Source organism: Tachysurus vachellii, chromosome 7, assembly GCF_030014155.1.
Source record: "Tachysurus vachellii isolate PV-2020 chromosome 7, HZAU_Pvac_v1, whole genome shotgun sequence".
NCBI lineage: Eukaryota > Metazoa > Chordata > Actinopteri > Siluriformes > Bagridae > Tachysurus > Tachysurus vachellii.
Genome location: NC_083466.1, coordinates 27,379,620 through 27,440,567, shown reverse-complemented (window position 1 = coordinate 27,440,567; position 60,948 = coordinate 27,379,620). Strand labels below are relative to the sequence as shown.

Here is a 60,948-nt window from a genome sequence, read left to right as displayed (position 1 = left end):
AAATGAAATGTCAATAACTAGTAAAATAAATGGCTGAGATCATTTCTCTCCTAGCAATAAGAAACTGCTTGACTCTCCTGCTGCCTTTACGGCTCTTCTGTGGCTTTGTGATCCTCAAACCGGATATGTTTACGGATCACACGAATAATGTCGTGTATACTGGGGTAGATTTAATTGTAACATTGTTTTTGCTGCTCTTTTTAAATGAATACATTTTATATAATTGAACTAACATTAATAAAGGGCATCACTGATGTAAACTAAAGCTGTAGCACTGCATGTTACCACAAGGGGGCGCTCACACTCAAGGAAAAGAAGAAGAGGAAGCAACAACCTGCAAATATCACCAAGACTTGTGCAGATTATTAGACTGTGCAACCTTTACAAACACTCACTCACTCTCTCTCCCACTCATTTTCTATTCTTATCTGAACTACCTCAGGTCACGGGGAGCCTGTGCCTATCTCAGGCGTCATCGGGCATCAAGGCAGGATACACCCTGGACGGAGTGCCAACCCATCGCAGGGAGAACACACACACTCTCATTCACTCACACACTCACACACTACGGACAATTTTTCAGAGATGCCAATCAACCTACCATGCATGTCTTTGGACCCGGGGGAGGAAACCGGAGTACCCGGAGGAAACCCCCGAGGCACGGGGAGAACATGCAAACTCCACACACACAAGGTGGAGGTGGGAATCGAACCCCCAACCCTGGAGGTATGAGGCAAACGTGCTAACCACCGTGCCCCCCCTTTACATACAATTTTTTATTTATTTATTTATTTTTATGTGATTCCTTTTACACAATCAAACGAAATGGAAAACCCGAAAACAAGCGATTACAACAAACGTAGAAAAGAACTTTCTATTTAATCTGTGCACTCTAACTAAAATGCACTTGGCTTGTCATTACAAGGTTTCAGAAGAGTGATGGTGGTGTAGCATCGATACGAGTCCGAAGTTTTGGAGCACTTCTAATGCATTATTAAACTTCACCTCTGCAAGTTTGAATTGAATTGAATTATTTTAAATCCACCAACTCTAATTTTTCTAAAGTAACCTGAGCAATTAAGTAACAATATCTAGTTTCAAACTGTTTTTTCTTCCATTTTTGCTGCAAAACTGCAACAGCATAATTTTTCTTTAGCAAATTTTACAAATCCATTTCAAATCTGTCCAAAGTAAGGACTTTTATTCCAAAACACAATATACCAGCACACTGTGGGAGTAAATAAGGGCTCTTGAATCATATACATTTTGATTCTTGTTCCTCTTCAGCTCTGTTAACAACAGAACAGATCTAGATACAAGCTGTTCGTGATGAGCAAAAGCATCTTCCTTTCAGCATGTAAATGTTAAGCTCTTCTGAGAAGAAATAACCGTTTTGGACAATCTGTCATCTTAAAAAATTCTCCTGGATTAAATGTTTTAATTCTCATATTCCAGTGTTAAATAAATTGACAGCTGGAAATACTGGTGCATGTCTGAACATAGCGTGATTCATGGCCAGAGGCATTAAGTCTGCGAGCTGTAATCCATTATAAGGTAAAAGGCCCAAATAAATCTTGCCATAATTGAAATCAATCCCTCATAGCGGCGGGACAAGTCAGCTTTTTAAGACCCAATTAGCCCTTTCTGTGAGCCACACATCAGAGGCAGACAGGGAGAGAGAGAGAGAGAGAGAGAGAGAGAGAAAGTGTGTGTGTCAGTGTGGAGATGAATAAAGAAATATTCTGGCTCTCTCATCTCACACTATCTCACTAATAGATTTATGAGCAGCACACGCAGGCTTAATTTGTGTCCGGCGAACAGATCGGCCTCAAGCCGTGTTTCATCACTGGATGTTTCTTTAATTATATGTCAGAGGCCATAAAACTTGGAAACCAGTTGTGCGACTATACACAAAGAAACACTTACAGATACAAAGAAAACACCACACACACTTAGAAAAATGTACACACAATCACAGATATACGCGCAAACAAAAAACACACACCGACAATACAAACACAGTCATGCTCACACACACAGAAACACAAACACACAGAGACACACATTTGACACGTACAAACACACACAAAACACACACACGGGAATAAAACAGTCTCAGATCTCAGTTGCAAATAAAATCCCCCAAAACATATTTAATCTTTTGTACATACACTCTGATACATTGATATTTCTCTCTGTGCTCAGATGGCGGTATTAATGACCGTCAGGCTGATATGGACTCACAGCGGTGGCTTTCGAGGCCTTAACGGCGTATTGCGGATTTCCCCTCGAGTTGAGATTGTAGGCAGGGCAGATCGGTGTAGTCGTTTTGTTTTTTAATCATTAACAGGGATGCTGCGAGATCGTCCTGCTATACAGAGTAAAAGAAGAGAGACGAAGGAAGCATTTTTCAAAACACTGTGCAGTAGAGAAGGACACACACTCGTATTCGTTCTGAACGAGAAAAAAAAAAAAAACACAAACACACACAACCACCGAAGGCGAACAGCAGAGAAATGAACAGGCACATGCTGGAGCTGCAAAGCGGATTTTAATGTTATTGCACAGGCGTCAGGTTTAGTGCTGACGGTTCGACGAGTCAAAGGACGTCCTGCTTGTTCAGTGCACAAAATGAAACACGGCCATGCTGAGGCAACACTGACCATGTATAGAGAGAGAGAGAGAGAGACAGAGAGACAGAGAGAGACAGAGGCGCACACGTTTATATAAAAATCACTCACTCACTAACTACCTAATTAACTCTGCAAATCTTACGCACACTCGTAAAAACGTCACGTGAACGCTAACCTGTGGACACGTTTTCATTTGCACCGGCAGTCGATCTTTCACCAGCAGGGACGGACAAATCTTCACTCGTTTCAGTAAGAAAGCAAGTAGCTTGTAATGATCGACATGTAATGATCTCTGTGATGAATAAAGATGAGGATTATTTTTACTTTCTGGTTCAGGGACAGATTCTGTTGATCCTCCCTCTTCCTCCTCCTCCTGTAAATCCTGTTGTGCTTAGATTCGGTACTGTTTGTTTGAAAAAAAAATGTTTAATTAAAATGATAGCTGATGTCTGCTGATGACTGATGTTTAGATGAATTCTAAAAATACGACTTGATTGGATGGTGTAAATGTACACACGCAAGTTAAAAAGTGTCCTCAGGATGTTCAGGTCGACGTGAGAGAAGAGGCAGCTAACTGATTCCTCCAAAGTCTTATTACATCTAAAACACTAGACGTACAATATACCAGGCCTGGGCTGCTGATTTGTCCATCCCTGAGTGAACAAACACACAAACGCACACACACAGTATTAGTGCCTCAAACCTTCATCGTAAACTCCAAAGCTCTAAAAACAAAGCCTCCAAACCCCAGGTGAAGCCAAGCTGCTTAGATGAAGGATCCAGGAGTGGAACGTTACGCAGAAGGCACTGCGAGCTGAAGTGACTGGTTAGGAATGTAACACGGAATAAAAATAGTAGCTGCTAGCTGTTTAGCAATCTAGCTCATTAGCTTACTGGCAAGCTAGGAGTGCAAGAAGAAATAAAACACAACATATTTAAAACAAAAAACTAGCTATGTTTGAAGTGCCAATTAGGGTTAAACTACTTTATGTAGCTAGAAAGCTAGCAAAGAAGATCATTATTAAGCATGCTAGGTGCTTAGCTAGTTAATGCTTCTATGTTCGAGGGACACTGATATTGATATAAATGTATTTAGACAGAAAAAAAGAAAAAAAAGTGAATAGGTGGAGTTTCCTTGTAGCCACTGCATCAATCGTAATAGCCGGTTATTAGCAAAGCTAAAAATCAGGATGCACAGTTTGCTGATGCTAAACCACTACTATGCTAGTATGTGCATGTTTCTCAGAGCAAAGCTAAATCCTTGTCTTAGCATGAAGAAACTCAGCGCTACATCGTCCTCACAGTCACATCAGCATCTCGTCCTATGTCACATCATGAACGTCCAGCACCGGCGCTACAAAAATAACCTAGCAAAAATCTTTGGTGGGTTATGCATCACGTGTATCGTTTTGTTATTTATTATTTTTTTTATTTTTTTGAGCAGTACAGTCACTTCCTCATTTGAGTTCACTATTAAAATTCAAATCTCAGTGTCCCTGGTTGCCTCAGTGTCCGAGCCCGTCAAGGTGTCGAGCTTTCTGTTTCCTTTCGTCTCACGTTTACGAATAAAAATCCCACCCCGTTTGGTCACCGCAGCAACCCCTTCCCATCGGCTCTCAGCTGAGCTCGAAGCCCGAGGACGACTCGATGGCGTAAAGTAACTTGCTTGCCATCAGCTGCTGGTCGTAGAATTCGGGCAGCTTGAGAAGGTTCATGCAGGTGCTGGCGGTGGGAAGGCGCTCCAGATCGTTCCCTCCGTTATGGATACAGAAGGCAGGGTAGAGCTCCTGAAGATGAATAAGAGACACATAGGACAACACATCACACACATGAGCATGGAGATGATAGATTCAAACAACAGCACAGTACCAACAGATCTCACAGCTGATCTTTCCTTAGTTTCAGTAACATCTAAATTCTGTGTACAAATATAAAACCGCTGTGCAAGATAAATGAAAGCAGCTAGGAGGAAACATGATTCCTTTTTTCTTCCTTCCTCCTTTCCTTCCTTCTCTTTTATCCTTCCTTTCCTCCCTCCTCTCCTTTCTTTAACCTTCATTTCTCCCTCCTTCTCTTCCTTCCTTCTCCGCTTGCTTTACTTCCATTTTACTTCCTTTCTGTCATTTCCTCCCTCATTTTATTCATTCCCTCCCTCCTGTCCTCTGTATTTCCCTCTCTCCCTTCCTTCTTCCATGTCCAAAATTCATATTTCTTTCATCATCTGAAGCAGATCAGCACAGACCAATGAAATCTGCACATGTCTACAGTTTGAATCCCTTCCTTCCTATCCTATCCATTCCAGTCTGCCCCTGTCCCCGTCCTTCCTTCCATCCGACGTTGACCAAACATGTTTTTATAGTGCACGTTTTAGTAGCATGTCTAAAATTCTTATTTTATTTTATTTTCCTGTCAGTTGAAGCAGGTCAGGAACACAGCCCTATGAGAGCTGTAGATCTGCATGAGGCTGATGGGATGGAAGAGTCGCTCTGACAGCTCATCATTCATCACTGAAATCAGCACTGAGCATGAGTGATGGCTAATAATCCAGAAGGTCATCGCTACCACCAGATCCCTCAGCAATTCTCTGGGTCTGTTAGCGAGTGTGTAAGCGCCAGGGCTAGAACCCGATTAAAACCCATCTCAGGGTTCTGCTTTAACTGTGCCATTTTTCTAACAATTAACGTATTAAAGTATCGTTGCTTATGAAGAAAGTGCTGGAGCAGGAGCCATCGCTTTGAGAAAAGGATTTCCATCATCTTTTTTAAATGGCTTCCTCTGACAGGGCCATTTCTCCCTTAATGAATCCCCGGGTGTTTAACGGCACCTAATTAAGGCCACGATGGCTGGAGATGAGGTAGAGGTGAGAGGGCAAATCGGCTTGGACCATGTGTGTGTCTCTATTTCTCTTTCTCTCTCTCTCTCCGCTCCAAAGTCAAATTCATTAAAAAGCATCTCTCTAATTCTTGCCAGTTAAAGTTCACACATTTTTTGCAGAACTTTTCCTCCATGATTTCACCAATGCCTCTTTTCCACCAAAAAGAACCGAGTGCTGGTTCAGAGCTAGCACTGGTGCAGGTTCAAAGTTGGTTCCACTGGCGAACCTCCTAAGAACCGGTTTGCCTTTCCACCGGCTAGAGAGCCATCACAGAGCCGAGTCTGACGTCACTGTACACGTGTCACGTGTCCCAGCAACTTTAGCGCAGCAGTGGCAAACACAAACACATCAACAATGGCGGATGTTGCTTTACTGTTAATGCTCATGGCTTTGTGAACCTACATTAACACCCAAACGCGGCGAATCCAATGTGTACGTGCAGCTCCATGTAATCTGTATAAACGGAGGTTGTTATCGAGAAAGTACAGAACATTATTTTATCATTAACACAGAAAAAAGTTAGCCTTAGCATGTAGCTACTTACTATCATGTGTGCTGATAATGTATCATATCGCGGTAAAGTAAAAGTGTATTAAACATTAGTATACTTAAGGTATACTATAAGGTATAGTATAAGGTATACTTAAGGTTAAATTATCAAATGCGCTAACAGTAGCCCCGCCCACAGCCACGCCCACAGCTCCTGACACAAGCGGTTCTTAAGTCTAGACCAACAACGTTTTGGTGCTACTTAAGAACCACTTTTCCTGGTTCAGAGCCGGTGCTTTGGGTGTCGAAACAAAAAGAACTGGTTCTAAATTAGGCTCCGAACCAGCACTCAAACTGCCTCTGTGGAAAAGGGGCACAAGAGCTTCACCATGAACAGAGAGTGGCTTTGTGATCAGAAGACATTAGAATTAGATTAAACCCTTTACCTTCACCACACTGGACAATTTTCACACTGGAGAGTGTTTCATTCCTCAGCTGGAAGGTTTCTTCACTTCAACCATGACATGTTCTATAAAAATCATTTATTTCCTTCCTTATTCTTTCTCTCTTCCTTCCTTCTCCCCTTCCTATTTTTATTCCGTCCTCCTTCCCTTCCTTCCATCCTACTGTCCCCATTTTCATTCTTTCTTACCTTCCTCCCTCCTTCCTTATTCCTTCCAACTTCCATTCTTTCTCTTCTTTCTTTCTTCCTTCCTTATTTCCAGTGCTTCCCAGGTCTCAGCTAAGCTCGAAGCCTGAGGAAGACTCAATGGCATAGAGTAAATTGCTCCTCATCAGCTGCTGGTTGTAGAACTCAGGCAGCTTGAGAAGGTTCATGCAGGTGCTGGAGGTGGGACGGTGCTCCAGATTGCCCCCCCGCCATTATGGATGCAGAAGGCAGGGTAAAGCTCCTTAAGATGAACCGGTGGTCCTTGACCATAACCAGCTCCCTTCCATCTCTTCCTTTCTTTCCACTGGAGAGTGTTTCATTACTCAGCTGTAAGTGTTTCTTCAGTTCAACCATGACATGTTCTTTACTCCATTCCTCCTTCTCTCTCTCTCTCTCTTCCTTCCTTCCCTTCTCCCCTTCCTATTTTTATTCCTTCCTCCTTTCCATTCTTTCCTTCCCTAAATGTCCCTTTCCATTCTTTCCTTCCTTTCCCCTTCCATTCTTTCTCTTCTTTCTTCCTTCCATCTCTTCCTTTATTTTCACTGGAGTGCGTTTCCTTCCTCAGCTGTAAGGTTTCTACAGTTGAACCCTGACATGTTCTATAAACATCCTTTATTTCTTTACTCTTCTTTGTCTCTTCCTTCCTTTCTATCCTCCTTTCCATTCCTTTCTCAGTGGGTATCATAATATAAGATTTTAGAAAGATAGGAATGTTTATCTCTGGAGACACTGTGGTATGACCTTAAAAAGGCGGTTCATGCTTGAAAACCCTCCAATGTGGCTGAACTGCAAAATTCCTCCACAGCGTTATCACAAAGGCTTGATTGCAGTTCTTGCTGCTAAGGGTGGCCCAACCACTTATTAGGTTTAGGGGGCAAACACTTTTTCACACAGGCCCATGTAGGTTTGGATTTTGTTTTCTGTTAATAATACAAACCTTCATTTAAAGGCAGGGTGCACGATGTTTCAAAAATGCTTCATAAAACTCGAGTCGTGCAGTGTGCATGTCTGACATTAGCATAAAGGGGCGTGTCATTTCAATATGTGGCGGAGAGAGTGTTCAGTGTGCATGTCTGACATTAGCATAAAGGGGCGTGTCTTGTCAATATGTGGCGGAGAGAGAGTGTTCAGTGTGCATGTCTGACATTAGCATAAAGGGGCGTGTCTTGTCAATATGTGGCGGAGAGAGTGTTCAGTGTGCATGTCTGACATTAGCATAAAGGGGCGTGTCTTTTCAATATGTGGCGGAGAGAGTGTTCAGTGTGCATGTCTGACATGCAGGGTTCTAGGTGTTGAACGTCGTCTTCCGTGTGAAACGGAGCTAAACCTTTCACGCTACAACACACAGTACTACAAAAACACATTTGATCTGTATTACCATAGTATTACTCATTGAGTTCATTTATTGATAAAAATATACCCTCGGCCAGCTGCCCCAGCAGGTTCCGCCATAATAGCTGCCTGGTTTGCGTTTGGGGCGGAGCTATCAAAACAGGGGTAACACCCATTTATATTAGGGGCGTGTTTGTTTAGGTGATTTTAAATGTGAACATTGGCTTTCAGAGATCGCGCACCCCTCCTTTAAAAACTGCATGTTGTGTTTACTTGTGTCATCTTTGACTAATGTGTAAATTTGTTTCATAATCTGAAATATTTAAGTGTGACAAACATGCAAGAAAATAAAATAAAAAAATCAGAAGGGGGCCAACACTTTCACACCACTGTATATACGTATAAAATATGCAATTCCTCGTGTATTCACATGTATATTGTAGTCAAATCTTTTTGTTGTGTGTGTGTGTGTGTGTGTGTGTGTGTATACTGACTTTAAATCCCAGCAGAGGAGGACGTGAACAGCTGGTGACAAACTTGAGCAGCTTGCGTTTCTCCTCGTCGCTGAAATTCTCCACCACGTCCCAAAAGATCTTGATGACTGGGTGAGTGGGCGAGTATCCTCCTGCACAGCACCAGTCACATTCATCATTCAGTCAGTCACTTATTCATTCACCCACCCACTCACACATTCACCCACCCACTCACACATTCACCCACTCACCCACCCACACATTCACCCACCCGATACACTCACTCAGTAGTGTTAATTAATGTTTGTGGTGAACTGGGTCAGAACTGAAGTTCTCAGATTAAGTAATGTGTGTGTTACCTGAGTAATTAGTGAATTTCTTCAGGTCATCCAGACAGATAGGCACGTGAGCACCAGAGATCAAAACCTGTGAAATATTATCAAATCAGTCAGAGCGTGAACACACACACACACACACACACACACACACACACACACACACACACACACACACACACACACACACACACACACACACACACACACACACACACACACACACACACACACACACACACACACACACACCTTAACGCCATATCCAATGCAGTACAATGATTCTGTATGGTGATGCATTTCTTTTTGAAACAGGAAGTGATAAAGTGTTTTGAAGCATTTAACTGTAGAACCAGTAGGGTTCCAGATGCTCCACAGTCCCACCCAAACCTAACCCATCTGACAGGACAGATGAACAACAAGTGTGTGCGTCTCAATCCACTCCAGTTTAGTACTCAGGGTGAGGATCAGGGAAGAAAATCCCACATTACCTTTATTTGATATAACATTTGGTTTGACTTTTAAGTGTTTCATCATTAATAAAACTCCACTAGCTATAAACGTATGTTTAATGTACTCAAAACAGTAAAAACATGTCTGTTGTAGATAAAATGCCAGTGGTGATGATTTACAACACGAGTCATAGTTATGACGCTGAAAAAGCAAATCATCAGTGACTCATGATAAAATTCTAAACTAAAATGAAAAGAAGAATACTGAGGGACAATAAGGGGGAATATTAATGTCAGGAAATCACAATACATACATTTAGAGTGGATTTTATTTTCTATTTTTCTATAAATAAATCCATTTCATTTGTTTCTTTTGAAAAACTTTCATTTCTCCATCATTTGTTTTACTTGTTATAATTGTATTACTGCTATTTAACCATTTTGTGCAGTTTTGACAAACATTATTTCTTCTTTTGGTTCATCTTTGGTCCTGTCATGTTTGATGTGAACTTCCAGTTTATCAGTTTGGGGGCTTTTATGAAGCTGCAATTTAATGTTTGAAAGCTTTACAGAAAATGGAGCGAGCTAATGCTGGACTCTCAGTGGATGGAAGATTTCTGGTAGATCAGATTTCTGGTAGAAAAAGGAAAGCTGTGTGTGTGTGTGTGTGTGTGTGTGTGTGTGTGTGTGTGCTCGCTTGAGCAGTACCTGGATCTCCTGTTGGTCAAACATGCGCAGCCACTCGAGGTTGAGCACGTTGGCCAGACCCTGTCTGAATGCCAGGCAGTGAGCTCGGATCTGTTTGTTCAGCCGGTAATCGGCCACTAAATGGATGTAGGCGATGCGGTTCGCCGTGGTAACCGGGATGTCCTTCCCGCCTGGCTTCAGCTCAACCACCTGGAAAAGCAGACAGAGTGAGAATTAGAGAAAAAAAATGATGGTCTAATGAAGGTTTTTTTTTTTTTTTTATAACAACAAAGTGTCACTCTATTCCAGCAGTTTAATCATTACAACCAGTATACTGGATACAAAAAAGTGTGTTATTGTGTTATATGAATATAATGCAGATGTGGTGAGCATAATAGCTTCAGAGAGAGAGAGCGAGAGAGAGAGAGAGAGAGAGAGAGAGAGAGAGAGAGAGAGAGAGAGAGAGAGAGACACAGAAAGAGAGAGACACAGAAAGGGAGAGACACAGAGAGAGAGACACACAGAGAGAGAGACACACAGAGAGAGAGACACACAGAGAGAGAGACACAGAAAGAGAGAGAGAGACAGAGAGAGAGAGAGAGAGAGAGAGAGAGAGACAGAGAGAGAGAGACAGAGAGAGAGAGAGAGAGACAGAGAGAGAGAGAGACAGAGAGAGAGAGAGACAGAGAGAGAGAGACAGAGAGAGAGAAAGAGACAGAGAGAGAGAGACAAAGAGAGAAAGAGACAGAGAGAGAGAGAGAGAGACAGAGAGAGAGAGACAGAGACAGAGAGAGAGAGACGTGCTTTATCTGCTGGTCACACAGTCAGAGTCAGGCTCAATCATTAACCTAACCACAAAAAAGAAAAGACGCAAAATACAAAATGAGAGAGACAGAAAGCAAAAGACAAACACAGAAAGAGAGAGATATATAACCTGAGCCTCTCCTAGGTCATTGTTGACGATGGTGAAGTTGAGCCCCAGATCCTCCACGTCTCCCTCGTAGCTCTTGAGAAACAGAAGGTTCCGGTACATCTCGGGATCGAGCGAGGCCAGGTGATGAATGTCCACATCAGCGCTGGTCCCGAGCAGCTTGGACAGGAAGAAACTGGCAAACGGCATCTCCACTAACATGTTCTCATAGAGAGCCTGAGGAAGCACAAAGAGACACGGATCATTAACCTTCTAAACAAATCAACATATACACGACTCAGTCTTCTTTATTCCCCTTAGCTGTGGTGATGATCCGGAGGCAAAAATGTGGGCTGCCGGCTGTTGAAGGAGCAAAGTAAAGAAACCTAAAGGTTATCTACTGTGCACAGAAACCACCAGAGTGCTGAGAACACCACAACACTTCCTGCACGTGAATCGATTCGGATTTGTAATCCTTTTCTTACTAGAGACACCTTTTCACTCAGACTGAGAGAGACAGAGAAATAACCCAGAAATAACCCATTCAAATACACTAAACGGTGCTGTAAGAAAGTATTTGCCCCCTTCGAATTTCCCCTTATAGTAAGTGTGTGTATGTGTGTAACATAGAGAGAAAGAGAGAGAGAGAGAGAGAGAGAGAGAGAGAGAGAGAGAGAGAAGCTCAGACATGGAGAAAGTGTAAAAGAGAGCGAAAACAGAGATAATTAGAGAAGGGTAGTATGGTATTAAACAAACAAAAAATACAACAGTATTTTGTCTTTCAGTGTGATAATTATGCAAACCAAACAAACAGAAGAAATAAAGAGAGAGAGGTGGGGTGGGGGTGAATACTTTTTCACACCACTGTGAAGGTAGAGTATCAAACCTTTTCCTGAGAGTGGTTTCTATATTATAAATACACGCAGCAGCAAAGTGGCCCCACGGGGCAGATAAAGCATATTCCATTCAATTAGATTCAACTCGCACCAAACAATCTGAAGTTCTCCAGAGCATTAAGGATCCCAGCAGAGCCATGCTCTTGCTCGCTGGCTTTTACGCAACACGGAGGGAAACGAAGGGATACGGAGGATCAGCAGTCCCAAAAACTTTCCCAACATCAGTCCTGACCTTGACCTGAAACAGGACCAGTCGTAAAAGAGCTGCAGCTAATGCAGTGCAACCGCGCTAAAAAAGCCCATTTCAGGACATTAAACTCCACCAAGCTCGTATAACAGATTGCACTCACCCTCCTGGCCACATCAACGAAATGGATTATAAATTTCCCAAATTTCCATAATGCACGCTTCGAAAACACACAGGCAGCTCGTAAATCAGGGCATTTTTCTAAACACGGGTTAACACGAGGGAGGGAGGAAAAAAAACCTCGTCACATTTTTTATGCAAAAATAATCCACTTAGCGGCAGCTAGCCTTCATTCTGGCGACAGAGTGGGAACATGTGCGACATTCGCGAGGCCCCTTGATGCCTATCAATAACGCCGCTGCCGGGAACAAGCGGCAATAACAAACACGGAGGCGGTCAGCGGCCGCCATTCTTCCAGCGACTGTTATTTATCACTGTTTATTGCTAGAAATTGTGCCAAAATGACTTTGAATTTACCAAAAAAAAAAAAAAGGATTAATGGCAAAGGTGGCTTTTAATATCAGTGAGTGCAGAGCAGGGTAATTAATGCAAATCACAGGTCCATCAGTGCGGCCTGAATGCCGGTGGATTTAAACGTCTGCCTTCTGGTCGCTGCCAGGTGGATTTGTTAATTTACAACATTAAGAATCGATAAAAAAAATATATATATAACGGAATGCTTCAAGAATGTTGACGCCATCAGTCAGCGTGTGACCTTCTCTTTCCCTGAGAAACTTTTCTCTGTAAAGAGCAAAACAGGAAGTTTAAGAACTGTAACGTGCTGTGAAAGAATGACATGTCGCTATCCAATCTCACCGCTAACTGGTTACATTTATTTTCCATGACAGGCCTATTTTAACGCCTGCTGATATAGAAGTAATTTCTGTGTGTATATATATGTATAAACTGCATTTAAGCCAACAATTAGCCATTTACACAGCCCTTCAGTTCTGCTCGTGTTGTGTGTAAATATAAATACTAATGGACCAGACACAACTCTGGACGTCCTCCATGGTCTCCGGGTCTAAATATTAGCACAATCAATTTCTCCCTGTAATAAACATGGTCTGATATCTGATCGCCGTTATGACGTTATCCTTTTAACGAGTGCACCTTTAAAACAAAGCGGTAATAAATTCAGTAAGTAGTTTAAACACTTTATTTGAGTCCATCAAAGCTTTAACGTGAATGTATTGCATTAGCCTCGGCAACACGAACAGACCTTGCATGAATTAGTATAATGAACGCTTGAGAGGGAGTGTGTGTGTGTGTGTGTGTGTTCAATACAGCAACAGTGATGTAATTCTAATCTACATCAGGTGCCTTTATACCAGCACTAAACAAATATCAATAGCCCACTCTTCCTGCCACTCTGCAGCGTATTTATGGAGAGAGAAATAGGGTTAATTGAAAGTCAAATTCAAATTAATCTCCCGAACCTTAATTGCCCGAGCCATTAGTGACCAAGTGACTGGAGGAGGGGCATGTTTCTCACTGTAAGAACTCTGATCCCCACTAAACAGGAGTGTGTGTGTGTGTGTAGGGTCTCTAATAAGCGGCCCGAGTTGCCTCGTCAGGAACTGCGTTGATGCTCGTGACTGTAAAACAGATCAAAACTCTATTAGCGGCAGAAAGGGTTCAGGTTATTTATGACGCCGGCTGATTTAGCTACACAAACACGGTCGGTTCAAGCAGCTGCTAATGGAGGGCCGGAGCCTAGGAGCTGAGCGACTCGTGGTGTGAGGTCATTTATTTAGGCGGACTATATGCAAGTGCATTATATGCATTAATGAAACTTTAAAAAGGTTCGGTTTATAAATCAGAGCTTGTTGACATGTAGAAAACAGACAGATCGCCAAAGATCTGAGCCCCAGCAACAGAGGATTGGATTTAAAGGAGGTGGAGCTAATAAGCAAACCTCTAACATTTGTCATGTTGTCCAGAAGTGTAATGAAATTCGGTTGAGCAAATGGCAATGTGCCATGTTCATGAGTCTGAAGGGAAGGGAAGGCAAGGCAAGGGAAAACGGAAAGGAAAGTTTAAGGGAAAACGATGGGAAGAGATGGAACGGGACAGGGACGGAAGGAAAGGGGTGGAAATAATTTATTTTAAGGATCAAGCTGATAAGAAAAATGAAAACAATAAAAAAAAAAAAAAAAAAAAAAAAAAAACAGTGATTGAGATGAAAATATAATAGCCCGATAAATCCAGATGAAAAGATAATGAACACGACACACATGAAAGAAGTTGGGAGGAAAAAACAGAGTTTGTATCTAATCGACTGTTGAAATCCAGTCTAGACTGAAGCTAACCTGTGAGAATAGATGTTGATAAATGTTTTGTTGACTTTTCCAATCTAATCATCATCATCATTTGCTCATTTCTTGGTTTAATCCAGGGCTGATAAAAGCCAGAAGAGCTGGTCAACACAACGCTGTGCCTTATCATCAGCTCCCTGCTCTCACACCAACTCCACACTAATCAAACACTGCCTTTATTACTGCAGTCTCACACCACTGCTTAATAATCCAACCACACAACACTAGCCTGATGCACGCTCTGCTAACTAACACCAGCAGGTGGCTAGCACTGTAAACTGCACACCAGGACAAACTGCACAACACTCTTATCCCTTAAGCATTAGTTTCTGCCAATACAGGAGATCTAAGCAGCTGGGTTTTTATTCAAATGTTAGCATATTTGACTATGAAAAGATGTGGGCAATGTAGGCAGAATGTAGGCATATTGTTCTCTCTATTCATCTTTAAACATTCAACATGTCTTTGTCAACTTTTTCCCCCAAACACGCCATGTTGTCTTGTCACTAATCAGACCAGAACGGGGAAAGCCATGCAGCTGGCCCAGTAGCCAGACATGTGGCTAGGTTGTAGCTAGCTCTGTAACTAAATCCTAACTAGTCATGTAGCTATCCCTGTAGCTAGGTCATAGCCAGCCCTGTAGCTATCCCTGTAGCTAGGTCATAGCCAGCCCTGTAGCTATCCCTGTAGCTAGGTCATAGCCAGCCCTGTAGCTATCCCTGTAGCTAGGTCATAGCCAGCCCTGTAGCTAGTCATGTAGCTAGGTCATAGCCAGCCCTGTAGCTAGTCATGTAGCTATCCCTGTAGCTAGGTCATAGCCAGCCCTGTAGCTATCCCTATAGCTAGGTTGTCTGATGAGCTGCCTTGTGCTAAACAATTCACATAAATGCATGTGATCGGCTGAGGCCAAGCTTGTTCATGTGTACAAAACAAGACCATTAGGTAAAACTCAGCTTAGACAAAATACAGTGGCTTTTCTACACAAAACCACTGTTTATAGTTTAATATCACAATTGTGGGCCTTGTCATAAAGTCAATATCTGAAATCCATTTCTTCTATTTTATTTTTTGACTTGTTCTGCTCTGCTGGTTAAACGTAAACAACAGACACTTATAATATGTGTCACTTAAATCGGGCCTGAAGTTATGGTTAATTGTCTCTCTCAATTATCTCTCTGTTTCCTTCACTCAGATGGATCTGCAAATAATTAAAACCCATTTTTATCAAGTGTCACCGACCTCAACACTGTCATGATCTTCGGCTTCCTGTCAACTTTTTCTATATGTTGCACACAGTGGTGTTCACTTGTCTAACTGGTGTTCACTATATACATGTCTAATGTTAAAGGTGTTGGAAGAGTAATGAAAAATATTGGTTTAAGCCATGACCATCAGCACAGGGGAAAAAAGGGGGCAGGGCAAACATTTCCAGACTCATATCTTGATTGGCTGATATGTTATATTATGTCCTGTGCTGATCTCCTATGCAAAATGCATAAAATCTACCAGTTTTCAGAACTAATATAATCCAGTGCCCCTCCCACATACACACCTTGCCCAGTATCCGGCCCAGGAAGTAATAGTGGCGCGTGAAGCTCTCTCCGATGAGCATCTCGGCTGTGGGGCTCGGGTACAGCAGACCCTCGTTGGTGGTCCTGAAAAAGCCCTGGTTGGGATTGAACCCTGACTTGAGCAGCTCACTGAGAAACTCACGGAAGATTCCCCCTCCGTCAATGCCGGCTTCGTCTAGGCCGTGAGCGTTCAGCAGGTGCACCCGGATACGCTTCTTTAGATCAGGCTCTGAAACCAGGAGCAGGAGATTTTATACTCATTAGGCAAGGCAGCCGGGTCACTGCAAAATTTCCTGCCAAAGGTCTATCACTGCAAGTGTGTAAGAATAAGAGCAAGTTTGGGAAAATACAGAAATCTTCTGAAACAAAAAACACAGTCCACCCATTGACCAGCACTGCCGAGTTAAAGGTACTATAGATAAGATATGGGTTTTTATTTTATCCCAAGGTCTCCAACAGTAAGATAAAATGGCTGAGAGGAGGTGCATCCTAACCCAAACAAGGATTTAGATTTTAAATACAGAATTCCCACAGACACATCTGATAAAGCTACGGCTTAATCCGCTATTGTTTTTTTTTTGTTATACATATCTTCCAGGTCATCTGTACAAGTAAGTAATAAAATCGCTCATTTTTATAGCAACAGCTCACTGGAGCAGTCTGATAGAGCCGTGTTTGGTCGTACCGTTCTCCGGAGACAGTTTGTCATATGCGTCCTCGTAGATGTAGTTCCTCCGGATGGTGATGTTGATGCCGTCGAGGAAAGGGCCGTCCCCCTGTACATCCCGTTTATCAGCGTAGATCAGCCTCTGGAAGATCTGCAAGAGACAGAGAGCACCAGAGGGTAAAGTTTTGTTGTCATCTCTAGCATAAGCAATCATTTTTCCTCTAAAAGGAAGTGAACCAAGAGGCAGCATTAGGAAGTATTTCATAGTACGGGAAGTATTTTCTAAAGGTTGAATTCGATCATTAAGTAAATTGGTACACCAACACATGGGAAATAGACTTCTATACCTTTACTCTCTCCTCGAAGGGTACGACAAAGGGCAGCTCAGTGAGGATGGCCAGGTTTCTCTCCTCTGAAACAGACAGCGGTGGAGGCTCCAAGCCAACTGTGGAGAAGAAAGAAAGCAAAAAAAACTTTATTTAATCATCTACGTATCTATTAATATATTCCATCAATTAAGTCACAATCTCATATCTTCTTTGAATGAACCATTAAAACCTTCTATGGTATACACTTCCAGGAGGTGAAGTTTCCTTCAAGTCTAAATGATTTAGATGATGGGATGTTCACCCGCCTGTTCACAAAGTGTGCCAAAAATTCTGGAGCTGAGTGAATACATTAGTGTAATATATATTCAGGTTAAGTTCACAGGTTTCTGTGTTTGTCCTGGACGCTTCTCACTTTTAATTATGTCTGTAGTCCGCTGTCTGTCTGGCTGTCTGCTGGGTCCATTACGAGGACGTTTGTTTGGGATTAAAGCTCAGTCCTGTTTGATGGAGATTGAATGTGGGCGATAGAAAGTGCCGGAACAGCAGCAGAGAAGCATCATTTGTCTGCCATGCTGCTAATACAGCGCAATTATTCTGCTCAATTAGTCAAGCCTTCCTCTCTGTCTCTCTGATCCGGCCATCAACGCACCATTTCGGAGAGAGAGTTATAGCACAGCATGGTCAATGCGCTTGCTGTTCATCAACAAAGCAAACGTCCATTTAGGGAAATGAAAGAGCTTCAGACAAACAGGAGGCCAGATGTGACCTGCCTTAGGCTAATTGAAATTTTAAGCACCTGTGCCCAAGAGAATTGAACAAGACACTGTTATTGGGGAGTTTTCACACCAGACACACACACACACAAGCAGGCTATTAGGCTAATACACACTCACTCAATCCACTCAGGCCTCCGACTCACTCAGCCACTCTCAGAGCTGTGCTTATTAGGGCTGCAGTGATAGTGATCGACTGTGGTGTTGGGGATCGGTTTGATAGCGTGTTAATTTACTCCAAAAATAAGACCTGACATCTCAAAACGAGTGACTGTACTGATGAACTAAAACAATCTGGATAAACGATTAACAATCAAAGCAGAGATAACTACAAACTTTGACCTGTCAAAAGACAGACAGATAGGTGGAAAGATGGATGGACAGATGGACAGACTGACTTTAACCCCAGGATACGCTAAGAGAGACAACAGGTCTACGGACAGCGACGCAGACGTCCTTATCCAGAGCAACATACATTTATTTCTCATTTATACCAGTGAGCAGTTGATGTAAGGGCCTTTGAAATTGTACCAGCTTGTCTTCCGTGCAATGAAGATTTTGGACCTCCACTGAGATGAGTCTGACTGTGAGAATCCTGAGGCATCTAGAGATGTACCAGCTCCAGATACTAAAGAGGAGATGCCAACTCCATGTGGTCTTTTGCATCAATACGAGGATGAGGTTCCCCTCTCAAGGTTTTTCCTCCCCACAGTCACCTGAGTCACCTCAGACTTGCTCATTGGAGATAAATACAAACACATTTAAATATATCTAATATTAATCTTGAATTTTGTATTTTATTAATATTTATATTATTCTTTACAATAACCTTTTGTCCTATGTTTATGTTCTGTAAAGCTGTTTTGAGACACTGGTACAGTTCAGTTTCAATTCAAGTTTATTTGTATAGCGCTTTTTACAATTAACAGTGTAACCCCGCCTGTACCAGTGTACAAGTGTCCCCCGCCTGTACCAGTGTACACGTGTCCCCCGCCTGTACCAGTGTACAAGTGTCCCCCACCTGTACCAGTGTACAAGTGTCCCCCGCCTGTACCAGTGTACAAGTGTCCCCACCTGAACCAGTGTACAAGTGTCCCCCGCCTGAACCAGTGTACACGTGTCCCCCGCCTGTACCAGTGTACAAGTGTCCCCACCTGAACCAGTGTACAAGTGTCCCCCGCCTGAACCAGTGTACACGTGTCCCCCGCCTGAACCAGTGTACAAGTGTCCCCCGCCTGTACCAGTGTACAAGTGTCCCCCGCCTGAACCAGTGTCTCCGCCTGTACCAGTGTACAAGTGTCCCCGCCTGTACCAGTGTACAAGTGTCCCCGCCTGTACCAGTGTACAAGTGTCCCCGCCTGTACCAGTGTACAAGTGTCCCCGCCTGTACCAGTGTACAAGTGTCTCCGCCTGTACCAGTGTACAAGTGTCTCCGTCTGTACCAGTGTACAAGTGTCCCCTCCTGTACCAGTGTACAAGTGTCCCCCACCTGTACCAGTGTACAAGTGTCCCCTCCTGTACCAGTGTACAAGTGTCCCCCGCCTGTACCAGTGTACAAGTGTCCCCCGCCTGTACCAGTGTACAAGTGTCCCCCACCTGTACCAGTGTACAAGTGTCCCCACCTGAACCAGTGTACAAGTGTCCCCCGCCTGAACCAGTGTACACGTGTCCCCCGCCTGAACCAGTGTACACGTGTCCCCCGCCTGTACCAGTGTACAAGTGTCCCCACCTGAACCAGTGTACAAGTGTCCCCCGCCTGAACCAGTGTACACGTGTCCCCCGCCTGAAAAAGTGTACAAGTGTCCCCCGCCTGAACCAGTGTACAAGTGTCCCCCGCCTGAACCAGTGTACAAGTGTCCCCCGCCTGAACCAGTGTACAAGTGTCCCCCGCCTGAACCAGTGTACAAGTGTCCCCCGCCTGAACCAGTGTACAAGTGTCCCCCGCCTGAACCAGTGTCTCCGCCTGTACCAGTGTACAAGTGTCCCCGCCTGTACCAGTGTACAAGTGTCCCCGCCTGTACCAGTGTACAAGTGTCCCCGCCTGTACCAGTGTACAAGTGTCCCCGCCTGTACCAGTGTACAAGTGTCCCCGTCTGTACCAGTGTACAAGTGTCCCCGTCTGTACCAGTGTACAAGTGTCCCCTCCTGTACCAGTGTACAAGTGTCCCCCCTGTACCAGTGTACAAGTGTCCCCTCCTGTACCAGTGTACAAGTGTCCCCTCCTGTACCAGTGTACAAGTGTCCCCTCCTGTACCAGTGTCAAGTGTCCCCTCCTGTACCAGTGTACAAGTGTCCCCTCCTGTACCAGTGTACAAGTGTCCCCTCCTGTACCAGTGTACAAGTGTCCCCTCCTGTACCAGTGTACAAGTGTCCCCTCCTGTACCAGTGTACAAGTGTCCCCGCCTGTACCAGTGTACAAGTGTCCCCGCCTGTACCAGTGTACAAGTGTCCCCCACCTGTACCAGTGTACAAGTGTCCCCTCCTGTACCAGTGTACAAGTGTCCCCCGCCTGTACCAGTGTACAAGTGTCCCCCGCCTGTACCAGTGTACAAGTGTCTCCGTCTGTACCAGTGTACAAGTGTCTCCGTCTGTACCAGTGTACAAATCTCCCCGTCTGTACCAGTGTACAAGTGTCCCCTCCTGTACCAGTGTACAAGTGTCTCCGCCTGTACCAGTGTACAAGTGTCTCCGCCTGTACCAGTGTACAAGTGTCCCCGCCTGTACCAGTGTACAAGTGTCCCCGCCTGTACCAGTGTACAAGTGTCCCCGCCTGTACCAGTGTACAAGTGTCTCCGTCTGTACCAGTGTACAAGTGTCCCCGCCTGTACCAGTGTACAAGTGTCCCCGCCTGTACCAGTGTACAAGTGTCTCCGTCTGTACCAGTGTACAAATCTCCCCGTCTGTACCAGTGTACAAGTGTCCCCTCCTGTACCAGTGTACAAGTGTCCCCTCCTGTACCAGTGTACAAGTGTCCCCTCCAGTACCAGTGTACAAGTGTCCCCTCCTGTACCAGTGTACAAGTGTCCCCTCCTGTACCAGTGTACAAGTGTCCCCTCCTGTACCAGTGTACAAGTGTCCCCTCCTGTACCAGTGTACAAGTGTCCCCCACCTGTACCAGTGTACAAGTGTCCCCCACCTGTACCAGTGTACAAGTGTCCCCCGCCTGTACCAGTGTACAAGTGTCCCCCGCCTGTACCAGTGTACAAGTGTCCCCCACCTGTACCAGTGTACAAGTGTCCCCCACCTGTACCAGTGTACAAGTGTCCCCCACCTGTACCAGTGTACAAGTGTCCCCCACCTGTACCAGTGTACAAGTGTCCCCCACCTGTACCAGTGTACAAGTGTCCCCCACCTGTACCAGTGTACAAGTGTCCCCCACCTGTACCAGTGTACAAGTGTCCCCCACCTGTACCAGTGTACAAGTGTCCCCCACCTGTACCAGTGTACAAGTGTCCCCCACCTGTACCAGTGTACAAGTGTCCCCCACCTGTACCAGTGTACAAGTGTCCCCCACCTGTACCAGTGTACAAGTGTCTGACTGTTTGAGGTTGTGGAGGTTGAGGTTATCTTTTATACTGATAACGAGTTCAAACAGGTGCCATTAATACAGGTAACGAGTGGAGGACAGAGAAGTCTCTTAAAGAACTTGTTACAGGTCTGTGAGAGCTAGAAATCTTGCATTTTTTGTAGGTGACCAAATACTTATTTTACTGAGGAATTTACCAATTAATTCATTAAAAATCCTACAATGTGATTTCCTGGATTCTTTCCCCCATTCTGTCTCTCGTAGCTGAAGTGTACCTATGATGAAAATTACAGGCTTCTCTCATCTTTTTAAGTGGGAGAACTTGCACAACTGGTGGCTGACTAAATACTTTTTTTGCCCCACTGTAATGCTTAAAAAAAACACAATACTGCTCAGCATTAACTCTGAATTAATTAACTAATTAGCTGCAGGAACATCAATAACTTATTTAACTCATCATGGCATTATCAGAAAATCAGTAAATCTCACAGCAGGATCTCACCATCTAGAGTGGACTGGAGTGGTCCAATTCGGCCCATACGCCTTGTCCTCCACACGTGTCGAGCAGAAGGAACGTACAGCTGAGTGACCTGTTTAGAACAAAAACAAAATAGGATACAGTTGTTGAGATGTTCAGCAAAAAAAAAACAAATAGCGTTGTTTTCAAATCGCAGCTTTTTTTTTTCTTCTTTGTCTTAATTTAAATAGCTAGCTTGGGATTTAGTTTTAATTGTTGTTAGATTTGGTTGAATTTGTTATAAACAGAGACTACTTCCCTAAAGGTAAAATAAACATCTCCTTAAAGAAAATTTCATCGTATCAACATTCACACTGTGAGTGTGCTGTTACTATGGAAACAATAGCATATTACACAGAGCGCATTACAATTTGCAGCTGCACTTTGGTCAGAGTTGACCAATCAGAATGCAGCTCTCATAAGCGTTGTTCATTCTCTGGATTATTTTGGTTAACAGACGTATGACGAGTGTGTCCACCTTATCAGCCCTGATGTTGACCTCGTCGGACAGCCAGTGACCCTTGGGGCAGAACGGCCTCCTGATGTCCCTCGCCTTCAACATCTTCACTAGGTTGGTGATCACCTGAAGCAAAAAAAAAAAAATCAATTAATAAAGAAATAAAGTGGCGCAATAAACTAAGCAAAATACAAACATGCATGCACCAGTTTTGAATCGTGTTCTTTGTTTAGTGGCCGACCTTGAGATCGCCTCAATCGAGGCGTAAAGTGATAGAACCGCAATTTATTTGTCTTTCGTTCAAAATGGCCTCTTGTCAGAGTTAAAAGGGCAGCATTAGGGTCATTAGTGGGCAATTGCTGGTGGATGGAGAAGACAGATGAGCTGTCAAAGAGCAGCCTGCACTCCTAATTAACCACACACACACACACACACACACACACACGGCACTGATGTTCACTCTTCTGTCTGCTTTTATTTTTTAATTACCTCTAAACCCTAATGTCCTGGAGAAGTAAAAGATTTTTGGACGATCTGACGACAGCCCGCTTAAAATTTACCCATAATCCTCAGCTATTTCAAATGCTCTGTAAGAGTGTGTTAATATAATATCTTTCTTTGTAGATCTTTCAGCTCAATACAAAATTAAATGTACACAGGACGCTGAGGCCGTTTCCTGTTACAGAGCCTCAAAAAAAAAAAAAAAAGATGACTGTCTGCTTCTTCCCAATGCCTTTAAATCTCAGTGTGTATCAGCAATGCCGAGATATTAAAATATTAAACACTTGAAACACGAATCATCGTTGATGCGTCTCTTCACCGCTGCAGGTTCTTCCACTGTTTTTTGACGCCATGTTGTGAATGGAGTGCAATCATGTGACTGCGTGAAACTCACTTATGGTGCGTTTCCTTACTGAGGAAATCTCCAGATAAACTGATCCGGACCGAATAAGGTTTCGACTGTATCTACTGCTTATTTAAAAAATAAATAAATAAATAAATCATACAATACTTCAGGTTGTTTTCACAATAACATAAACTCAAAATAGTCTACAGTGCAGGAGGGAAGAAGAGGAGCAGATAGTCATCGATCCTGCCGCACTAATAACACTGAGGTAATAACAGCGAGTGCAAAACTCTGTCTGGTCAGTCGACTAACGGAGGCAGACAGAGGAGAACACCCCGGAAATGAGTGCTGGTTAATTATCCCATCAGGTTAAGTGCAGGCCGTAACGGGCTTCTCCCAAACTCCGGTCGCGTCTGCGCTTCTCCAAACACAGCCAAGAGGCAGCCTTCCATTAGCAATATTAATACGAGCTTAGTTGATCATTTTCATTCAATTAGCTTCTTTCGATTAAATGGATGGCCGGGACAATAGGGGTGATAAAACACAGCGGAAGGACAAGTGTGCGCCCGAGGCTAACATTAGCGTGGGCGGGGTCAGCGGCGGGCCGGCCGGTTGTAAATCCCGCCTTCAATTTGGGAAATGCTTTTGTGCTGCTTTCAGAGGCTCGTTTCGGGCTAACGAGAGGCAGCTAGTTGTACTTTTTATTAAAAACATCACTGCACTGTGAGCGCAGAAGAGAGAGATTACAGAAATGATTACAAAGTGAGAGAGAGAAATTAAAAAGAGAGAGAGAGAGAGAGAGAGAGAGAGAGAGAGAGAGAGAAAGCAAGAAAGACGTGATGTTTATAATACTGTAAAGGTCGAAGGTCATGTGGTGTGTTGTGTGACCTTGAACAGCTGGACCCAGCGTTTCTGCTGGTTTTGGATGCGCTGCTGCACTTGGCTGCTGGTTTTGACACCGACGCTGCGGAACGCGGCTGCATATTCCTCGCTGTGGCCGCTCTTAGTCTCGGGATGCGCCAGCTTGATGATCCCCAGACACGCGTCACGCAAACAGCGGGACAGAGTCACCAACTCAGGGAGAGAGAACGGCATCATGGACGCCTGCCTCTGACCTGCACAACAACAAACATCAAGAAAGACAATTTACTGCAGTGATTAGAGTTCAGTTCAGTGTTTATTCAGTAAAAAAAAACATTGTTTTGTGCTGTTGAGAGAATCAAATAATCAGCTACATGATTGTGATAAAGCAGATTTACTCTCATCACCCTTGTGACAGTGAAGCCTGCACTGCCTCTTTACGGCGACATTTTCACGCTTCTTGTGCTACTACTGCCTTTACAGCATCATGCCGTAAGTCTCACTGAATTGAGAGTTTTCTTTTCTTTGAAAATTTATGCTTTGGTTGAAAGATCACTGTTATTAAAAAGTGAACTGTCCTAAAGCCTTGTGTGTTGTGTTCCACCCTCGTAGGCTAAGTATGACACCCTGAATAACAACATGTCCCTGAGTGGGTGTGTCCTCTTCTACTCCAGTGACAGGTTTATTCACTAGACATTATGTCATACTTTTATCCATTTACAGCTACATATTTAGAGAACAAGTTCCATCACTCTGTGTGTGTGTGTGTGTGTGTGTGTGTGTGTGCACTGTTACCATCCATGGCTTCCCCAAAGAACTCGGTGTCGTGGATGGAGATAAGCGAGTGGCTGAACAGGGAGCTGAACAGGTAGAAGAGAGGGATGATCCTGCTGGAGTCCTCAGCAGACATGGGAGAGCCGCGAGACATCAGCTGCAGCAACGGCACCAGAGACCTGACCCCAAACACACACACACACACACACACACACACAGAGACACAATTATCCACCTGTGTTTGGAGCTTCTCGAGGCATGATGTCAGCAGTGCTAACACTCACCCTGTGATCATTTTGGTCCTCATGGACGTTATCAAGTGCCACAGGTGTCTGAGGAAGCGAGCGTTGAAGGCCAAACTGTACAGTAGCCTGGAGAGGACAAAATTATAATAAATTAAGTTAACATTATTATAAATAATTTAAAAATATGAATACATGAAAATTAAATATAAATTTTTTTTTTTGGTTTGTTTTTTATAATTGGTTGCGTATTAGTTCCTGCAACAAATGTCAAAGATTGGAATCATATATGAAAATTCTAATTCAAAAATGTTTTCATATAAAGAGACTGAAATGTTTTGTTTTCCCATAATTTATATAATGCAACTGATTTGTGCATGAAAGAGTTTCAAATCTTGGAAAAGTATTTGTTTGGTCTACAGTATATTTACGTACAGTATCAGATGATAATAAATCAGTTCAGGTTATGCTGTTAAGAGAAAACAACAGTCAGTTTAATCTTCATCACTCCTCCTGGATTCATCTATTACAATCTTCAAGCTGTTTTCTTCCATATAAAAGATTTCTATTAAACAGATTCTGGTGGAGTTCAGGGTCTTAAACAGACTTTCTGATTATGTTTTTTGTTTGTTTTTCTGTGAAAGCACAAGCCCAGGATTCTTGATGTCACGCGACGTGACTGCAAATCTGCAGACATCTCTTCAGACTATCGAATAACAGTTTGTTTATTTCCTGTTTATTTCTTTGTAAAGACGCCGTCTACACAGAGCACTTCTTTTCTCTGCTAGTTAAAAACAATGACACTGGCTGCAGCCACTCGCCCGTCCGTCACTGATAACGTGGTGTTCCAGTGCGAGTCTAATCAGTGTTCTTCCTGCCTGCCACCACCTCCAGGACCCTAAAGCACTAAACGAAGTGAGGAGTTCAGAAAGGTGGAAAAACAAACGGTCCGAGCCGGTCGCTCTGCTCAACAGCAGGACGAATTAAAGGAGCTGTTAAGCTTTATTAAGGCTCCCATTAGTAAAGCGGTGATGCTCTGCAGGCTCGTAAAGTGGCTGCGGTTTCCTGAGAGGCTCCGTTTAACTTAATGACCTGCGGAGAGACAATGCCACAGTAACTAATCCCCAAACAGCACACAGAGTGTGTGAGCCGACACGCTGACTCACAGAGCTGACACTGAGGTGTTAGAAAACACACTGCTGAGGAAAAGAAAAGGAGCAAGTACGAGTGATTAACTGAGGCAGAAAGGACAAAGATGAGTGTGTGTGTGTGTGCTACTTTACATTGTTTACACGGTCTGCTAACGCTGAGGTGCACACAAAAAAACCCCACACAAAAGGTTGACACAAACAACAGAGAGCTCAATTAGCAGAAAGAGGGAACATTCCAGCTGTTAAATAACCCCACGTTACTGTTGAATTAACCTCTGAGTCACGATTATTGACATTTTTTCTTTACTGTAGAATTTTCCGGATTTCAGGTTAAAGGCGAGTATGATCTAATCCAATACTGGATCATGAACATCAGTGTTTCTCAGAGTGAGATCTAGTGAAGCGTATCTACAGGATCTGTGCTTTTTTTTTCTTTCCAATAGGACTAGAGAAAATAATCCCACATTAAACAGTTACAATAATAAGTGGTCCGAGTACCAAAGAGAGCGCAGGAGTTCAGGAAATAATACAAAATCCATACTGAGGGTGTGAGGGATTTATTTTACAGTTAAAGGAGTCGGTGGATATGAAAAGTCTATTATCTAAAAGTCTGTTTTCTGTCATATTTATACAGTCCACATTCCAAACAGCCACAAAGGGAACGTTCAAGATTTCCAGACATTTCTAAAGCTTCATCTCGAGCTTTAAAAAAGGGAGCTGTCTGCTGGTCAAAAATCTAACAGGGTGCTTTTAATGTAATTGTGTTGTTTTAGTGTAACATTGTGGTTCGACTTTTTTTTTTTTTTACAGGTGGCTGCCATGGCAACTGCTCTAACATTATGATTGACAAATGAAATAATACTTGTGACATCACAACACTTCAAAACCTGATAGGATGCCATGACGTGAAGGAGCATTTTACAGCTGCTGTGTAACATCTAAAATGCAACGTTTTATTTATTACTGTGTGTGTGTGTGTGTGTGTGATCATTAACAAACACCATGTATTTTAAGGTTAATACAACAACCTATTTTTGTTGTGCTTTTAATGAGATGTTGTAGTTTTAATGTTTGTATCTAAGTATTATAATAATAATAATCAGACATTATAAAATGAATGCAAAAGTTTCTGAAGAAGAGAAAAAAAACCTCTCCAGACCTTGATGTTATATTTTTGTTAAAAATCCCACGATAAACAAGTTTTATTTATTAATGAACAGCATGTTGTGCGATTTAACGTCTTAATAATTTTGTAACGTCTGTTACAAAGCGCGGACACTGGAGACTCCTTACATGAAGGTTAAATAAATCTCCTAACTAAAATATCACCATAATCAAAATGATACTTTTTTAAATAAATAAAAGTATAATAGTTTTAGTTATAAATCTGATTATTAGAATAGTTTTTACTTCATCCATTCATGTGAAGTCTCTGTGACTGAACTGTTAATATAGAAACAATACACAAACATAATGCACAAGGACTGACCAATCGGATTCGAGAATTAAAGCACAACACACAAAAACATGTTGCTTCACTGTACTGTAACTAACAGCGTGTACTTACACACGAAAACGTGTTACAGTATTAACCGATACAGCACACACAAAGGCAAAATGAAGCAAAAATTGCTTTTTTAGGTCATCTAAATGACTTATACACTAAAAAATTAGAGAGATAAATAAAATTAATAAGAGCAACGGCAGTGTTTATGATCCCAGCTGGTGTTACAGGAGGAGGCTGAGTTTCAGCTCTTTATGGAATACGAGTGTGTGATTGAAATGAGACAAAAAGCCCTAAAGAGCTGATTTACTGCCTGTGAGGACAAAAAAAAACTCCACTTCAATTACCAAATGAAGTGCTGATACACACACACACACACACACAGAGCGAGCAGGAATGAGAGGGGGAGTAAAAATGACCTTGATGAATGAGCGGTGACCACGCTGCCCTTCTGTTTGTAAAGAATTATACAAATACAAAACAAGAGGGGGAAACGATACAGCCTCGGCTGATAAGATGATTCAGTTCGCTTCTGTACCGTTCGACAAAAAAGGGACTCAATTTGTTGTGCAGGTTTTACTGAAATTACAGCCTCATATTTAGGGTTTTGGAGAATGGAAAAAAGTTTACAAGAAATGTACAATTTTCTCATTTATTATTCTAAGCTACAGGTTTAACAGGAGTCTTGATTTTGCTTTTTGGTCTAAAAAGGTTGTGCAGGAACGCTGCCCTTAACCCAAACAGCCTTTTATTATTCATCCATCAATGTAACCAAACCAACCATCTACCTACCCATCCATCCCTCCCTACTTATATATCTATTCATCCACCCATTCCTCTCTCCATCCATCCACAATCCACCTACATATCCATCCAACTAACCACCCACCTCCCCATCACCCATTCAACAATTCATCTACCTACACATCTATCCATTCATTCCTCAATTAATTCACTCATCCATCCAACCAACCTCCTACCCATCCATACACCTACTTACCATCTAGCTATCCGTCCACTCATCCAACTAACAACCCACCTACCTATCAATCCATCTACCTAACCATCTGTCCATCCATCCAACCACCAGTCAACCATCTACCTACTTAACTATCCATCCACTAATTCATCTCTCTATCTATCTACCTACCTACCTATCTATCTATCTATCTATCTATCAGTCAACCAAAGCACCCATATTCCCACCTACTAATCTATTTTAGATGCATTTACATACTTTATTTACATGTTGTCATTTTATTTTCCCAGAAAGTTGATAGTTGCTGTAAGAGAAGGTTTTTAAATTCCAGTACAAGATTAATTATAAAAGTGTGTGTGAGTATTAAAAGTATGTCCTCCCTAAGAATCAAACCTAAGCCCAATGATAACATTTTAGAGAACACTTATCATCTTATTCAATAATGTAAGATTATATTAAACCTACTACGTTTATTTGAAAACAATATATAAATATTTAAATAAATCAATAACATAAAAAAGCCAAATAAGTGCCTTTTGCCACTAAGCTTAAGGTTAGAGATAGATGCAGGGGACAAATGTGATCAGATTGTGTATGTGTGTAAATTTAAGCCAAAAGACTTCCATACAAGCTTCTTATTTTTGGTATGAGGTTAGGCTCTTTAAGGATTATGAGCCAAGTCTGGTTGTGGTTAGTCTCCATCTTAATCGAGGGTGCCAATAATTCTGAAACTGACTGTACTGGAAGTAAGCTAGGTGATAAACAACAGACAGACTTTAGCACTTGTAAATCACAGGATGCTGTAATCTGGTCCCCTATGACTCCTGTAAAGCTTGCTCTGAAATTAATCTGTGCAGGAGAGCTAATTATTTCACAAGGATATCTGATAATGACAAAACTCAGAGTGGGATCAACTGCAGGAGAGAGTGATCCTGCAAAAAGGGCATAAAAATCAGAAAAACAGACGCACAGAGAAAGAAAAAAGATGGGACATGATTGAAGGAAGGATGTTGGTAATATAAGTGAAGTCGGACAGAAAGGTTGTCCAGGAAGACTCATGTTACCATATGGTCACATATAGTAAGTTATGGAAATGTTAATGTAAAGTTTACTGGGTGTTGTGTAGGCCTTAAATCTCATCTGCCTCAATGTCCTGTTACCAGATTGAGCCTTTCTACACATTACACATGGATGAGATGATATTGCTGCTATGATAGTCAACGTTCATGGTGCCGTGACCCAAATAACCTCCCAGACCTAATGAACCATATGCATGATGAAAGGAAAGGTCAACTGGTCCTTCTGTTAATATCAGTCTATACCACATATGTGCATGTGTGCGTGTGCCAACCTGACTCTGGGCACCATCATGCGGTGCTGCACCATGAGGGTGTGGCAGATAGATGCCATCATGGTGAAGACGTCCTCGCTGGCTGAGTCTCTCCACACCAAAGACAGCAGAGCGTTTGTCTGCAGCTTTGAGTCCAACTTCTGCACACACAGCTGTGTGATCAACTGCACTGACATCCTGTTGTCATGCTGCACACACACACACACACACACACACACACACAAGATAAGATGTGAGAACTGAAATGTGGCAGGGTGAGACCTAATCATAAGGCTGATGTGTGAGCAGAAAAATCTGTGAATGTGTGTGTGTGTGTGTGTATAAACACCTGTACAGGAGGAGGGTGGGTGGAGTTGTTATCCTCATCCTCAGAGTCACTTGCGACGTCGACTCTTGCGTGGCTCTCACTCACAGGAAGCAGAGGGAGCAGAGCCTGCAGAGAGCTCAGATACAACAGCAGCCCTTCTTCTGATAGAGAGCCTAACACACACACACACACACACACACACACACACACACAGAGTAAACCAGAGTATGGAGACACAACAGCAGACATGGATTTTGGAGGACACACACTCCAACTCACTGAGGCCCATTTCGCCGAGCGACAGAACAAAGTAGAAGAGCCATGGGGCATGACACTGGGCCTGGTCTGACAAGGAGATGGTGGTCTGTAGGGAGAACAGGAAGTCGTGAAACGGGAAATTGAGGCTTCGGTCTGCCAGCGCCGGCACGAAGAAGTGAAACATCTGCTCAGTGAATGGAGGAGAGATGAAGTCTTCTGTAAAGGCTGAGAACACTAACTGCCTGTTAGGGAGAGAGAGACAGAGAGAGAGAGAGAGAGAGAGAGAAAGAAAGAGAGAGAGAGAGAGAGAGAGAGAGAGACATGCACTGGGATCATCTAGCTGTGTGTGAGTGTGTGTGTGTGTGTGAGAGAGAGAGAGAGAAAGAAAATTAACAAACAGTAGGAGATCTAGTGGAAGCTCTCTCTCTCTCACACTGGAACTCAGAGACAACAAACTGAGCAAACATGACCACTAAATACACACACTCTTTTACTGCTCACCGTAAACACACACAATAATCCAACACACAATCTATCAATATATCTGAGTCATATCAAATATCCGAAACTGACACAATCTGTGTGTGTGTGTGTGTGTACCTGGCACCCTTGGGACAGGAGCTGTACGTAAAGTGCAGTGGTTTGAGTGTGTGTTCCAGCAGCGTGTGTGCCAGAGGAAGCGAGGGGGCGTCGCTGTAATCCAGACTGGACGGTAACTTGTGATTGGCCAACACGTACAGCATCCTGTAGTATCCTGCAGAAGGAAAATGAGAAGGGAGACGAGTGAACGGAAGATCATTGTGTCTGAGGTTTGGAATAAAAGTAGGACTGGGCAAAGTACCTTTCTGAACCATATAGTGCAAAACCTGCTCTATGAGCGCAGCAGCTGCGCCGTTGTCCTGCAGAGGGGGCAGGTAGGTCCTCTCTGAGGTAAACACCTCCAGCATGCGCATGGGGACAGCCACATTCACACCTTCATCCTCACACAGCTGCAGGAGTCTGACACAAACAAACCAAACAGACAGAACAAATCACATCAGATTGCTCACATTGGGTTTTTCAATCCTCTGGGAATTCCGGTTTCCCCCAGCCTCCCTAAAAACATGCCAGGAGGTGGATTGGATACCCTAAATTGCCCCAAGATGAGAATGTGTGTGTGTGTGTGTGTGTATATGTTGCTCTGACATGGACTGCAGCCCATACAGAGAGTATTCCCAATTCACCAGCATTCCCAGGACAGGCTTCTTCTTTCTAATGAAAATTTGACTGATGAAGGTTTTGGATTGTTTGTGTCCTTGTTGTTGTTGTTGTTTATGTTCTTTTCATTGTTTATCTACCCCCTCAGTTGTAAAGAACCTTGTTTGGTGGAACCTCATACACTAGCATACATCTACATGTATATACACACAGACGTTTTGGCACCTGCAGCAGTGTCCAAGAAGCCTCTTGATCTGGAACACGCATGTGCTTCTCTCAGGTCCGGCCAGCAGCTTCACAAACTGAGCATGATGCTTCACTACATTCTGACACAGCCAGATCTGCAACAAGAAACACACCTAAGAGTCAAAGACGACATCCGGGTCATGGCACCATTATTACTTTAATACAGTGGATTTACACACTGCTTGTTTTTTTTTTTACTTTTTAATCTTTCTTGAATCTAGAAATGCAGCTTGATGGTGTCAGAAAGCTTACAGCTGTACCCCGGACTGCTCCTAAGCTCTGATGCTAAAGACTCTGTCCAGAGACTTTAAATAAACATCTCCTTAAGTAAAATTTCAACATATACTAGTGAAAAAGGTGATGAAGAGGCACTAAACAATTAACTCTGTCATTTGAAGTGCAATTCTACTTCACTGATTAAATGACAGTTTGCTATACAGTATATGTGAAAGATCTGTACAACTGGAAGGTAAAGGAAACCTTTACTAAACTGCAGCTACTTTCAAAAGTCTTAGTTTAATGGCATCTCAAGTGCAAGTTGTGAAACTGTTTTTCTTTGAAATAAATGTCACAGATAAGTCTGATTTGTCATTGGCTCAAACAAAAGAACATCAAGTCCATCACTTTCAAATGGACCACAGAATATTACTGAATTCCACAGAAGGAGATGAGCTTGCAGGTTTTATTAAATAACAATAAAAGTCTTAGCGTTTGTGTCTGTAGGAGTTCCTGTGAGTGGCTTTTTATATAGAAACAGTAACATATTTTAAGATTTAATATAAAGCTGTGATTTGAGCTGCGGGAACAGAGAACAACCAGCACCTTCTCATCCAGAACTGAACAGCACTGTATGATAGGTTTAATCCCGTAGCCACACAGTTTTAATATTATTAGATAAAATAAATGTTTTAAGGGGGGGCACGGTGTCTTAGTTGTTAGCACGTTTGCCTCACACCTACAGGGTTGGGGGGTCGATTCCCACCTCCACCTTGTGTGTGTGGAGTTTGCATGTTCTCCCCGTGCCTCGGGGGTTTCCTCCGGGTACTCCAGTTTCCTCCCCCGGTCCAAAGACATGCATGGTAGGTTGATTGGCATCTCTGGAAAATTGTCCGTATTGTGTGAGTGAATGAGAGTGTGTGTGTGCCCTGCGATGGGTTGGCACTCCGTCCAGGGTGTATAAGGATTTGGGCTGCCAGATGAACTGGAGCTCTGCTGTCACCAGCACCATGACCTTCACTGTCCAGACAAAGGTTCAAGGGTGGTGGGTTTTAAACACTGACACGCATATGTTGGCCACAGTTTCAGTCTTAGACAGATTTGCTAGGCATACAAACTGATCTCGATGCGATCACACCTGGGGAAACATTGGACAAATCCGCTTAAAACCTCACTGATTAAGCATCCTGAGTGTACTTTAGAGGTGACTGTTTATAAGAGTGTCAGAGGCATGCACGCAAGATGGTGGAAAAGAGACGATGAGTGAGGATGCAACAGATGTACCGCAGTGTGTATAGGACCTGATGTGAAACTTGTGTGGGTTTTAACTTGAAGCCATCGCATAGGCACAATCCCTGTGTATATCTCCTCTCATTGTCAGAAACGAAAAAACCTTTTTTTTTTTGGTTTCCTCTGACTCAGTCATGCCTGTATTTATGAGTCAAAATGATGTTTTTTTGAATTTTTTTTGGAGGAAAGCTTTTGCATTAGTCAGTTTCAACATTGTATTCAAACATTTTCACATGTATTAATCAGATTGTAACATCAGCAAATGTTTTAGACAGCCAAATATTTCTTACTCTAAATGTAAGGGGATTTTTTTTACTTATTAACCGTCCCACTCATGTTCACTATCTCTGTTTTGCAGTATGTATGTGGTCTGGGATTCACCCTTTTGTGTGGGTCTGAGGCTGAATTCTGGCAAACAAACTAAAAATTATGATTTTGGCCAGAAGGGAAATGGAATTGTTTTTTTTTCCCTCTCTTTTTTTAATTTATAACCAACTTTGACACCTCAGTTTTAAAGAAACCACAAATATATTTCTAACTTTCCTAGAAATTTCATGCCTTCATTCCTGTAAAATATGTACAGTGTGAAGGTTTCTCATGTTTCTCTGAATGTGTGCATGTGTGTGCTCACCAGCCGGGGTGTGTCCTTGCTGTTGTGGTAGAAGAAGAGCAGGCGGCGGATGAGCAGGGTGAGCAGACTAGAGTCCGGGAGTGAGGATCCAGAGGAACACTGACTCTCACACACACAGCGGTCGAAATGGGTCCGCTGAATGCCATACTACAAACACACACACACACACACACACACACACACACACACACACAGAAATAAAGCAGGCTTATCAAACATATTTTAATAAAATAGTATTCTGTTACACAGCAGAGCTCCACCCTCAGATTGGTGTTGTTTACAGTCAGTAAATGAAGCACTTGTATGAGGGTTTATATATAATACACTGCTCAAAAAAATAAAGGGAACACTTAAGCAACACATCCTAGATCTGAATGAATGAAATAGTCTCATTAAATACTTTGTACTTTGTTCATAGTTGAATTTGCTGACAACAAAATCACAGAAAAATTATCAATGAAAATCAAATTTATGAACCCATGGAGGTCTGGATTTGGAGTCACACTCAAAATTGAAGTGAAAAAACACACTACAGGCTGATCCAACTTTGATGTAATGTCCTTAAAACAAGTCAAAATGATGCTCAGTAGTGTATGTGGCCTCCACGTGCCTGTATGACCTCCCTACAACACCTGGGCATGCTCCTGATGAGGTGGCGGATGTTCTCCTGAGGGATCTCCTCACAGACCCTGACTAAAGCATCCGCCAACTCCTGGACAGTCTGTGGTGCAACGTGGCGTTGGAGGATGGAGTGAGACATGATGTCCCAGATGTTCTTAATTGGATTCAGGTCTGGGGAACGGGCAGGCCAGTCCATAGCATCAATGCCTTCGTCTTGCAGGAACTGCTGACACACTCCAGCTACATGAGGTCCAGCATTGTCTTGCATTAGGAGGAACCCAGGGCCAACAGCACCGGCATATGGTCTCACAAGGGGTCTGAGGATTTCATCTCGGTACCTAATGGCAGTCAGGCTACCTCTGGCGAGCACATGGAGGGCTGTGCAGCCCTCCAAAGAAATGCCACCCCACACCATTACTGACCCACTGCCAAACTGGTCATGCTGGAGGATGTTGCAGGCAGCAGAACATTCTCCATGGTGTCTCCAGACTCTGTCACGTCTGTCACATGTGCTCAGTGTGAACCTGCTTTCATCTGTGAGGAGCACAGGGCACCAGTGGCGAATTTGCCAATCTTGGTGTTCTCTGGCAAATGCCAAACGTCCTGCCCGGTGTTGGGCCGTAAGCACAACCCCCAACTGTGGACGTCGGGCCCTTATACCACCCTCATGGAGTCTGTTTCTGACCGTTTGAGCAGACACGTGCACATTTGTGGCCTGCTGGAGGTAATTTTGCAGGGCTCTGGCAGTGCTCCTCCTGTTCCTCCTTGCACAAAGGCGGAGGGAGCGGTCCTGCTGCTGGGTTGTTGCCCTCCTACGGCCTCCTCCACGTCTCCTGATGTACTGGCCTGTCTCCTGGTAGCACCTCCATGCTCTGGACACTACGCTGGCAGACACAGCAAACCTTCTTGCCACAGCTCGGATTGATGTGCCATCCTGGATGAGCTGCACTACCTGAGCCACTTGTGTGGGTTGTAGACTCCGTCTCATGCTACCACTAGAGTGAAAGCACCGCCAGCATTCAAAAGTGACCAAACCTTCAGCTAGAAAGCATAGGAACTGAGAAGTGGTCTGTGGTCACCACCTGCAGAACCACTTCTTTATTGGGGGTGTCTGGCTAATTGGCTATAATTTCCACCTGCTGTCTATTCCATTTGCACACCAGCATGTGAAATTGATTGTCCATCAGTGTTGCTTCCTAAGTTGATTTCACAGAAGTGTGATTGACTTGGAGTTACATCGTGTTGTTTAAGTGTTCCCTTTATTTTTTTGAGCAGTGTGTATATATATATATATATATATAACACAAAGTTTGTGCACCCTTTGACTATTACACCCATATGATGAACATATGATTCCAGATTTAATTCTCCTTTACTCTTAATAAGTTCCACTCTTATCTTCTGAGAAGGCTTTCCGCTTTCCTATAGATTTTGGAGTGTGTTTAAGCTCCGGTGAAGGGAAAATGTTGCACTAATACCTACAGAAATATTCTATAAAATTCTGTGCTTTCAAGAGGAAAAACCATATACGGGTTTCATGGTTCAGGGTGCAGATACTTTTGATCACTTTGTTTCCTAGTACATTTCACATACTTGACGTTTTCTCTCTTGGAAGCCTCGAATGTAAGACTGGATGATTATTGCGTTTTTCAGCCTTTTCCTTTCATCCTGGAAGAGAAGAGAAGAGAAGAGAAGAGAAGAGAAGAGAAGAGAAGAGAAGAGGAGAGACATAAGTATGATCGTGACATACACTACTCTCATCCAAAGTCACAAACACGGCAGAACACGAACCTCTCGCTTGCGTCTTTCCTCCTGCGTCCGGTGAAGAAGTGACGCTTTCTGCTCCTACAAAACAAATCAGCTCGTAAACACACGTGTGAAAATACTGAGTGCTGCTCAGGAGGAAGTGATGGACGAGGCATGGCAGCACACCTTTTTACTTGCCCCTCCAAGGGACACTTTGGGCGTCCGCTTGAATTCTCCCTCGAAGCTGAACATGGCTACACTTTTCCCATTGAGCTGCACCGGCCACAATGTCCTGTGTACAAAAAGACAGATGAGGATGAGACACAAACTGCCACAGACAGGGCAGTAATGTGGCTACAAGGATTACACAAGTGTTATATTCCTCTTACACCACTCACCAAAGAAGGACATGATGTACATTTTATCCATTTATGGTAACATTTGTCATAATGCTGATTAAGTGCAAACTCAAAGCTTTACCTTTGACTGTTACAACGCGCTGACACTGGAGACTCCTTCCACGACTCTGTGTGGCATGGACACCGTAGAAAAGAGCTGTTACTATAGAAACGGCAAAAGTATACACCGGTGCTGTGATGTCTACAAGCAACAAGCGGCCTCAATTGCTCAGTAAAATTCCTCTTATACTTTCACTTTCAAACACACACACACAATAGAGAATTCACCTAATAGAGATTCACCTAAGAATCCTGACTCATGACCGATTTAGTGAGTCATCACTGTGTTTAGAACATAATTTACATTTGTTGCATACGCTGAATTCTGGATTCTGATTGGTCGGGTGGTGTTGATTAGTTTTCTATAACAGCAGTCTATCGGCGATCGGTATTAACACCCTCTGTCCAATACATACTAGTTTCCATAGTAACAGCTCATTCCCCACAAACACGTGTTTAATCATTACTATGCTAAGGTTCATATAACGTTCATGGAGTTATGGGTCGGGAAAAAAAGGAAGCTAGTGAGGAAAATTCTGTTTATAGCTGTATAACAGAACAGGAAGTAACTAACTGTAAATATAAATGATGAAGTAAAAGTTATGGCACTGGGAACGTTCATTAAATCAAAAGTGGATGTAATTTTACACGTCACAATATAAACCATGGCATGGTACCATGTTTACATCCAGTCTGCTAGCTAGGTAGAATAAATAAACCCAAGGCAACATATTATATTCTAAAGAAAGAAAAGACATTAAACACTAATACTAGTGCCTTATATAAGGTATTTAAGGACAAACAGAGATAAGGTTAGCTAGGTAGCACAACACTAGCTAAATAAAAAGGTTAAAAATAAAGATAATCAGTTAGTAGAACGTTGCACTGAACAGCTGGGTAAAGAAGACCGTCGATCTAAGAGTTTATTGAGAATAAACGACAGAATTAAGCAATATAAAGTAGCTAAAACTACACGGATATAACCGTCAGGCTGCAGGCTGTGTCCCAATCAGCGCTATACTGAAAACCAAGTGCACTATATAGGGCGCACTGTGTCGTTACGTCGCCCCCTAACTTCGCCCCCTAAGTAGTGCGATTATACCGGATGGACACACGGTGTTCTAGTTTAGCTAACATGCTAGATATAGCTAATGACTCAGCGTGATGAGCACCACAACATCTCTTATATCACATCACTTCGGCTTGTTGGATAAAAAAATATACAGTCCACTGTTTTATCGCAAAAAATATAACGTGTATCTTAGCAACAGTAAGCCGCCATTTTAACCTGTAAAAGTGCTAATTAGCTTAGCCAGAGCTAACACCTTAGCACACTGCCTTACACTTCGGTAGTGACTCGGATTTTTTAAGATGTTCACGCTTTTACACGTCTTTTACCTGTTTTACTGAACGCTGATTCAGATTAGCGGAAGGAGAGAAAAAGAAATCAGAGAAAATAAAACAAAAACAGAGCTGGTAGCTCCTTTTCACAGCTGGTAGCTTCCAGAAACACAACAGAACCGTGATCCCGCCCCTCGACAAAATGCTCACACACGATTGGACGGATTTGGAGACCCTAACATTCTATTGGCTAATATGTGTTGAGTGATTCGTAAAGAGAAAAAAAAGTGTTATAGTAATAATTGTCTGTATTGTGACACTTGGCCAGTAAACCTGATTCTGATAAGAATAATAAAAATACTATATATATATATATATATATATATATATATATATATATATATATATATATATATATATATATATAAAACATCACTTTGTGGTGTGCCTGTTACAGGAAAACAATCATCATCAGATTAATGTGATGAAGCCTAGTCCCTGTTAGCATTCTAAAGTTAATTATATTTTTTATAACAGCACTTTCCAAACCTTTATTCCACTTAATCCACAGCATTTTGACAACAAATAGAATGTTCGCTTAAAATAATCTCCATGTTATCATTTTTGTCCATTCATAGTTATTACTTCTCGACTTTTTTATTTTTCTTGCAGTTACATAATGTTAATATCCTCTGTCCTGAAGACGTCAGAAAGCTTTACAGCTGAAAAGTGTAAAATTAAATATATTTTTTTATTACAGAAAACCCCAAAAAATTCCCTTTTATGTCAGGTTTTGTGGAGTGGCGTCTGGACAACTCCTGTTACTATAGAAACACACATATTGATATAAACCTGTAATTTGTAGCTGCACTACTATCAAAGCTGCTGTAATAGTAAACTAATCAATATCTTCTAAACAATCAGAATCCAGAACTCAGCAGTTGCTGGCTGAGTGAAAATAAACACTGTACCAAATTTATTTTAATTTGCAAATGCTGCTTTCCAAACGGAAACACAAGAATCTGAGGGATCTTGAGTGTCCTCATCATAACAGTGGAATGATAATGAATACGAAGATGCAAAGTCATTGAGGCCCGAGGGGATGAAATGGAGAACAGATGAGGACCCAGTCCTGGGTCTTGAGGAACACCAGCAGAGATGCTGCATAGACTGAGTGTAACAGATTTGTACATATATATCATTAATGTTAGTATAATTCCACAAAATATTTTGATACACAATGCCTGATTATCTAACAACTGCTCTCCTTCATCTCAGTTGTAATTGTACAATTTGTAATTGTGTGTTTTTATACTCATAGTTGTATACCCAGCCAAAAGCTCACACGTTACTGAAATCATTTTGTGTATTTAATTTCCTGCACTTGTCTTGCTTGCACACTGTTATGGCTTGCACCCTGCTTCTGGAAGGACGATACTTTATTCTGTGACGTACTGTATATATCCAAGCTGTAAAGAGGCAATAAATGACTATAAAGTCCCAGTCGACATGACGCATTGTGGCTAAACTGATGTCTCTTGCAGTCACACAATGTCCATATAAGGTAAAAAAAAAAAAAAAAGTGTCAAATATTTATTCTTGATTTGGTGGTCATTAAGACATATCTACCCTTCTACACACATATGTCACTGTTTAGTGAAACACACCTCTGAGTAATAGAGACATATGGCACGAGTTTTAGAGAAATTAACCTAGCAGTCCTGAAAAATATTAAGACTAAAATTGAAGCTATAGCCAAGAACCCTAAATAACCCTAAATAACCTGCCCACATCAGCCATCCAGGGCTAATTAAATGGGTTAAAATGATTATGAGTCCCAAATGTGTTTAAAAGCTGTGCTGCAGGCTGCACCACTCTGTGCCAGTGTAATTAAATGTAGTATTTATTGCAATAAAAGAGACAGCGCGAGGTTTCCCCCTTTAAATTGTCTTTTCATAATGAACACATTTAGCTCGGATAATTCAGATATAAACTATTTCCATTCGTCACTGTGATTTGTACTCTAGTTAATTGGAGAAGTGATTACAGAGCTTTGAGGGAAAGCCGAGGGGTTGAGGGCTTTTTCAGCCTCCTCCTGGGAGGTCAGCCTGGAAATATTCATTTCACCCTCACTTGATGTGATGAAAAAAGAGTGATAAATCTCTGGGATTGCTGCAGGCCAGTGTTAAACGCCTTCATATTTCACCAGCAGCTTTAATCGCAATATTCCTGCGTTCCCTTAATGAAATGAACGCCGGGGGGAAGAAACAGCTCAGCCGCCGGATAATGGCTGAAAAGCCATTGACTTCTCTTAACAACTTGATTCTTGAGAGTCGAGGCGAAAAGAAAAGAACCGATTTTTTAATAAAATTGGAAATAGGCAAATAGGTCATGTTTAGGCCTGAACTGAGCTTGTGTCTGCTTTCCTCTAACAGGTGACAGGTGACAGGTGACAACTTGGGGCTTTTTCTAAAAAGTGAAAACTTAGAATAATCAGAGGAAGTAATTTGTTTTGCTAGTGTTTTGGGGTGAATGGGTGTACAAAAAATTATTTTTTTCATATAAAAAATGATAGAATACTTTAAAAAAGAAATAAATAGACAATACATAAAACACGTCTATCAAATAAAATTGCTTGATTCTGATATTCTGCTGGTATACTAAGCAGATACTTATTTTGGTTTGTTTTTTGTCTTTTTTCTTACAAAAATACTGCACGTTTAATCTGATTTTGAATACCTTAACATTTAAAAAAAAAAAAAAAAGGATAAATTAATATACAAATCGAAATTGTTTCAGTAGCCAAATCAGCAGCCATGTTCAGTACAATCTTCATGGTTTATTACTGCTATGTGATTCGACCTTCTTTCGGAGAGGCTCTGAATTTCTAATTTCTAAGCAAAAAATTATATAAAAAAATTAAGTATAAAACGAAGGAGAAGAAGAAGAAGAAACATATATTACGATTTTGCAACATATTATGATCACAGTCATAATTGATTGTAAAATCTATAAATATATGCAGTCCTATTTTACTACTACTTATAATAATAACCAAGAATAATAATAATAAGAATAATTATAATAATAATTATAATAATAATAATAATAATAATAATAATGAGAAGAAGAAGAAGAAGAAGAAGAAGAAGAAGAAGAAGAAGAAGAAAAAGAAGAAGAAAAAAGAAGAAGAAGAATCAATATTACATGACTGAAATATAAATTATAACTAAATGACAAAAACAAAACGGGGGATTTATTCTGTAACGCAATAGGCAACAATTAGTGCAAGTTCTTATTGTTATTAGTAGTAGCTGAATGGAGGACTCTTTGCCTAGAGGTGTTTGTTTCTGGGTTTGTTTTACTGAACTCAGATCTTAGTATCCTATCATTGTTGTATTGTATTACCGATAGAATTAAAAAAAAAAAAACCTTGAAGCTCTTTTGTCACTCTTTTGTCATGTTTAGGCCGGAACTGAGCTTGTGTCTGCTTTCCTCTAACAGGTGACGTGACATTTACATGTAACCACACAAATGTCAACATTTGTCAAAACTATCAGAGGAATAATCAGAGGAAGTAATTTGTTTTGCTAGTGTTTTGGGGTGAATGGGTGTACAAAAAATTATTTTTTTCATATAAAAAATGATAGAATACTTTAAAAAAGAAATAAATAGACAATACATAAAACACGCCTATCAAATAAAATTGCTTGATTCTGATATTCTGCTGGTATACTAAGCAGATACTTATTTTGGTTTGTTTTTTGTCTTTTTTCTTACAAAAATACTGCACGTTTAATCTGATTTTGAATACCTTAACATTTAAAAAAAAAAAAGGATAAATTAATATACAAATCGAAATTGTTTCAGTAGCCAAATCAGCAGCCATGTTCAGTACAATCTTCAAGGTTTATTACTGCTATGTGATTCGACCTTCTTTCTGAGAGGCTCTGAATTTCTAATTTCTAAGCAAAAAATTATATAAAAAAAATTAAGTATAAAACGAAGGAGAAGAAGAAGAAGAAACATATATTACGATTTTGCAACATATTATGATCACAGTCATAATTGATTGTAAAATCTATAAATATATGCAGTCCTATTTTACTACTACTTATAATAATAACCAAGAATAATAATAATAAGAATAATTATAATAATAATTATAATAATAATAATAATAATAATAATGAGAAGAAGAAGAAGAAGAAGAAGAAGAAGAAGAAGAAGAAGAAGAAGAAAAAGAAGAAGAAAAAAGAAGAAGAAGAATCAATATTACATGACTGAAATATAAATTATAACTAAATGACAAAAACAAAACGGGGGATTTATTCTGTAACGCAATAGGCAACAATTAGTGCAAGTTCTTATTGTTATTAGTAGTAGCTGAATGGAGGACTCTTTGCCTAGAGGTGTTTGTTTCTGGGTTTGTTTTACTGAACTCAGATCTTAGTATCCTATCATTGTTGTATTGTATTACCGATAGAATTAAAAAAAAAACCTTGAAGCTCTTTTGTCACTCTTTTGTCATGTTTAGGCCGGAACTGAGCTTGTGTCTGCTTTCCTCTAACAGGTGACGTGACATTTACATGTAACCACACAAATGTCAACTTTTGTCAAAACTATCAGAGGAATAATCAGAGGAAGTAATTTGTTTTGCTAGTGTTTTGGGGTGAATGGGTGCACAAAAAAAATCTTTTTCATATAAAAAATGATAGAATACTTTAAAAAAGAAATAAATAGACAATACATAAAACACGTCTATCAAATAAAATTGCTTGATTCTGATATTCTGCTGGTATACTAAGCAGATACTTATTTTGGTTTGTTTTTTGTCTTTTTTTTTACAAAAATACTGCACGTTTAATCTGATTTTGAATACCTTAACATTAAAAAAAAAATAAAAAATGAGGATAAATTAATATACAAATCGAAATTGTTTCAGTAGCCAAATCAGCAGCCATGTTCAGTACAATCTTCAAGGTTTATCACTGCTATGTGATTCGACCTTCTTTCTGAGAGGCTCTGAATTTCTAATTTCTAAGCAAAAAATTAAATATATATATATATATATAATAAGCATTTCTGGTTTTGGAAACTCTTGTTTTCCTGCGCGTGAATAAAACAATTTAAAATAATATTGGAGTTTTGACATTTTTTTTTGGATAATGACTTATACTTAAACTTTACATAATAAAAGATGTTTAATGACTGAGTAAGTTGTTTTAATTAAACGACTCAAAATAATAATTAAAAAAAGAAAAAAAATGAAATTGAAGCATGTGTTTAATTTCAAAGGTAAATATTTTATTTAAATGAATAATGTAAATGTGGTTATGTTTATTTATCAAATCAAGGTTTCTTTACGACGCAGTCTTGCTGATTTGAAAGTGCTGGTTTTATGGTTTGTTTTTGTTTGTTTGCTTTTTTCTTTATTATATATATTTTTACATTATTGTTCCATAAAATGTAGTCAACTCAATCAGCAGCTTTATTGTTTCCACAATGAAACCTTTTGTAAACTTTTTGTAATTTACAAATATAGAAAACACGAATCTTTAATTGGATTTGAAAAAGAAAAAAAAACAAGTTAATGAAGTCTTTAAACTTAATTAAGGCTGGTTAGGAGGTTAACGGCACGTGGCATGAAAAAAAGCGCGTGTCCTGTTGCGTGTAAATCAGCGACCAAAAGGAAAAGTCCCTGTGGGATTTAGTAATTTCCCCTGAGCTAATAAACACACACACACACACACACACACACACACACACACACACACACACACACACACACAGAGAGAGAGAGAGAGAGAGAGAGAGAGAGAGAGAGAGAGAGAAAGAGAGCAGCCCATCAGCCTGATTGAGAGCCAGGTGAAGGGCAAACCCGATGTCACTCATTCTCTCTCTCCCTTTCACTCCATTAGCTTCCAGAGGCTAATTAGAGAGATAGAGAAAAAAACATCAATCCACTCCTCCGTCACTTCATCCCTCTGTTACTCCAACCCCATCTGTCCATCCCTCTATTCTCTTTCCATTCTACTATTCAAAATTTCACTCCAGCATCTCTCCATCTCTCCTTCCTTTTATCGCCACTTCCCCTCCCTCCTTTACTCCATCCCTCCATCACTACATTCCTCCATTATTCCATCCATCCATACCTTATAACTACATCTCTTTCTATCTTTACAGATGTAATTCCATCCCTTTATCAATATACTCCTCCATCATTCCATCCTTTTATCCTTTTATACTCCTCCATAACTCAATCTCATTATCAGTACATCTCTCCACAACTTCATCCCTCCATTACTTCATCCCTATCACTGCATCTCTATCACTTCATGCTTACATTATTCTAAGCTTTACCCATCACACCAATGTCTTTTCTCCACTTTTCCATCTCTTTGTTCCATCCACTCCATCTCTCCACTCCAATCTCTTATTTTACTTAACTCTTACCCCACCAAACCATTTGCCCATTACTCTCTCCTTTCATCCCTCCACTTTATCACTTAATTCCTCCATTTTTCTAACCCTGTCACTTGATCATTTTATCTATCCAGCATCTCATTTTATCCCTCCTTCACTCCAAACCTGTTGCTCCACCTCTTTATTCTTCTTGAGTCTATCACTTTTTCTCTTAATACCTCAATCCAGGACTCCTACCAGATTTTATTCATCCAACCTCCATTCATTAATCGATTCCTCCATCACTCCATCATCTCTTTATTAATCCATTCCTCTAATGTCCACCTGCTCCACTCCATCTCCCATCTTCATTTATCTACAATGTCCTCTATTCCCTCACTTCATCATTGCCATTAGTCAAGTCCTCCATGACTTCAACCATAATCACTTCATCATTAAATCCCTCTATCATGTAATTCGTTCCTCATCACTCCATCAACTTTACACCTTTCAATCAGACCAATACCCTTAACTTAAGAAGGCATGAGAATAATTACATATTTCTTTAGAGAATCAAAATAGCTCATCTTTCCTTAATAATTTTATTTAGTTTAAAAACATAGAGGTAGATATATAATAAAATGTTGCCAGATTAAACAAATATCTGTCACAATACTTGTCGTGAGAATGTTAAGAACATATCTTGCTGGGTTTTTTGGGAAGAGAGCGTTTAATTTGTCATTAATATTCTGCAAAACAACTAAAATTAGACATTTTTTGAACAGGGTTAATTATTTATTTCTTATAAAGCTTGAAATTCGATTTATTTATTTACACACACACACACACACACACACACACACACACACACACACACACACACACACACACGTAGACACCAATCTGGCAACCTTGTGGACGTAGGCGTGTCATGAACAACCAATCCGATTTCGTTTCCACAAAGTTGCCTTTATAGCCCAGATTACAACGCTATAAGGCGATGAAGCAGCTCAAATACACCAACACACACTTACACACACACACACACACACACCTACACATGTGAGTCCAGAGGACGGCTGGAGATCCGTGTGGGCCACATGGAGAAATCAAAAAACTTTCGCATCGACGCCATTCTGGCCGTGGAGCCACCGAAAGCTCAGACTTCACCCCTGGCTCTGGTCACCTCACTGTCCAGTTCAACCTCATCCTCTTCATCATCATCCTCGGGAAGAAGAAGTATCACGAGTTCGGACCTCCTGAACTCTCCTTCTGCCATGGTGGGACTCCATCCTCCGAGCAGCTCTATTTACCACCCGCACATGTTCTCCTACCATCTGGGACAGCCGCCTGTGCTCTCTTACCCATACCCTCCTCTTCCTCATCATGATGAACCCCTCAAGCTGCCCCCTGGTTCCCTGCAGCTCGACCACTGGCTAAGGATCTCCACTGCCGGGCTCGCGCTGCCCAAACTTCAAACTGACTTTAATAGTAAGTACCTTTGATTTTTAATTTTTAAACATTTTAAACACAAACAACACAAAAAAATATCTTTTTAAAATGTCTCAACAGCTGCCGTATTAATATTTTTATATAATCGATAATAAAAATGAAGGGTTTTTGGTTCCTTCTCTATAATAATTAACATCCACCAAATCTGTGGGGGAAAAGGTCATATATATATATATATATATATATATATATATATATATATATATATATATATATATATATATATATATATATATACACACACACACACACACACACACACACACACACACACACACACACACAAAGAGAGAGGTTATATACGCTTATAGAAGTCATATATACGCTTATAAACAAACGTTTTCCAATGTTTGATAGATTATGCAGCGAAATAAAATTTTCCACAAAGTACTCATTAATAAATAAATAAAGGTGCCAAAACAATAATATTAGGCAATAAAAGAGAAGATTTCTGTTATTTAGGGTTCCTTAAATAATTTGCTAAATGATGTTTTCCTTCCAAACGAAAAACAAATCCCGTGGTAATCATTTATTATGGGAAATGTTTTTCTTTTGGCTTCTTCCAGTTTCAGAACCAATATTTGTTAAAGAATCATCAACCAAATGGTTATATAGGAAGCTAAAAATTAATTTCGCACAAGAGAACAATTTAACTACAGTTTAGCTACAGAACTTCTTTCCAATAAGTGATTTATTACATTATAAAAAGTAAAAGTCGGGAAATATATTTTAGATTAAAGCAAGAGAACTTTTTTCTTTATTATTTGTATTTCCTTAAATAACCTTTGATTTGTTTGTTTTTTAGCTTTTTTTTCCCAGTGGTCAAATTTGACCAAGAATAAATTATATTCAGAATTTAATAGCAGTATTTTTTTTAAACATTTTGACACTGAAGATATATATATATATAGCTAATTTAGTTGCGTGTACATTTTTAAAAAAGCATTTTTCCCCCTACTGTATATACTGCACATGCTGTTTCATGTGTTTGCGGATAATTATGTTACATTTTGCGTCTAATTTTAGAGCCAGTGTATAATCTAATTTTTTTTTTTTACTTTGGCAAATTAATAATTACAGTATTTTAGTTAGATTGCAGTGTTTTCCCGCCATCTGCCTCTCCTTTTCTTTCAGACAGTGGGTAAAATGGACAAATAATGGACAGAGGGGGGAAAAAAGTATCGGTCCGGTGAGAAAACCACAAACCGGCCCAAGTGTTTACACACCGAACACAAGTGTGTCTCTGTGTCGGGTTTACTGAGCCGGCCGCGAATGGCCTCCAGTTAACACACACACACACACACACACACACACACACACACACACACACACACACACACACACACTCCAGCTAGGGTGTGGATGTTAAATCACGATAAACCACAACAACAACAACAACAACAACAACAACAACAACAACAATAATAATAAAAATAATAATAATAATAATAATAATAATAATAATAATAATAATAATAACCCTGTATAATAATACCGTAAACAACTTAATTCAATTTCAACTAATATAAATGTGTGTGTGTGTGTGTGTGTGTGTGTGTGTGAGTGTGTGTGTGAGTGAGCTCCCAATACTCGTTTTTTATATCCTCGCAATACAAATCAAGAGCTTTTACTCTGTCAAAAAGATGTAAAATAATTCCCTCATGTCTGCAGGTTCAGTTTACCAGCGGCGTCTTTTCCTGTTCAGAGTTAAACGATTAAATTGGCGCACCGACATTATCATAATTATCGCTCCATATTCAGCACCGCGTTAAAGCAGTATGGAGACTGCAGGGTCCTGGAGGAACCTTGTTTCATTTCACTCTGTACTCCATCAGCTGCATGTGGTCGAAATGGCAATAAAAAACCCTTATACATCCGAAGAAAATATTTAAAAGGATTTAAAAATATTCAAAATCTACAAAAAAAAAAGTTTTTATATTGGTAAATTAAATAAACACGAATAAATGCTAAGACATTTTATATACTGTCGCTATACGCAGACAAAACAAGCAAACAAAAGGCGCAATTACAAATATATTCCCAACTTTACCTTCTTATTAATGCTAATTATTACTATTTGTTAAACGGTTGAATTGAAACAGTGAATATTACGCAGAGCGATGGATCTGGACACCTACAGCGTCCCTCTCTCTTATAACACTATCACAAGCACAACTTTTAAAGCACGATCCATCTGATCCTTTTTACTATTATAGGGAAATTTTGGGCACTGAAATTACTAGTGGGGAAAAAAGCTTCTACTTTGCATACTTTTTTTTTTTACTGCAACAGTTTCATTACATATTATATTAGTGACAATCTGTGAAATACTGAGATTTTGGACAATTGTCGTTATCATGATCAATATAAGGTACTTACATTTAAATAGGGGCCTAGAAATTGTGCTGAATTTGATCTTGAATGTTAAGCATAAATTCTATTGAGCATTTCTCTTTGTTTTTCAAAATTTTTTTGTTTATTTAAAAATGTAGGTGAAAAAATATCCTAGATTTTTTTATTATGATTCAGATTCTCTCTTCTATGTCTATAGATATGGTGAATTTGTGTTTTCTCTTCTTGTGTGTGTGTGTGTGTGTGTGTAGCTCAGGCTCACCAGTCTACCCTGCTGGGGAAATGTCGGAGGCCACGCACCGCCTTCACCAGTCAGCAGCTGCTGGAGCTGGAGCATCAGTTCAAACTCAATAAATATCTCTCCAGACCCAAACGCTTCGAGGTGGCCACAAGCCTCATGCTCACTGAAACCCAGGTATACACCAAATCTTCTACTCTGTGTGTGTGTGTGTGTGTGTGTGTGTGTGTGTCCTAAATGCATCAAATCCCGGCATAGATCTAAGCTATCTGCACATCTGTCATTTTTATACAGTAAAATGCATAATTAACTGCAACTACTTTAATAATTCATTTTAAACGTGGTTGCAGTTGCATGTTTTTAATAAATAACATATTTAGAATATAAACAAATTAGAGAGCATCACAATCACATTGATTTTATTTAATACCCTCTAAGGAAATAAAGGAAGTGAGTTGGTCATCAAACCTGTTTATGACCAGTAACAAGGATGACAGTAGAGTACATGTGTTCTAATATTTGAATAAAACAGATAATTTGATCATTTTAAAGCTTGCTGCTGGTAAAATAATTAATTAATTAAAATGAGTGTTTTGATAATAATAATAATAATAATAATAATAATAATAATAATAATAATAATAATAGTTTTGTTTGTTTTTTTTCCTTTTCTTTTCTATTCAAGGTGAAAATCTGGTTTCAAAACAGACGTATGAAATGGAAACGCAGCAAAAAAGCTAAAGAACAAGAAGCAGCTCAGGATGCTGCTGAGAAACACAAAGGAACCAAAGAGAAAGAGAAAAGCGAGCAGCCAGACTCGGCTAAAAGCAGCAGCAGACTGAGAGACTTCAGAGACAGTGATGATGACGATGATGAAGCGGACTCGTACATGTGCAATTCCTCTGAGTTCTCCTCAGAGGATGAGAGAGCGCACATGAGCCCTCAACCTTGAGACCTTGAATCTTTCCGTATCAGCAAACTTGACCTTAGAGGAACTGTGTGCATGTGTGTTCTCCCATTCCACAGTGGGTGCTCCTGCTTTCCTGGGATTTAATGGTAGACTGATGGTATAGATAAAAGAAAATGAGACATGGCCTGAATCTTAACTCATCCGTTTTAGACATCTAGTGCACTACATAGGGTGTAGAAGCCGATACTCCATGTCATTCTATATTTTTACCTTTTAAGGTGTATGTTTATAGGTTCAACCTAGAGAACTACTCTGAAATAGTCTATCCTGAAAAGCTCTTTAAAGTGATACTATAGAAGAACCAGTGTTTTCACTCCTGAAGATACTTTTGATTGACTAACATTTAAACACCATTATGTGAAAGGCTCATTTTGGTAGAAGATTCTCATAAAATTTATTGTGGAAAGAATCATCAAGGTAAAGGTTTCAGAGAACCACAATTGGTTCTTAAGGAAATAAATCATCTATTGTATTGATGTTTAAAAATATTTAATAACAAGGTAGGGCACAGAGTCCACCATTTCATACCCTATCAATTGCACTCTGACTCTGTATTGGGCATCTAGTGCTCTAGGTAGGATGTAGAAGCTATCACTCCATGTTGTTTACTTGTTTATCTGGCTATGAGATAAATTCCAGGATACACTGTACTACATATAGGGTTGTTAAAAATACTCATAAAGGTTTTACCTTTTTATGAAGGTTACCATAAAAGAACCATTTTTTGGGGTTCCTGGAGATCCCTTTGAAAGGATTTTGGTGGTGTGAAATGTTTATGAGGTGTTTTATGCAATAAATAATGGAAATGGATGATGTAGTCACGCATGCAAAAAGGAACCAGAAATCTTCTATGACATTGCTCTAAAAAGGCTTCCACTGGTTTCATAGCTCATTTTAAAACTGTAGGTCATGAAGACAACCATTTCATACCCTAACTAGTGCACAGATTCTTTCGGAAGCCTTCACTTCATACATACTAATGAGGCATCAGGGAGCAATGTGACACTTATGGCTAGTTATTTTAGGCTAAATCCAAAATGTCTCCCATATGAAGCGTATAACGTACTACAAAGATGGTTTCATCTTATGTAGTGCACTTAAGAAAGTGTCGACAGGCATTTGGGATACAACCAGTATGAATCATTTCACCTTTTAATAGATTTGCCAAACAGTCTAAACATAGTAGAGGCTGCAGGAATGGTTATAAAAGCATGTGATTTTATTTAATACCTCAAAATGAGGTAACAGAAATTCATAAAATCATTGTTTTAACTGTATTCATATTTTATCACTAGAACCTAACCTTTTTAAAACATCTGTGTTGTGTTTAAAAGAGTCAATATCCATCTCAATGTTAATGTGTTGAAATGTGTTTATTTTTCTATATTGTATTTATAAAAAAAAAAAGGCTTTACAATTGCATGTAAGCTAAATAAATGCAAATAAATTGTTCTTTTTTTTAAATGAAATCTTCCATCAATGAGGTATTGTGTTGTTCATCAAACATGGACTAGACTGGTGCTATGAGGAGTGTGTGTTGTGTGTGACCTGGCTGGGTCATGGGAATCTCTGTATATAGAGCTCACGAATCCGTGCAAATGTGTGGCTGAAACATTTCACACCAGCACAGCAATGCAGGGGTAATAATAAAACCTCTGAACGACTCCTCATCCGTCAGCACACCGCGCAGTTCAGAGCATAAAGCATCGTCTATTTATAACGTTAATACGAAACACAAAAATCCTTCCAGATAGATGAATCAACGCCAAGAGGTTAGAACAAATGGACACACCATTGTGGACACACAATTTCTGTTCTGATTTGATGAATCCCAAGATGTCCACTGAATTGGATATAAAGAGCCCCACATATGTCTAGAAATAAAACATATATATATATAAATAAAACATTATTTTTATGTTTGCTCATTCTAAACAAGTTCCACATTTGAAACAGAGCAATACACTTCATATGGAACATCATATTTAACACTGTATGAGTCCAAATGAGACTGTATTACATACTGTAGCATATGAAAAGTCATGATTCTATACCCTATATACAAACTTTAATCACAAATTAATTCCCCATTGCACATAGTTCACTTAATAGTTTGTTAACAGATCTAGTCCACTATTATTTCATACATTGCATACATTTCATGCATGGCAAATAAGACACAAGTATTGCATACCCTGTGATAAGAGTTCACAGACAATTCAATAATAAACAAATTCAAAATCTGACATAGTGCATTACATAGAGTCTGCATGACCACTGTTTTATCCCCAGCTACTTATATTATTCCCGGAGCTGAATCCCAAGATTCCAAATTGGACCTGGTGCATTTTACAGAATGCACTGTATAGGGTAAAAGGCCATTTTTTCATACATCCATTCATCCATATATCCATCCATCCATCCATCCATCCATTCATCCATCCATCCATCCATCCATATAGTCAGTCATTCATTTTTTCAGACTCGGGGCACAACGTGGAGGACATCTTGGATATGGTGCCGACCCATTGCAGGGTTCAATTGCACCCATTCACATGGATTGTAGCCAATCAACCTACATGTCTTGAGACCTGGAGACAGGAGTCAAGCCTCCAAACCTAGAGGTGTGAGAAAAACACTATACCCCTGTCCATTATATGTATGTAGGATGTAGTTCACTATGTAGGGTGCAGAAAGCCTGTATTTTGTATACATATACCTACATCAATGTAGATGAATTCCAAAAATACTCTATAATGTACATGAAGTGCAACATGTAGAGTGTGAAATCCCATTAATACAATATCCTACAGTGCATTCTATAGAAGAAGCAGAAACCCAAAATGAGACATACTGTACTGTATATTGTTCTACAGAACGTCCGAAAAACCATTAATTTATACCTTATGTATGGACTCCTAAATGAGTCTGACTCGGTACATTACAGTAGAAGTTTTAGCATTGTTCAATTAATAAACTGATGCATCACCAAAGATCATAAAAGTAATAAATAGTATCCATGTTTGTAGCTTGTCAATATTCTATTACAGAATATTTTAATAAGCAAAAATGATCTCTTTTTAATCTGTTATGGGTTACAATATGTTATACTATTGAAATCTTCCGTGTAAACAAACCCATCTTGGCTGGAAAAGCTTTGCACCATTTTCATTAATCTAACCTTGAGGACACGCAGCAGATAAATGATCCTCGATTAAGAGCTCTGGAGGACTTTTTCACTTAAGATGAACGTGAAAAGAAAATGATGAACAGGAAAAGGCAATGGCTCTGCAGTCCTACATGGCTGCTCACTTTAATGGGACTTTCGAGTCAATTTCTCAGCAGAGAGAGCATTCCCTCTTTTATTAATACAAGCTAATAAACCCAGTGATATATCTGCTCTTTTTTTGCCAAGAAGCCCTCCTTAGACTCAATTAGAGCCAATTTAAATATAATCACCACCTTGTGGTTTCAACGACATGCGGCTGGAGAGAAACGATCCGGTCGGACGTTAAGTGCCTCTAATTTTGTCATGAGCTAATTGGAGGAGATTGGTTTATGGCACTCGTCTCCATTGCGCATACAGAGCATGACTTAAGAGCATTGGCTGACTTTGATCCTCAGGCTTACGGGAGGTTTTTCCACACCTGAGTAATCAGCCTGTTGAGTCACTTTCACACTATATTGGTTAAGCATTTTTAAAAGAGTTTCTGCATAGCCATCAGCTTGAATAAAAGCACTCTATGAACTTATCGATTTCACCAACCTAGAACACTGAGATATGTTATCTTAGAGAAGTCTATGTTGTTTCTATATAAAAAAAATGCTTTATGTATTTTATGGAATCATCCTTAAAGTATGCATGTGATAATATTTGGACCTCAAAAAATGTTACTGGCATTATATTGCAAGTATGTATTTCTCTTTGAAATAAATTAGTAATATGAGATGTCTCTCTCTCACTCATTTTGAACCGCTTATCCGAACTACCTCGGGTCACGGGGTGCCTGTGCCTATCTCAGGCGTCATTGGGCATCAAGGCAGGATACACCCTGGACGGAGTGCCAACCCATCACAGGGCACACACACACACACTCTCATTCACTCACGCAATCACACACTACGGACAATTTTCCAGAGATGCCAATCAACCTACCATGCATGTCTTTGGACCAGGGAAGAAACCGGAGTACCTGGAGGAAAACCCCGAGGCACGGGGAGAACATGCAAACTCCACACACACAAGGCGGAGGCGGAAATCGAACCCCCAACCCTGGAGGTATGAGGCGAACGTGCTAACCACTAAGCCACCGTGCCCCCACATATGAGATGACTATTTTCACATTTTATATATATTTATAAATATATAAAATCACATAGTGTAATATAACAGCATGGAATAGTATGATATAATAGAGCGTAACATAACAGGGTGTAACATAACAGGGTGGACGAGTGTGAATTATAAGAAAGTAACATAAGGTGTAACATAAAAGAATTCAGTAGTTTAAGAGAGTAATATAATAGAGTGTAAGCAAAGTTTAACACAACAAAGGTTAATATAACCTGGTGAAAGAGCATAACATTACCAGACATAACAAATGATATAACAGAGTGTAACAAAACAAGGCAGAATGTCATAACATAGAGTAACATTAGGTGTAACATAACAGGGTTGAAAAGTAACAGGACAAAGAGCAACAATGTGTAAAATAAAGTCAAACATATCATAGTGTAACATAGTGCAATGTAATATAATAGCTTGAAACAACAAAGTGTTATAAAGTGTAACAGCACAGTGTAATATAGTGCTGTGTAATAAACCAGGGTGAAACCTAGCAGAGAAAACAGTACAACAAAAGACAACAAGAAGGTAGAATACAACAGGATCAAAACAGAGCATCATGGAATACAAAAGGGAGGAAAACATGCTAACAGACCTAGGTTTAATAATTAAAGCTGAACAACAGAATGGAACATATTAATAACATACTTTTCAAACAGAAAAGGTGCATAATATAATTTTTATACTGTATATAAACTACTAAATCAGTGTTATATGCTTTACAGGTAAAATGAGATGGGATTTCTCAAGCTTCACAGCTTTCAGATCGAATTGCCATTCATTTCTCAGATTGCTCAAATAAACAGAACAATCAGCATTACGCATGTCCCAGCTGGCATCATGAAGCACTGGTTATTGATCTGAAGCCCAGTCTCCCTACAAAGCACAGGTTTGTCCAGCTGCAGATAAGAGTCCAAAAACACCTCAAAGATGTAATCAGAGGAAACATTAACTCAGTGTTCAGTAGGAGAATAGACAGCAGATGAACGGTAAACGGCTAAATCTGCTTACAGTTTGCTCAGTTTTGGACCTGTATGTTTAATCAGGCACAGTTTAGTGATTTTCTTACACCACAATCTGGTAGTTAATAAAAAAAAATCCCAACACTGTGAGCCTTCTATTTTACCTATACACATTTAAGGAATTTTTATTGTTGTTGTTGATTGCACTGGGTTTTCAAACTCTTTGGGTCTCGAGAAGCTGTAAAATAAACAATCAGCATCCTGAAGTGGAGATAAAGGGCCTTATAGGTTTCTATACTCTCAGTAAAGTTCAAACTTTCTGAAAGTTCCTAAAAGATTAATCATGTGCTAATATTGAATATTGACTGTAGCCAGTAGAACCATGTTGGTTAAGTCGACTGCTTTCTTATTTGATCATTTTAAGTCAGATTAAAAAAAATGGTTAATTAGTTACAGACATTTGTCATACAACAAATTGTGTTAAATATGTATTAAACTATCCTGCCTTGGTGCCCGATGACGCCTGAGATAGGCACAGGCTCCCCGTGACCCGAGGTAGTTCGGATAAGCGGTAGAAAACGAGTGAGAGTGAGAGAGAATCAAAGGATAAATCATTTTATAACTGCATATTGGGCAGCCATTAGCTAGCCTTCCTGTTAACTGTGCATGTTGACTATCCAAAATCCTAAATGATCCTGTTATCCTATTAAACTGAAAGCCTGTTTTCCTGTAAATCTGTAGATATTTTCAAAATAACAATGTTTTGTCTTTTATTGATTAATAAATTAAATAACAATATGTCATCACACCTGAAAGATTTATCCTGCAGCACAGAGCCAGCACTGAAAAAAAAGACAATGTACTGGACCCCCGCCCTTTTTTTTTTTTTGGCAAACACTAGACATTGACCAGACAGTGAACTTTTCCTGGCCTCCATCTCTTACCTAAACCATACAGTAAATGAGATTACAACAGGAATTACATAAAGACTCTCATTGTTGGTTAATATTAGCTCATGATTATGACTGATGACTGAATTTAGTCATACATACTTTGAGAGTTTTGATATTGGTAGAATCTAACAAAATACATCAAAATACTATTTGTATGTACACAATGATCCATTTCCCACAAGCACACACTCTGATAGTGATCGGTTATCAGCCACATTTCCTTCCTATTACAGGGTCAGAAAAAGGTCACCTACAGATGAAGGTGTGATTCCTTCTGCCACACACACACAGAGTCACGTAGATAAACACATACACAGCCACACAGCACTCATGCTCTTTCTCTCTCTCTGGTCACCTGTGTGTATCTTAGTGGGCCGGTCTGCCGTTACTGTGTTTCCGTTCACACACGGTGACAATGTTGGCTTTGTGAGAAATGCGGAAATGTGGCCCATCTGCGCGAGATGGCCTACACTCCTTCTGCAAGTCAGTGAGAAAAACAAAGACATGTCACTGTGAGGCTGTTTGATCTGCTGACACCTCTGATTAGGCTTGATCAATTGAGCAACAACAAAAACAACAACAAAAAACAGTGAATGCATCAGTGTGTGAGCTTCAGAATGATAGTAAAATAGTTTCCCCATTACTCTAAAAGGTTTCTATGAATTTATTAGCTGATTAATAAATCAGCAGATATCTTGCTTTCAGTAATGTAATTAAGAAAATAGAAAGATGATCAATTTAGCTTCATACATATGATCACAAAACACATTTATTAATATCTGGATGTAGATCAACAACCATAAAGGACAAGACAGATATAACAGTACAGAGGAAAATGTCTCTGAGATAACATCAGGAAGGAACCTTCTAGATGACACCAGACTTTAAATCTTTACAGCATACAGGTATAGATGAGAAAAGTCAAACAGTACTGTGTGGAGACTGTAAATAAGAGTTCTGCCATTAGCACAGGGCAATCTTTATTATTACAGCAGCAGCTCTTAGGAACAAATCTACAGTAGATTCTGGGCATTGCAAGTTTTGTTATTGGAAATGTAAAATAAGCTGTTATTTGATGCTAATAGCAGGTGTGTTACCATAAGAGAAAGCTTAAATAAGAATCTATAGGGTCACAGACATTTTCTCATATTTATACCTAATATGTACATATAAGTAGCAAATACACAAACACCTGTCAAAATGAGACACACTGTGAATTCACATAAATTTCCACTTTGCACTTCATTTGCTGAATCTTTTGGTATATATTTTTTATTACCCCAAACCTGTCCACCATATATCAGTGTAAACAAATTTAATTGCCTTTTATTTTCTTTGACAACCAGACAGAACAACCCACCATCTTGGAGTTTGAAAGCATTGCAAAATTTGGCTTTGAATACAGTCTTTTATGAAATATAAACTCTTTCTATGTATTGAAACAATGGATTGAGAACACAATTAAAGAGTTACAGTTATTTACAGAACCAGGACCTATTAAGGAGACACATGAAACAGGTAAAAGATAGGGGGACATTTTTAAAAACTGAGAAACAGCTAATGTTGAAACTTGCTATATTAAAAACAACACAGCGCTGTTGAATTATTGAGTCTGGAAAGCATCTTTGATACTATTTCCAGTGTTTAGTTGATTATAATATATAATCTAATATGTTCTAATATAATATAATATGTTGTTTCTATAGTAAAAACTCATTTACAGACATTTTTGTAAGGTGGATGCTTTATATAAACAGATTAAAAGCATGTGTACTTGTGTATATGACTAATGGATAAGGAGATGTCCATCCATCTTCTACTGCTTATCCGGGGCCGGGTCGCGGGGGCAGCAGTCTAAGCAGGGACTCCCAGACTTCCCGCTCCCCTGACACTTCCTCCAGCTCTTCCGGGGGAATACCGAGGCGTTCCCAGGCCAGCCGAGAGACATAGTCCCTCCAGCGTGTCCTAGGTCTTCCATAAGGAAATGTGTTACGCAACAATCAAAGAGAGCTAAGATCATCTGAGAGAAGAAGAAATCACAACTTGATGCAGATCTTGACTCTTACCATATACTCCTGGTCAAGTTCTCCTCAGAAGTGACTTCTGCCAAGACTTCTTTCTACAAGGAAAAGCTTGAAGCTTCGTCACAAGACCCTCGTAAGCTCCACATCATCATCTCTTCTGCAGATGACTTCTTTCTGCTTCTGCTTCTTTCTACCACGAGAAGATTGAGAAAATCTGCAGGACCTTCACTTCTGCCCCGACTGCACCTAAATCTCACAGTCAGGATTCCCCTACTCCTTTGTTGTTGCATTTCTCAACCGTAGCAGCAGAAGACATTTTACAACTAATCCGGTCTTGCAATCCTACCACCTGCCCATTAGATCCACTCCCTTCCACTATGCTCCAGACCATCTCACAAGAACTTCTTCCCTTCATCACCACTTTCATCAATGGATCCATAACATCTGGTCATGTACCAACTACCTTCAAGAGAGCAAGGGTTATTCCAGTCCTGAAGAAACCTGCTCTGAATCCATCAGACATCAGTAACTACAGACCGGTACCACTTCTTTCTTTTCTTCCAAAAATTCTTGAACACGTTGTCTAAAACACACACACTGACACATCAAACTGTTTACATGCTGCTTACAATCCATCAAACTGTTTACATGCTGTTTTGCACACTTTTTTGCTGTTTTGCACAAACTGTCCAACATTTCAGCCGTTTTTGCACATATTGTACAATATCTCAGCCATTTTGCACATACTATACAATATTTCAGTCATTTGCTGTTTTTTTGCACAATTCTATATATTATCCCAAGGACCTACTGCTAAGAAACTGTGTTCATTCTAATGTTACTGCACAAAATATTGTTTGAACATTCAGTATTCACATACAGTATTTACACTGTTCGGTCGGCGCTGTTTCTGTTTACTGTTTATTGTCTTTTGTGTACTGCATTTTTTGTACTTTTTGTAACTTTTTGTCTGCACTGTCTTTTGTCCTGCACTGTTTGCACCAGGTTGGACAGTTGCACTTTATGTGGCTAGGACTACTTACAAGTCCTTAGCCCTGTCTTTGTTTTATGTAGCACCATGATCCTGGAGAAACGTTGTCTCATTTTACTATGTACTGCAACAACTATATATGGTTGAAATGACAATAAAAGCTTCTTGACTTGACTTTGACTTAAAATCTAATGTCTGTCTGTATCTCACAGAACAACCTCCAAGATCCCAACCAGTCTGGCTTTAAACCAGCACATTTGACAGAGACAGTCCTTTTGGAGGTCTCTGAGAAACTACATGCTGCTAGATCAGCCAAGCTGTCATCTGGCATTCTCCTCAACCTTTCAGCAGCATTTATTATGGTCAACCACAAGACTCTCACCCACAGGAGTCTTGGGATTTGCAGAGTCTGATATCATCGTGGATGACGGCTCTATCAGTTGAAGCTCTATCCTAGCAAAACCGAACTGCTGATCATCCCAGGTGATTCATCCCCAGGTCATATATGCAATATCCCCCCATAATGATCTCCCCTTCAGTCACAGCTCACAACTTTGGGGTAACCATGGACACTTTTCCTAGCATGTTGCTAATGTGACACGAGCGTGTCACATTAGCAACATGCTAGGAAAAGTGTCCATGGTTACCCCAAAGTTGTGAGCTGTGACTGAAGGGGAGATCATATATGCAATATCCCCCCATAATGATCTCCCCTTCAGTCACAGCTCACAACTTTGGGGTAACCATGGACACTTTTCCTAGCATGTTGCTAATGTGACACGCTCGTGTCAATTCCTTCTCTACAACATTAGAAGGATTCATCCATTTTTATCCACACAGGCTGCTCAGGTACTTGTTCAGTCTCTAGTCATCTTAGGACTGGAGTACTGCAACTCAATGCTGGCAGGTCTACCTATGAACACAATTCGTCCTCTGCACATGATCCAAAATGCAGCTGCACGTCTTGTTTTCAACCTCGCATACCACCTCACTGCTGCAATCCCTCCCCTGGCTTCCGGTAGCTGCACGCATCAGATTCAAAACACATGCTTGCCTACAAAGCCAAAAATAGACCAGCTCCTTCTTACCTCAAAGCCCTCATCACTCCTCGCACCCTCATAGCTACCAGCATTGCTCGACTGGTCCCACCATCTATCAGGGTAAGAGGTAAGCATACTACAATACTACAAGACTCTTTTCTGTTCTGGCACCAAAGTGATGGAATGACCTTCCCCTAGAGGTCCGGACAGCTGAGTCACTGGCTATTTTCAAATAATGGTTGAAGACCTACTTCTTCAGGAAACACTTCAACTATCGCTTTCTTCCATGTTTGTTGTATGTGTGTATTTAAAAAAAAAAACTTTGAACAGTGTTTTAGGCTCATGGTATCTCAAGTCTGTAGTTTAGTGAACCAGAGTTCATGCATTCAATGATAGTGACTACTTACTGTAAGCACTTTTATACACCGCCGCTCTGGATAAGGGCATCTGCCAAATGCAGTAAATGTAAACTTAAATGTTTCTGTAAGGAGTCTCCAGTGTGAGTGTTTTGTCGCAGCCAAAAGTATGTGAACAAGAAAATGTGGAGAAGTAAGAAACAAAAATGTCAGAAACAATTTAAAATCTATTATAAACTACTAGAAACCTCCGAAGGTTCATGATATTCACACCAAGGTGTTTTTATTTTTTAAAATTAGTCACTGTTCTCAAGCTAAAGTCTTTTTTTCTTCATGTTAAACCCCCCCAACACAAGGGCAGGCAGTGGAAACTGCTGGAGAAGAAAAGAAGGCTGCTGAGAGGAGAAACGTTTCGTCATAGCTTCCTGACCCCGGATGACCCGCTCACGCGCTCTGACCGTTTGGTGCCCGCGCCGATGCTAATGTTGCTAATTAATCAGGCGCTGGGCTCGAATGTAGCGGCGAGCCTCTGCTATGCGCCGGCGTCATTCACGTCCGGGAGCTGAGCGGCTATATTTCACTCGTGAACACACAACACCATGAACGTTTCTTTCTTTTCTCTC

The 60,948-nt window shown here is 40.5% G+C and overlaps 2 protein-coding genes across 3 annotated transcripts; one reads left to right on the top strand and one right to left on the bottom strand.

The window, feature by feature from the left end:
• Window positions 1-2,126: 2,126 nt before the first annotated feature.
• On the bottom strand, window positions 2,127-38,377 carry ube3c (ubiquitin protein ligase E3C). 2 transcript variants are annotated; one of them, XM_060875241.1, is made up of 25 exons: window positions 38,235-38,377; window positions 36,859-36,939; window positions 36,565-36,670; window positions 36,424-36,477; window positions 36,226-36,300; window positions 34,012-34,158; window positions 31,854-31,969; window positions 31,273-31,430; window positions 31,032-31,185; window positions 30,453-30,673; window positions 30,195-30,346; window positions 29,867-30,054; window positions 24,924-25,010; window positions 24,661-24,818; window positions 23,893-24,119; window positions 22,179-22,283; window positions 21,686-21,773; window positions 16,903-17,000; window positions 16,574-16,706; window positions 15,870-16,117; window positions 10,881-11,093; window positions 9,968-10,156; window positions 8,832-8,898; window positions 8,494-8,624; window positions 2,127-4,420 (listed from the first exon to the last, which is right to left on the bottom strand). In XM_060875241.1, the coding sequence occupies exons 3-25, from the start codon at window positions 36,628-36,630 to the stop codon at window positions 4,250-4,252; spliced, it is 3,246 nt and encodes a 1,081-aa protein (XP_060731224.1). In that variant the 5' UTR covers window positions 36,631-36,670; window positions 36,859-36,939; window positions 38,235-38,377; the 3' UTR covers window positions 2,127-4,249. The 2 variants fall into 2 exon arrangements, with proteins under 2 accessions (XP_060731224.1, XP_060731225.1); XM_060875242.1 differs by having other exon boundaries at window positions 36,859-36,904.
• A 7,205-nt stretch (window positions 38,378-45,582) lies between these two features.
• On the top strand, window positions 45,583-51,052 carry mnx1 (motor neuron and pancreas homeobox 1). The gene is made up of 3 exons (XM_060875285.1): window positions 45,583-46,073; window positions 48,698-48,861; window positions 49,370-51,052. Exons 1-3 carry the CDS (start codon window positions 45,683-45,685, stop codon window positions 49,634-49,636), a joined length of 822 nt encoding a protein of 273 aa, XP_060731268.1. The 5' UTR covers window positions 45,583-45,682; the 3' UTR covers window positions 49,637-51,052.
• The last annotated feature ends 9,896 nt before the right edge of the window (window positions 51,053-60,948 follow it).

Bases quoted from the DNA above. Each gene is read 5' to 3' on its own strand.
- ube3c (XM_060875241.1), bottom strand. From the start codon at position 36,630: ATGTTCAGCTTCGAGGGAGAATTCAAGCGGACGCCCAAAGTGTCCCTT. The intron at 31,186-31,272 runs GTACTTTGCCCA...TTCCTTCTGCAG, and splicing joins GCACTATATGGTTCAGAAAG to GATACTACAGGATGCTGTAC. The intron at 30,674-31,031 runs GTACACACACAC...TCTCCCTAACAG, and splicing joins TCCTGTCCCAAGGGTGCCAG to GCAGTTAGTGTTCTCAGCCT.
- mnx1 (XM_060875285.1), top strand. From the start codon at position 45,683: ATGGAGAAATCAAAAAACTTTCGCATCGACGCCATTCTGGCCGTGGAG. The intron at 46,074-48,697 runs GTAAGTACCTTT...GTGTGTGTGTAG, and splicing joins ACTTCAAACTGACTTTAATA to CTCAGGCTCACCAGTCTACC. The intron at 48,862-49,369 runs GTATACACCAAA...TTTCTATTCAAG, and splicing joins TCATGCTCACTGAAACCCAG to GTGAAAATCTGGTTTCAAAA.